The sequence below is a fragment of the Suillus fuscotomentosus genome (assembly GCF_016647785.1).
Source record: "Suillus fuscotomentosus strain FC203 chromosome Unknown F5891scaffold_165, whole genome shotgun sequence".
Lineage (NCBI taxonomy): Eukaryota > Fungi > Basidiomycota > Agaricomycetes > Boletales > Suillaceae > Suillus > Suillus fuscotomentosus.
This window is the reverse complement of record NW_024539677.1, coordinates 14,098-83,482: the sequence shown is the minus strand read 5'-3', so window position 1 is coordinate 83,482 and position 69,385 is coordinate 14,098. Positions and strand designations below refer to the sequence as shown.

The window sequence follows — 69,385 nt, the reverse complement described above, 5'->3', positions numbered from 1 at the left end:
ATACTTTGTACGATCAGCGCTGAATTCAATATTTAACTTCACGGTCTTTAGTGAATGTCAGTCACGGATTTGGGCGGGCCACCAGCATATAAAATGGGTGCTGGTTGAGTCCTTTTCTCTTGTCTTCGCCTCTCATTCCTCATCTACTACTTATCGAACATCTTCCTTCCGAGTCTCTTATAGATGTCATCCACCGAGGGCAGCACAGCGCTCATCACTGGCAACCCCAGCCGCGGCACGTCTGAGTCGTTCATCGACGAGCAACGGAGCGACCACGGTCTTCTGCAACCTCCGCAGCCAGAACCATCTCCGAGTCAAGCATCGTTCGCGCAAGCTCGGCAGAGACGCAAAATTGCCGAACTGGAAGAGAAGATAGAGACTCTTGAGTCGGGGCGAGCTGTGAAAGAAAGGTATGACTCGGACTCCAACGCCGTTGCATACGTTGGATCGGGTTTGCTCACCATGACGCGTCAGGCAAACAAACTACTACCTGGCCCAAGGAAGAGGCCTCAGGCGCATCGTTGCTCTATTCGATGGCATCGAGGATCTCGTGTCAGAAAATGACAGAAGATATGATGCCGATGCCGATGAAGACGCGGAGGCTGCTACTGTTGAGTCAGTTTTTTCTCCTGACTAGTTTCTCGTAGCCAGTGTCCCCGTTGACTTCTTTATGTAGCCAAGATAGGCTGCATGTAGGGTATCACGTCCTAACGAGAACCTTTACGTGGTTTGTAAAGAGTGTCTCGGACATGGAGCACGATGACTACACGCGGATGTTAAAATTTGTACGTCTTATCTCTACCAACGATGGACTTTATCACGTTAAGTTTTTGTTTAGCTCAGGCAAGGAGCTGATGGCGCTCGAGGAGATGATACCTCGAAGCTCAAGACTCTTATTTCAGACTGGGTTAATCGCGAACTGAAACCAGACCCTCAAGTTGACTCCGAAGATAAGCATTGTCGTGGATTCGTCAATGATGCCTGCGGTATGTTACTGTGCCCGGCTGAGCTTGACTGGAACAACCCAGCGTAAGTAATGCACTCTGGATCCTGAACAATGCTAATGGTTCACCAGCATAAGGGCAGGTATTCGAGATCGATCGGAGGGCCATATTGTTACGGAACTCTCCTTTCCGACCTTTTTATATGAAAAGTACAGTGCAAATTCGGACGATCTGGAAGACGGGCTTTTCAAGGGAAAAATTCTTTTGCAGGTTTGTCATATCCGAACTTCCCAAAACTCATCTTACCTCATTTTCAGGGCTATAAAGCTGTCTTCACCTCACCATCTTCAGCAAAGGATACCGAGGGTGACGGCGATGGCGCAGATATCGTCGAGAACAACAGGCGAGCGAAGAAAGCACTTACGGGAGTCAAGGTTAAGAAACACGTGGCACAAATCATCAAGATGGATAGAGTTACTCCGCGATCTATTGCATACATTGCCTGTCAGGTAAGCAATGATAATGGTTTTATTTTGATCAATGGTAAATGATGATCGCTCAGGTGCGATTCGCGCTTTCGTCCGTTACCTCGTGGCAGGTCGGTCGACGGTGACTTCGACTATATACAATTCTGGAAAATCATAGTGGATTTCTTCGAAAGGCCTCCTGGCCGAGAAGCACAGCGCAGAGTCAACAGACTCCTGGAGTGGTGGACCAGGTGCGCTATCTGTCCTTTCAACAAGTCTCGATTGATTATCTCAAGTTGTTTAATAGGAAGGTTTTTGGTAGGAGTCGCCGCGAGGACCTCAGCGATGCGACAAAGGCCAACATGTCTGTGAACGCTCTCGCGAGGCAGAGGGCACACCGCGACGATACTTCTTTTGATTCAAACTAGGGACCTATTATTATCTTAGCATAGCATCGTGTTTTCATTCAACTTCCTTGCTTGTCGCAGTTTAATAACGATAATGTTACTTGCCATCATGTGATGCCTGATATGAAACGCCTGTTTGCTTCTAGTCTTCACAACAATCACCGCGCATAATGTAGTATAAGCAAATGAAAAGGCCATCGAATTCAAAGTCTTAATTCCTTGCAGTTCTTAAGAGGTTCATATAAATACTTTACTTTGCCTGACGATCACAGTATCGTTGAATTGAGAAGCTAAATCATCGAGATTCTAAATGCTCACATAGATAATACCCCCGCAGGGCGCAAAGACACCCAATTGTAAGGATGGATGGGCTAAGTATACACGAAGGCTGTTGAATGGTAAGCGAAGTACCGTGGTGGGGTATGACCCTTGGCTGTCGAGTTCCGGGTCAAGATACTAAGTGACAACTCTATGGCGTCCAGGCAAAGCTATGACTTCTTTGAACGCAGTTGCAAGTGATGTGCCTCTGCCAGTCTTTAGTAAAGCAAAAAACATGACTTAGAGACCCGAACCACGGTACAAATCGATTATTTGCCCACCCAGTGAACATATCTCGACTACTGCATGAAGGTAAAGCTTTTTCACACGCATTCCCAATTGATATCCGCCAGACAAACATTAGAATTCTAGAGTAGACAGTGGAGTCTTGTCAATCCAGGAAGTGTAGCGCAGGAGAAGTGCGTCGCTGCAACGATATGACGTCCGCGCGCAGCCACGACTTTGTGTGGATGCATGAACCAGTAGATACGAGGGATGTCGGATAGCAAGGTGGGTACCGAGATGATGCATGAGCCTTCAGCACCGAGTTCGAGGGAGAGGTGCGTCGCTGCAACGATACAACGTCCGTGCGCAGCCACGACTTTGCGTGGATACATGAACCAATAGATATGGGGGATGTCGGATGGCAAGGCGGGTGCCGAGATGATGCATGAGCCCTCAGCACCGAGTTCGAGGGAGAGGTGCGTCGCTGCAACGATACAACGTCCTGCGCGCAGCCACGACTTTGCCTGGATGCATGAACCAATAGATTTGGGGGATGTCGAGTGGTAGGACGGACACCGAGGTGATGCATGAGCCCTGAGCACCGAGTTCGAGGGAGAGGTGCGTCGCTGCAACGATACAGTGTCCGGGTTACAGTCTAACTTCTCATGACGCAGTTGCAACTGGTATATAATTGTCAGCCATTAGATACACAAAGAAGGTCACCTTAAGACTCGAAGCATGATACAAATTGATTGTTGCCTGCTTGTTGGCCATAACCCAGCTGCTACGGAAAGGCATAGCTTATTCGCACGCGTTCCAAATTGATACATAGCTGACAAACATCGGAATAACAAAGATGCGGCGTACAAAGTCGAAGCACGCAGGAATTTTCTTGTGGCCGTGTGCTCGGATGAATACATTCTTGTAGTCAGGAGGATACAGGCTTTCACGTTTACATGTGAATTTGACATGAAAGTGACGGAAAATTAGCTTTTCAGGTAGGTGTATCAAGATTTAATAGCGTACACACATATATAGTCCCTCGCTAAGGTTAACGCAGCCTCATTCCCTGCAAAACTCGGGCTTTTAGTCTTGGCTTGGATATTGTAAACCTTACCGCCGATATGACAATTTTGATTCGTGTAGATCAACCAGTAGCTTTTTTTCCACCTTCCCTTCGACTTTTACTTTGAGCGATGAAGAGACCTTTTTCCGATCTTAGCGTTTTATGGTGAAATCAGAAAAACTCCTTTCCGATATAAGGGCAAAAATGACAATGTGATGCTCGATAGCAGAATTATGTTGGTTATTGTGATTATGTACTATATATTGTGATATATGGCCTTGTACTTTCCTCACCAGTTCACTGATGTGCTAGCTTTGTTTGTGTCTCTTGCCTCGAATTTGCAACTCCCTCTATAGAGCTCATGGTGCGCTGACCCGTTGTTGACATCTGCGTGCAACCAATGCTCATCATTTCTGTAGAATCAAAATTCTATTGGAACTCGGATACTTTATGGTGCTCTTCCGATTTTATCGGTCGTGCAGATGTTTGTGCTAGGACCACGCCTCATTCTTAGCGTCCGAGAATACCACGCCAAACTCATGGAAGGCTCCAACGCAGAAACTAGCATGAATTCGATTGTTTTCAAGGAGCGTGTACATGTATCCACTAGCAGTATTGTGTAGGGAAATGTTTGTTGAGTGGTCTGCAGGGAGGAGAAATTTGGCCGAAGATCCTTAGTGGTATTCATTTACTTAAGATATGGTGTTTCGAAGTATATTTGAAAGGTCTAGGCAAAGCTATTTCTTGTTGTATCTGCCAATAGTCTCCTCGCTGATGGCCCTTCTCCACAAGGTATACCTAGCTATGAGTCAAGTCTTTTCTACTCAATGAATGTAGGACCGCGAATATGAGCACGTGGAACGGAGTTCTTCGGTCATCAACTTATACAGACAAACATCACTGTACCGTGAAAAATTGGACTGTGAAACATGTATACTGATAATGCTAGCTATAGTAGAGGTAGCGTTGCCGAGCTCGGACAGCTTATAATACAAATTGAATAAATTATGGGCGATATGACAGAGTTTAGTTTTGAACCTGCATAGTTGGCTCAAGGTGTGCCTGGGAAGCCATTGGGGTGACCAATGTAGTTTTGAATGGACTCGTTTCTGATGGTCCTTCGATAGCGCCTGTGAGTCGAGCCGCTTCTGTTGAATGACTAAGGGTTGTGCACAAGAGCGGAGCGGAATGGGCCAGACGCATGTCTACCTTATATATAATATCATCCATCTGAGCTGCAGAACGAATCGTGCATGAAGAGTGGAAGTAGGCACTATATCGCGAGTTTGATGTCTGTTCAAACATGATTCAACCATATTTAGCAGGATGATTTAAAAAGAGACCGACGGGGGAGTATATGCCTTTGTCCCGAATGAATGCGCGTGGCAAGGAGATGACAAGTGCTGAGCGGAAAGTATAGAAGAGATTCAAGTCGAAAGGCATCAAGCGCACCTGGGAAGTATCAGTAAGGCGCCCACCACCCTTGTGATCTGTTGACACCCATAGAGGAAGTTGCACGTCTGTCAGCGTGAAGCACCGAACCAGATTATGGATCCATCTGTTGACACCATCGTCATCAATAACTGTCACCGTGAGTAGCATGTCAATTCAGACAGCTGGTATGGCAACGGTCTCGCTCATCCATCTAGACCAGTTGGTGGACTCGGGCAAATTGAATGAATTCTGTTTTTGAAAATGAGAACGAAGATTTGCGGAAGCCCAGATAGCTGATAAAGCAATGGTTCCTCGTGGATATCATCATCCATCTGGGCTGTCCATGCCGTGTAGATGGATGACGAGAGGAAAACAAGCGCGTTGCTGGTAGTGAGAGCATATCCTAAACGAAAGCCCATAGAAATGCTTACCCTGAGCATTGAAATACGTGGTTTGATCGATAGACTGGTGCATCGTCCTTGGGTGGGGTTGGGGTAAAGTCTAGGTCTAGGTGCAAATCATTAATCAAGCGATTCTATTGATGCTCGAGGACGGCGGATGCATGAGCGCTGCTGTATCGATGGCGAGTCTAGCATATGCCGTCGACAGATGGAGTGGGGTAAACAACTTACAACTGGCCAAAACCAGACGCCCTGAATAAGCGTCTCTAATGTATATGCCAGTGCCAATTCTTTGGGGGTGCAGAATCCTAATATTGGAATGTGCAGATATCCAGCATGGGTGCATATGGGCGGGGATTATCGGTTCGGAAATTTGAAGAGAAGACGTGTAGGAATCAAGGAATAGAACTATGCCAGCGTGCTCGTGAGGCTGGCAAAGTATTTCATGGCGTACAAAGAAGGTCCAATTAGTACTCAGCCTCAGATGGCATAATGTCCGTCGAACTTTACGTGCACGTCAATTCTGGTCCCTCTGATAGCCGATTACTTGCAGGGGTGACTGCCACAGTCTAGCAGAGTGGTTCATTTGTCGACTCTCGGCAAACACCGAAGGCAGTAAATGGCTTTCAGACTCAGACCAATCTTCAACTTGAACGTCGTTAGTACCTTGCCGATGGAGGCCCCGTGTCTTCTGTACCATGTTTGGTACGCGCCAGAAAACACTGCTATCATTCATTGATCGTGTCCAGTATCATGTGTGTCTTGAGCCGCCTGCCTCAATATGGTCTATTCTTTCTCTGGATCGTCATCATACCCAGCAGCGTGTTTGGTGCTTTATTGCACACGACCGGTGACCAACGGGCGATTTCAGCAATCAAGCCTCAATGCGCCTGCAACCACAGGCCCTACTAGGTCTGCTAGTCACTTACACTATGACTAAGATTCTGAAGCAATGGTATGTCTGTACGATAATAATGAACGTTCCACGTGATCTTTTGACACCAAGTACTTCAATTATGATCTGCAAATAGGCCCGTAGAGCTGGAGGTTACACAAGTTATCCGCGCTGCCACTCACATGAAGATTAACTAGCAAATAACCCTGAACTATGACTGCAAACCAGCGTCTTGCTCCTGACCCAAATGTGGTTCAGTCCTACTGACCAAATCCTGGCTTTGTACCAGACTGGCTAGAAAGGTTCGAAGGCGCAAGTCAGGCACTAGGAGGAATAATATGAGAGAAGCAGAAACCACACTTGGTCTTCAGCTGCACAGATTTCGTGTCCTCGGTTTCCACATTGAGCTAACAAGCTCATCATGAAGTTTGAAGGCGATGATTGGATGTGTAAGTGAAAGCCACGAGCTGCAAATACAATGGGATTGTGTCTGATTCACCGAAATCCCAGGTTCATAGTGAAAAAGCAGGATTATGAGATGGTATGTCATTCGGACTTTGGCTATGCGTTTGCAGATGTGGGATCATCAGACTATGTTACGACATTCGTAGCCTGTCCATGAAATTGCTGAGCGGATCTCCCTGTCAACTTGCAACCTTATCGACTACGGCCTAAGGCAGCACTGAAAAAACATCGCTGAAATGCAATGGCCATCGACACGAACCTGTACAATCAGAAATCAGGCTCTTTGCCTGTTACAGGCTTCTTGCATGTGCGATTCGTCTTTCGACCTAGTATGGATGACGTCTCATATGTTTAACAGATATCAACAGCACGCGCTAGTCAAGATGTATTTGCCAGTGTAATATACTACCATCGCATCAAGGGCACGATTGGATGCACTAAATACAATGCGCTGATGTTGTTCTCGTCTGACCTTGCGCCATGCCACATAATGCGACCCTATTACAAACAGCAATCGGAGGAGCTGATAGCAAGCCTCGAGCTTGACCAGCAAGGCCGAGAGCGCAGCTTGGTATGGGACACCTCAACAATATTAATGGTGTTGGAAATTGCAAATCAAATTCTACTTTGATTATCGAGAGCTTGTACTCTTTGCTCGATTTCGCAACCTTCCACACAGATTATCTGGGTCCTTGAGGTGTGATCAAATATCCACGACTATCCTGCAGATCTTGGCGATACAAGCGCCGAACGGTGATATATCTAGCACGAATGCTATCGCTATATACCACAAAAATTCTTTACTCTCACACCCATCCGTCAAATATCACTGTGGTCTCAAACGATCCCACTCAGTGGCCGCTAATGAATTTACTTATTTTTTTCAGCTATTGGAACAGTTCGTTGTATCAGAATGTCTAGATCTAACTTTGACTTACGGTTTGACAGTTGCCGCTGGCGTTGCAGTAATATACGACTGGGGTGAGCAAAACGGTGTTCAGGAACTGCTGATATTCTCACAATATTTCCAGCACTAACACTTGGACAAGAGGTAGGTCGATGTTATCGCCGCTGCAGCCAGCTCTCTAAGAATGGTGTCGTAGATTGAACTCATCTGGGTTAGTGACAAGAATTTCGTATCAAAACAAAACAAGAGCATGCAATGACTTCGCGACAGAGACAACGCTGGTCTCTGATGTCTGTGCTGTATCTGCTTGTTCGTACCTCATGTTATGCTATAACGTGGTTGGCAGTTGTGCTGACTCCACAATGTTCCAGATACGCTACATTGGACTACCATACTCTGTGTATGTGTCCATGCCAACGAATTGACACTGCTAATAACCCATCTTTGACAATTAGTACTAATATTCTGCGTATGTGTCATATGCGCTGTGTTTAATTCTTCTGATCGTGGCACAGAAAATATGCCAATGGTCACTCTAACAGATGCAGTGAGTATTCCGCAGCCATCTCATTCCCATATACTGAATACACTAAATTGTAGGGGTGAGTGAGATTCTGAACGCTGCATGTGGCTCAACATAATGATGCAATAGGTGTAAGTCGACGCATTTGCTACTAATACAAGCGTGATCACTATTTGGGTTTTCAGGCAATATTACGATGTACGCGCTGACTGGGGCAAATGTGGTCATAACTGTCATGTTGGGTGGTGAGTTGCCCAGTCACAATACCTCTGGCATTGACTTGACTGAAACATGATGCAAGTCATCATGATTGCTCGCTTGCATGCCATGTATCAGGGATCTAGAATGATGCTCATCTTCCTTGTTACTGTTTTTCTGGCTGTTAACATCGCCAGCGGAGTAATCTCGTCAATAGACGTCAAGTATGTTGTAGCGGGTAAGCTTCACTTGTTGACTTGAAGTACGTGGCTTATTGGACAAACACTAGGGGATTTTATACTCTTTGGCACACATACATGCAGTTTTGGCTTTGGGATGGATGCCCGACTTCTCTTTTCAATGCTTTGGATGCTCAACACTGTTTGGGAGGTCTTCGCACTGTGTCTTTCAATCTGGGTCTCTGTAAAACACTTCCGTGACCTGCGACGACTCGGCCCATCAACAGGATCGACCATCGGGGACTGTTTCAGAGTACTGATAAAATCTCATGTGCTTTATTTTGCAAGGTGAGCTTGTAATGTGAACGTGGTTATATTTTCCGCTCAAGTTCTGCACATGTTAGCTTTGTTGTCCTCTCTTGCCTCCAGTTTGCTAGAGTCTCTTCAGAATTCTTGGTGCGCCGAACTGTTGTTCACGCCTGCATGTAACCACTGCTCATCGTTTTGTAGAATCCAAGTTTTATTGGATCTCAGATGCTCAATGGTGCTCTTCAAATTTTATTGTTTGTACAGATGTTTGTGTTGGGACCACGCCTCATCCTTAGTGTCCGAGAATATCATGCCAAGCTCGTTGCAGGCTCCGATGCAGAAACTAGTATGAATTCGATTGTCTTCCAGGAGCATGTACATGTATCAACTAGCAGTACTGTGTAGGGACATACTTGCCGAGTGGCCTGCAGGGAAGAGACATAAGTTGGTCGAGGATCCGTCGTGGTATTTATTTGATATATGGTGTTTCGAAGCATATTTATGTTGAGGTTTATGTAGACATCCCCGTTTCTTGTTGTATTACTGCTGGAACTCAGTGAACTGACTTGCACCAAGTGGCAAGCCGGAATTTTCGGAACATCTAGTAACAGCCAATCCAGTCCTTGGTGCCCGCGACAGGTTATTTTCGACGCTCGTTTCAGTTTCTCCTCTCCCACTGTCGAGGGCAATTATAAAACCTTGATTCATCGCTGTGATTTGGTGTGCCACAGGTCAGCATATCATAGCTTTCATGTGTTGAATATTCGATCTGCGCGGACTGAAAAACATCACTGAAATATAATGGCCAGCCTTTTGCCTGTTACGAGCTTCTTGCATGTGCGATTTGTCTTTCGACCTAGTATGGATGACGTCTCATATATTTAACAGATATTAACTACACAGCGCGAGCCAAGATGTGCTATTTTCCAGTAGATTTACCTAGACCTTTCAAATATACCTCGAAACACTACATGTTAAATAGATATCACGACGGATCCTCATCCCTGCTGACCACTTGATAAGCATTTCCCTACACAGTACTGTTAGTTGGTTCATGTACGTGCTCCTGGAAGACAATCGAAGTCATGCTAATTTCTGCATCGGAGTCGGCCACGAGCTTAGCATTATATTCTCGAACGCTAAGAATGAGGCGTGGTCCAAGCACGAACATCTGCACGAGAAATAAGATTTCAAGAGCGCCAGCGAGTATCTGGGTTCCAATAGCACTTGAATTCTACAGGAATGTTGAGCAGGAGGTACAAGCAGATATTAGCGAAAGGTCGGCGCACCGAGAGCTCTGGAGAGAAGTAACCAAGCTGGAGGCAAGAGACACTAACAAAGCTAGCACGTGCGGAAATTGAGAAAAGATAACCGCATTCACAAGACAAGCTCACCTTGCAAAATAAAGTACATGAGATTGCATCAGCACTCTGAAACAGTCCGCCATGGACGATCCCGTCAATAAGCCAAGTTGTCGCAAGTCACGGAACTGTTTCACAGCAATCCAGACTGCAAGGCACAGTGCGAGGACCTCCCAAACCGTGGTGAGCATCCAAACCATTGAGGGCAGAAGCAGGAGATCCCCCTCATATTCTGCATTGCACATATATGTACCAGAGATTATCCACTCCTCTAGTGTTTGTCTAATAAGCCGTGTTCTTCAGTTAAACAATTATAGCTTACCCGTTACAGTATCCCTGAGTCCTATGGCCGCAATTACTCCGCAGGCGATGGTGACAGCCAGGAAGATAATCACAAGAAAAACAAGCATCATTCTAGATCTCTGATACATGGCATGCAATCGAAAAATCATGATAACTTGTATCGCGTTTCAGTCCAGTCAATATCGCTGAAGTGTTGCAGCTGGATAACTCACCGCCCAACGTCGCAGTTACGACCACATTTGTCACATTTACTGCGTAGTTCGTAATATTACCTGAAACACCCAATTAGTGAGCACCCTCGTACTAGTATCAAACATTCTGACTCACACCTATTGAATCATTATGTTGAGCCGAGTTCGATGGTCAAAATCTCACTCACCCCTACAAATAAGTGTATTCATTGGATAGGAATGGGATAGTTGTGGAATACTCACTGTGTCTGTCAGCGAGACCGATGGTATACTTGCTGTGTACTTCCAGTCAGAAAAAATATCGAACACAGTGTATATGAGACATACGTAGAACATAGGTACTAATCGTCAGAGATGAGCTATTAGCATGGTGCCAATTTGTTGGCCTCGACACATACACAGAATATGGTATTGCAATATAACGTATCTAGAACATTGGAGAGTCAGCACAACCTGCCAACCGCGCTATCGTGATAGCACAACATGAGGTACGAACAACTGAATACAGCACAGTCATGAGAGACCAGCGTTGCCCCTGTCGGGAATCCATTGTATTTCTCTCTTTTTTTCTGATCTTGTCACTCACCCAAATCAGTTCAATCTATGACACCATTCTGAGCGAGTTGGCTACTGCGGCAATAACATCGACATACCTCTTGTCCGAGTGTTAGCACTGGAAATATGATGAGAATATCAGTAGTTCTCGAACATTGTCCTACTCACCCCAATCATATACCACCACGACGCCACCGGCAACTGCGAAACCGCAATCAATGTTAAATCGAAACATCATGACGTGACGAACCTAGCCAATAGCTGAAAAAAATGTTTGAATTGATAGTCGGCCACCAACTGGGATCATTCGAGACTACGGTCATATTTGAAGGATGGGTGAGAGCGAGGGGGTGATGTTGGTGGTGTATAACAGGTAGCATTTGTGCTAGATAATAAATATACCACGTTCTGCGTTTCTATCGCCCAAATCTACAAGAGATGGATATTTGATCCCGTGGCTGTCTCAAGACCCTTGATCATGATGGATGATCAGCTGAAGTAAGTATGGCGGTGCGAAATCAAGCAAAAAAAGGAAACACTCGATGATCAAAGTAGATTTTGATTGCAAACCAGTATTATGCACACGACGTTGAGTAGTTCTTTATGACGTCATGTAGTCAACGGATGAAACAAGCATGTGCATCAAATGTGCACTTCTGAGCTTGCTGGCCGAGCCCCGGGGCGTCACAGCCTCCGATCACTCATGGCATAGCACCAGATATCTATATATCACACTTGCCTGTCTTTCCACATCCTCTCTGTTGAATACCCATTTCCTACCCGCCTGCGAACACCATGTCGCTGTCTTGCAGTTCTCCGAGTCAGTCTACGGCTGCCATGTTCTCCCTCCAGGTCACTAGAACTCTGACGGCAAGCTGACAAGGATAACGAGATTGGCATGACAGTTGACCCAGATGACGGGATGTATGATGGTGGCTGAGCGCTGAGCGCTGAATCCTGATGCTAGGCAGCAGGGCAGTTGCAATGATGGGGACAGGCCTTTGACCGTGCGAAACTTTCCGACCATAGACATGTCCCCATATTTTGGCGTGGAGTCTGCGCAGATTTCATACAGACTGACCATTTCCTACATGTCCTCGAACTTGGACAAACTTAGTAGTAAGACCTTTGAAGGAGTTGGGTGAGAAATCGGCAACTTGGGGGTTGCCAAACTCATACAAATACATTTCGACTGTGGCGATCATCCTACTACCCATACTTATGGCTGAGGCGCAAATCAAGGAAGCTGAAAGATTAGTGAATCTCCCAGTGTTCTCGGGTATTTCAGCTCTTCTTTTGAAACTCGCGCTCGATTCTTATCCATCCCAACCTCACCCATCATGACATTGCACTCTTTCATGAAGTTCATCTTTTCTTGCGTTGGATGCTCTGGAAAGTCGACCAATTTCAATGAGCGAGACTACTTCACATTACGATCCAAGTGTATGTGCTCTCCAACTTTTGATTGTTTGTACGGCACACTATTCAGTTGATACCTCCATCAAGCTAATGCGCTTGAGAAAAACGACCTAACGATCGACCGCGCGGTATATACTGACGTCCTTGCCTTCCAGATTCCCTTGCAATTGGTTGTGCCTGGACTTAAGGTGGTCTCAACTCGACGGCACCTTCAACCTCATCTCCATCGATACTGTCTACTAAGGTCTCCTCCGTCTTCACCTCTGCGAAACCAACTTCATCATCATTAACCTATCAAGTCTACATTTGCGTAACGTACTTTCTCTTCTACCTCTGCCATGTCAAACCCACATTCGAATATCACACACCCTATCTAAACACGCTCGCATTAGGATCATCATCGGTGCTATTGTCTTACTTCTGCTTTTTTTATCTAGTTCATCCGTTTGAACTGGCGCTGACGAGATTCCAGGACTACCACACCTGTATGGACCGGATGGAATGTTCTTAATCCGCCAAAGCACCACCACTGGTGGTGAACTTCGTGCATGCTCGAATATCTTCACTTCGAACTACTACCCCACTCCGAATTAAATATGAACATGAGCCGGAGGAATTACCACCGTCCAGGGGCGCTGCTATGCGCAAACCTTCCGGCCAGTACCCACTTTTAGGGGAAAACCAGTGCGCAGTGCATATACCCAACGAGTGACCTGGAGAACTCAAAGGTCGTCCCTCCCTGCCTCATCAGAAGCTCAGCCGCGCAGCCTGCAGATGGCGAGGCCACGAACGCCCGGCTTGTATCACCCGTCAGTTGGCCCAACTCCTTCTCTCATCTGCAGAGCAGATAGTCTGGATCCTCGTCACAACACATAAGATCTAACTCACGGACGAGATTGGATGAAGGTTCTAAAACTGCGCAATCGCTCAGCCGCAGGCTCGTGTAGACCATACCCCAGTAGGGAGTTGCCCAATGTCGAACATCAGCGCTAAGAGCAGACCCAAATGAACGGAGAACAATGTTTGGAATTGTAAGTTTAGAAACTGCCCCATTGACAATCTTGGACTCACGGTATCTATTGGTTCAGCCTCAACCCGTCCATCAAGGACATTTCTTGGTCTCTTAGTGAGGGTCACTGCACTATATGCGGTTGCACCGTGCCCATATTCTTATGCACGTCGATATTCAAGCTCGGTACCTGCTCTGAACACGTTTTGAATCTGTCAGGTCCAATTCTTCTCGCCCCTCTGAAGTCTCGATGAGCACACCAGTACCATAGCTTCAAGGACCACTAACGGTCGAAACGTGAAATGACTCAGTGGTGCTACCTTCTTGAATCCTGTGATACCTGTTATACGTGATCTTCTATGCTTGCGTATACGAAGGCTAACATGACTAATGATGATGATCTCTTGAATCATGTCCTTTGATGCTGTAGGTGAATGATACATCGGATATCTTGGACAAGTTATTTGTGTGCTCATGGAATTTGTTGAAGTCGAGCTGGTCGCTGGATCCGGGCCACTATATAGAAACAACTGTGTTCCTTTCGATTTTCCGACTGCATAGTACTTACCAGGGAAAACTCTGACGTCTCTGATATTCGGAGTATCTTTCATCCAATCTCATCAAGTATACAGCCGAATTGGCAGATCTCGCCTAAATTATGTTCAATCTTGTCATTTACTCAGATGGAGCAACATCATATACAAAGAATTATCCACCAGCGTTACAAGTATGGTAATTGCATGTCGATCACCCGAGAGTGGCGGTGCCACTGAGTTCATCTTCAAGTTAACCAAGTATACTCAGTCTTACTGAGGACAAACATTCTCGACAAGACAACATCGTCGCACTCTGCTTGAAAGTTCGAACCATCGTACCTCTGAATTTTTGTCTCTATACTGCCATGCCCAAGGTTTCCAGAAAAAAGGCTGGAGCCGACGTAGCGAAGCCAATCCCCAAACTCCTTGTTCTCAAACATGGTCAAAAACGTGTAATGGTTAACCGACACAAGTCGTATAATGTAGGTGGAAACAACCATTGAAATCTTTAAGATGGCTCATCGATATCATAAGGTCATGCTAGACAATGCATGTAGACATTTCCCAACCATTCCAAGAAACGCTATGACATTCCAGACCAACCAACTCGATATCTGCGAAGGTCAACTTGTGGACATCACGGCTGAAACATGGGACAAAGTAATTGAATCGCTTACATTCGTTGAAGTGACTCGCGCAGAATCACCGTTGCCCATCCCACTTCCGCCCAGTGGCAGTACTAGTAGTAACGCTGGGGCTATTTCATTGCGCAGCAACAATAACAAAGTCAGGGTCTATTTGGTTTTGGCATCTGATGATATTCTTTCTGCCACGATAGAGTTGTCCGCACGAGTGCAGGAACTTGTTGATGTTGTTGCTCGCAAGTTGGGAGGTTCTACTGATTTCAAGACAATGTGGCGTGGGTCGAGATTGAATCACAACAGGAGTATCGGGTCATACAATATCTCGAATGGAGACTCTATCTCTTTTATAATGGAACAGGTCGGTGGAAAGCCAGTGATCTATCTATACTCGCCCTCCGATATCGATGTCTCGGTCAAACTATCCCTCAGTCCTGAGTGGAGCTTCTCCGCTATCTACCCTGTTGTTACCCTGAAGCAAGGACACGGACAGCATGTCGAATGGAATGTCCGCACCCACCAAGACGGGAGTTTGACTGAAAGGAACTCTGGTTTAGACGTATCGTACTTATTCTGGGAGGCAAAGTGAGTTTCTTCATCACATGGAAATCACTCTCATAATTAACTTTACATGAATCTTCGCAGGACAAATTCGGATGCATTTCCGCGTTCGCCAGCATCTGAACTGCAATCAGTGGATGTATTCAGTCCTACATCCAGCACTCTCGGCGACACGGACTCCATTGTTATCTCAGTGGACAAAGCAACTGTTTATCTCGATAAGTCGCTCAAGGCTCTGGGACTTCACACTGAAGCCAGAACATCCTTTATCACGTGCGTCCGTATGTGCCATCTCGGAACATCACACTAAAACTGATTACTACTACGGTAGCTACTGGCTACCGTCTATCCTCAAGCATGAACACATCGCCCTCCGATTTGTCCCTCAACTGGCATATGAACGTGCCGCTCCTTTAAGCCTTTCTCCGCAACCTGACATCGTGACTCGGGTATTCATGCTATTCAGAGGTATCCGTAAGGAACACTTAGCGGATTGGCCTAACGCGCGAATGCAAGCAGGGAAAGACGTTGCTTGGTGGGCGGATGTAGTTGGAGTTGATCTTGTAAGAGCCAGTGATACAGCGTTGTTCAAGGTGTTGGAATGGGGCGGGATGGAGGTTCATGTTTGATTATCTACCAAACCACCCAATATGTTACGAGTCAAACTCGACTATCTTCCAGTCATCGGTCACTTTGATGGCCCGTGTATTATTTTTCACCTAGAGTCTTGGCTGTGTCTGTACAATACGTCTGCAATTCTGTCATGTTTAAAATGTTGCTGATTGGTGCTAAGATTGATTGCGGGTCCTCCGAGCATTGAGCTGGACCGAGCGTTAACTCGGGTGGGACGCAAGCAGGTGGAGCCGCTGAGGAGGGCAGGAAACTGATCGTGTTAATGCTGGAAAATACTAAACTCAGGTGCTTGATAATTATTTTAATTAGAGAGATCGGCTTCACTTCTTTCACGCATGCCCAGTTCTTACGACTAGCTTAGTAGAACATTGGTACATGATTCACATCTCGCACGAACTTAAAAGTTTTGTTTCACTTGCATAATACGCGACATCCCACCTTGCTTGCTTTGTCCTTCGTAGTCTTAAGTTCGCCTTGTGTGTAACACTGAATCAAAGTTGCTCTCTTGTGAGACCAATTTGAAAATAGCGTGCCATTTAGAATTTTTAGGTTGAAAGTCGATCGCCTACTAAAGCAGTAAGTACGACTCAAGGCTGGAATAATATTCAGCCTAGCAGGAAGAACGTCCAAGACTGACCCAACAACCGGCCAAATCTCTGATTTTCTACGGAAGGGGTTCATGCCATGCTCATGATCAACTTATGTTCTTGGTTGCACCTTTGCAAGTCATAGAAATGCATTCAGAACGTTCTTGCAGGTCGTGAAGCACCGCGCCAGCCTGGGCGGCCGGTGTGCACGTCGCCGAAGAATAATGGTTCCCTGGAAGCATTGCACAGCGCTTCGGACTCTGAAGAAGCCATTGTGATTTCAGATTTTCCACGCCCAATCTAGTATTGACCAACCTGAGCCACCTGTGCAACAATGACCACCGAACAAAGGGGAAATAGTCCGAAAGGGCACAGTGGATGAAAGGGAATCATATATTACAGGTTGGCCGAGATTCAGTCAGAGTACCCGATCATCATCCTAATCATTTCACGCACAATGTCGTTGTCATTCGAGCAATTGTCGTTCTATTTCAAAGAATTCGTCCAAAGCCTCAAGTTCCAGGTTCGAACCTACAATATCATTCTTCAGCGTTATATAATATACTAAACCTCACCTCAATACTGCAGATTTCCTCATCCACCCAGGAGTCTCAAATTGATATCGAGTGCCCTCCTAGAGGAAACCGCGAACATCATTACGGTTATTGCATCACCCAAGACTTCATTCTTGCCTTCGAGAACGAGATCAAGAAGTTCATCAATCCCGCCAATTTTCATGATCCCACGTGCGCGTCGTTGACTCGTAATTGGCTTATGAAGGAGTTGCGCCTTCGTCAGTTGGATTACAAGTGTTGTGTCGACCTAGTCTTAGAGCCTGAGGATTCTGCGGATGAAGACTCGGAGGGGGAGGTAGAAGGGTCAGCTGACAACGAGGACGATACAAAGACTGATGAAGATGAGGGCGGTCCAACTGACCACGAAGACACAAAGGAAGACGAAACGAATACTGATGAACAAGAGTCGAGTCTCTATGAAGACGAAAAAGACAACCCAAAGACTGACGAAGAAGTCGATACAATTCACTATGAAGACGAAAAGGACGACGACACAAAGACTGACGAAGAAGCCGATACATTTTACTTCGAAGATGAAAAGGAGGACGACCCAAAGACTGATGAAGCCGAGGACGATCCAACTCGCTTTGAAGACGAAAAAGAAGACGATCCAAAGACTGATGAAGACAAGGGCGATGCAAGTCGCTACGAAGACGAAAAGGACGACGACAGCAAGACTGATGAATACGAGGCCGTTATTAGGGGCCATAATGAAAATATCAAGGACGATGAAGATGAGGGCTATACAAGCCACGATTATGAAAACGAAACCTCGGCGATTGGATACGCAGACGATGAATTTGAAGTCGAGTACGATGCAGAAGAGGTGGTGGTGGTCCTCTCCGTTTGTTCAGACGATCCCATCAGCTTCCAAGCACGGCCTACACAAGCGCAAATGGACATGATGACGACATTGTTCTGCCAACCGCCTCAGTGGTGGGTGAGCTATAAGGACATCTAAATGTACTTTAGTTGTACTGGATCAATAGTATGCAGGAACATCGTGACATTACTTATTACTTACGAGCTCCCAGTTCCGAGTTGCCTTTCGTCACCCCGTTTCTCCACAGAAGTACCTTTGCATCGTCCAATCACTCATGGGTGGGATATTGGATAACGCGCAAGAATGAAAGAAAGTTCAGCTCAAGTAACGTCGTAGCACAGCCACAAACCGCATTGATGAACCTCGGTTGGTTTCTCCAGAATTAGTGTACGGTCAAATAGAGGGGTGTAAATTTACAGGCGTAAACATCAGGAAAACCCTCCGATACAAACCTAGACACTGTGTGACAAATTTTCAAAAAGTTAGACAAGTTATACCAAGTAATACCACCTGTTCATGGCAGGGGGATACTTAACCATGTCTAACTATACACAGTACATTTTGTAAGTGTGTTCTCAGAGCCACCAACATGAAGCTTCACGAAGCTTAACAGACACGATGCCTCACTGGTTCTGAAGATCGGGATCTCTCTTGTGATCTCGATGCTACTGGAAATGTTTTTCTCAGGCTTCCAAGAATAGCGCTACCACCGGAAAAATTACCAAATTGGGATATTCCAATAATCTCACTATTCCCACATACCTCCCTGGCTCTACTGCTGCACCAGAGCTTTCCGCTTGCTCACTCATGTATATAAGTAGTAGAATGGCATGTACATACATAAAATGATACAATAGACCACTTTTTTCACTGTCTGAGAGCTTGTACAGCAGTCTACAGTGCTGACTACAATATGTGCATCTATCAGAAGAGAGAAGAGCCGAGGCGAGACGCCGAGCGACAACCACAACGACTATCAAAATAGACGACGTTAGAATACAGAAATACAAGAACGTAGGTTATACCTATCAAAATAGACGAGCATGATACTGAGAAAGGAGAGAAAGCCGAAATGAAAAAGATGTAAGTACTGGTACTACGAAAAAGGAAATGTGATCGAAAGTCAGCAGACAGCGTTCATGACAGCATCCCAGGACTAAAACATATTCGCTTTTTTGCCCCTTTAGCAGGAAAGCAATTTTGGCTGTATATATCATATATTAGAGTGTTAATGAATATATCACACCGCTTGTTTGAGCCTCTGTAGTGTCCTACATCAGTAAATATGTTAAATTCGTGAATACCTCTCAAAAAACATAAACCAGTTCGCATTTTTTAGTGTTTAGGTATATAGACTGGTAAATATTATTTCTAACATCTCTTTACTAGTATACACATCATATCAAGAGTATAGGTCAGTAGGATCAGTCCCTAGGGTGATATGTATTGTTATCTTCCTGGTGGTTCACTCCCTGAGAAAAGTTTTCCTGCAGCTCCGGCCCTCTAGGATGGTAGGTAGTCTTTTACTATGAACATATGGAATATATTCATCACATAAGTATACCAGAACAATACCAGGATCCTTGTCTACAATCCAAAGTCACTTCCTGCCTACAACATCAGGAAAACCCTCCTGGGGCAAAATTACATAAATTTGCTAAAGTTTACATAATGTTGTGAATTCACATAATTACATTAAGAATGATAATGTTAGATAATGTCAGATGGATTATTTGAACAAGAACAAATTATTAGCAAGAATTATCTGAATTTTGAAAAAGTATGTCTATCTACAATCTATCTATCTATTAGTGATGTTCCGGCCTGGCTTGGCCCAAAAGCCACTGCTTTGGCCTGGCTTCAGATGGCTCTGGCTCATCAAAAATCCAGGCCAGGCCAAAGCCATGAAAGCCGGCTGGCTTTGGCCTGGCTCTGGCCCAAGCCATGGCCCAAGCATGTAAAATATGCAATATTGTACAAGATATGTATTCAACATAGATACTACAGTAAATCAATGTCAGTATCGGATTCCGAGTCATCACAGTGAGTGTCTTCGAGAAATATACCATCCCAACCCTCATCTTCAACCTCAGACTTCTCGAATTCGAATTCGAGGACACAGTGGACTTTTGAATATTGCCCTGAGAGGCATTGAGCATTGATGAGCTGGGTGTTGAGGGAGCAAGGGAATGTTCCATTGGACGACACAAATGAACAGGACATAGGTATGGGTGGTGGAAAGTGTGCTTGTGTCGCTGGAGACGGTGCGAAAGGCTGCGTATAATCAGATAAGGGGATAGATTGGAGGGAATGACATACTGAGCAATGCTCTCATTATGGTCAGCTTTTGTGTCGGTCATGAAATCCATCCTGGACTGCCTGTATAGTGGGTGGTGCTTAGGAGTGTTTGTGGTAGGTTGAAGTACGTCTGGTGAAGTATCGTTGCGCTCAGCACATTTGCTCATATCTGCTGGACGATGTACATTGCCACTGAGGAAGATAACGTCAAATGACTTGTGTCAAGCTTGGAAAGAATGTGCGACTCACTGTAGAACATTGATCACATACATACTCTCATGGGCGAATGGAAGGAGGATGTGACGCAGTTAATCTCCTGGTTGGACTGGAGCGTGTGGGTGAAGTGCTGACCGGCCTGTGGTTTCAAGGTAACAAAGTCATGGAAGAGACCACAGACGCATGCCATGCGCTGCAATGGGGGTTGCCGGTGGGACGTGAGCATAGGACAGGAGATGCAGGCAGAGGGGTGCCAGGGGTCTTGGGGGTTCTTGGAGTCTCAGTGCACATAGTCATGTAGCACACACATTGTATGGACATCATCCATTCATCCATAGCCGCTGTTGCAGTAGCAGCAGCCTTCTTCGTCTCCCGTCCTCTCCTGAGCACTAGGTAGAGCCGGGTCCACCTGGTGATGAGAGTGAGATAGAGATCCATTGCATGACAGAACAAACATCAGGAGCAGCAAGCAACCAGGAATCAGAGCGACTCACACTAGAGGACGTTGCAAGGATACGACATCTCACCACTCAGAGTTTTTTATTAACCAATACTCAAACCCACACATCAGTCTCACCAGCTTCCTCTATGCAGGGGAACACTCCAGAACTAACTACCTCCCGTCGTCCACGTAACTCTTCAGCTCCCCCACATATACAACACTCTGCCCGTGTAGGAGCACCAGCAGAACACGTGCCAGACAGCCCTACCACACATTTACGACCAGCTCAATTCACGCCGATTTACCACAGCAGCGGTTCTACTACTCCCAGTATGACATCCTCATTCATAAACACTAAGCCCTATACAATGCCTTGTCCGTCAACACCAATCATGAGCAATGATAATCCGCGCTCAATTCCGCTATTCCATGGCAACTATAGAGAGAAGGAAGAGCCATCGCTATGGTTCGCACAATTCCAACTCTCTTTACCGGACAGCTACACGGATGCACAGTGTGTATGACGACTTAAGATGCAGCTCACACCAGGAAGCATGGCGGATCAGTGGTTCGACGGCATCTGTGGCTCATTCACACAGCTCCAAAGAGAATTCACGATATGGTGGCCAGCACCAAAACCACCACAGTACTTGCGAGCGCAACAGAAGGAACGCGTAATGGCGCAAGTGTTGAAAGAAGAAGACATTGGAGTATGGCTACCAGGAAAACCCACAGGCACCTATGGACACATCACCTGGGCCAACAAGGTCATGTGCATCGCCATGGGCATGGGTGATAGTACAGGACTCCTGGTGGAATACGCGCTCGAAGGAATACCTAACATACTCAAAGACCACATGACGTGCTCCTACTCATCGTGGCAAGAATTCATTCAAGACATAGAAAGTGTGCCTGCAATCAAGTTGAAGAGAGCTAAAGAGGACCTAAACATGAACAGAACGCGCAATGCTGACATCGCGCAGTTGAAGGCTCAAAGCTCACCATCACTCAACATGCTTCCTCTACAGTTCTCACAATTATCTATGGACAGCGGACGCATAGCACAACCATACTACAGAACATCACGCGCATACGCAAACACTAGCCCATTCCTCTCGCTACCTTCAAATGTAAATGTAGGTGCCATGACAGCCCAAGGAACATCATTAGCGCCAGTCAATAGACCATTACGTAATACAGGAGCAAGTCCTATGGGATGGCGAGGTAATCCACTTGCATGCGTAACCTTTACGAGGACACAGATTATGGAGAAGCTGAACGCGGTACTGCAATGCCAGAACACAGAAAATGGAATATGTCAATACGAAGCAGATGTGAACACATGGCATCACATGCATGGCACTGAAGGAATCCCATCATTAGAACGCCCATACCCGCTGCGTCTGGGCACGGCAATTCTTGGTTCCAGAGAATGTTATAATTGCGGAATAGTTACTGAACCGATGCACCTCAGCTCACAGTGTACCGCAACAGAAGTACTACGCCCTCAAGAATCTAGATGGCGGCAACATGTGGCAGCAATGTTAAGGAGAGCGGCTCCGGGACAGACATCAATCCCCACATACTCTATAGCGCAAACAGCACAGACAATGCATCCGTACTATCAGCAATACGGAGCTCCGTTGACGCCACAAGTGTTTACAGTGCAAGAAGAACAAGGATGGTGGGATCAGACTAATGCTTGGACACAACAGGAGGCAGGATACGAGTGGGAACCAGAAAATTACGGGGGACCACTACATATCACGGAGCAGTAGCAGTCCCTCAAACACAGACTCCACCTACATACATTCATTCACCTTCAACACTGACATATAAGCTACCTACTGTACATAACACTTCCGTAACCATGCCTTCCTCTTCCTTTCATTCTCATATAGAGCACACTGATGGTATTAGCACAACAGTTCCTTTGACTCCTCTCAAGTTGGACGAAGTAGATGATATCATCGCTAGGACAGATTCCTCTCCAGTTGTACCTTCTCTTACACAGAATAATGCTATCACTGACGTTTATATGGTGGATGCATCAGGAAACGCAATTCGAACAAGAACAAGTGATCCGTTCTTAATGGTCCCAATCCTGCACAGACCACAAGGAGAAAAAGTCCGATTTTTATAGTTGATAATGGCGCCATGATCAACGCCATTGATACAGCAGCATTCCAGAGAATAGCACGTAGACTCACCCTGCTAAGTCCTTCTCGATGTACACTATGAATGGCTGACAGATCATTAGTTCCTTCAACAGGTGTCTGGACAGGACAGATCTCATGGGGACCTCTACAACTAAATGCCTCATTCGAAGTCTTTCCGAGCGGAGGCTTTTGGTGGATGTTGATAGGTAAACCATTGCTCGAACAGTCCCAGGCCATGCAGGACTACAGCAACGACTCCATCACACTCACATCACAAGGATCACAGCACCATATATGCAATATCGCACCGTTTCGAACACTCCCACTCCCATGTCTCCCAACAGTGATAAAGTTCCCATCCGCAACCAAGCATCCTCCTCCCATTCAGATGTCCGAAGAACCTACTAATGTTGCAAGTATAGAAATAACCCCACATCAAGATGATCATGAAATCTTACACGTGGATGATGCAGAGAACAATGCACTCCTAGGTGAAGTACCAGACCTTGCTCACCCCAACCCGTTGAATGATATGTTCACTAGACTAACTTCCCTCGGACCATTCTACCCACCGCGAGTGGAAATGGTTGTGAACACTGTTCGTTATGGACCACAACTCATGGACGAGCAACACAACATGGTATGAAGTCTAGTCATTGAGTTCGCTGACGTATTTGCACTATCAACAAGAGAAGTGAAACAGGTATATTTCGTTAAGTTCCGACTATCGATACCACCAGACACCGCATTTTCGAAGAAAATTCACCAACGCCCATTGACACAACTGCAGCGAGAGTATCTATTCCCAGTCCTGGATGAAATGAGAAAGGCAGGAATAACTCGGTTTATACCAGCAGATGAGGTCAAGGCAGTAGCGTCCACAGTACTTGTGCAGAAGACCCACTCAGGCACTAGTCTATCACTCGACGATATTTGACATATCATTAATCAACAATGCATAGAACTAGGTGAGCCACCAGACTCTAACTTCGATTTGAGCTCAACACCAGACAGGATAGCAGAATCGGTTGATCCTGCCAAAGTGAAATGGCGGATCTGCCAAAACTTCAACGAGGTCAATAAGGTATCTGACGTAGCACTAACACCACAAGGGGACATCAATGTGAAACAACAACGATTAGCGGGACATGAGTACATATGTGTCCTTGATTTTGCGGCGGGGTTCTATGCTATTCCGGTAGAGAAAGAAAGCCAACCCTATCTATGTTTCTACACAGAGGGTCGCGGATATGAAGCATACTGCCGCATGCCAATGGGAGTACAGGGTGCGCCATCATGTTTCAGCAATCTCACTGCTCAAGCACTCCATGACATTATGCTAAAGCTACTCTTGGAACTGTACATAGATGACGGATCAATGGCCGGTGACGACTTCCTAGAGTTACTGGGACAGCTACGTATATTTTTCGAGTGATGTCGCAAATTAGGTCTATCATTATCACCGTCAAAAACTAAGCTTTTCTTCACAGAACTTGTCTTTGGGGGGTCGCGTGTAGGACGCGATGGGATCAAGCCAGACACAGCGAAAATAGCAGCAGTCACTGAGTGGCCGGTTCCTAAAAACTTATTAGAACTGATGCATTTCTTAGGCTTAACAGGATATTTTCGAACTCTTATCAAAGATTATGCTAGGATTGCGGTTCCCCTCATGGATATGCTTTGTAACTTAGATCTACCATCAGCGGATGTCAAAGGAATGAAACAAAAGTACTGACAATTTCTGAGAGATCGCAACCTTGCACAATTCTGGAAACAATGTCACATGCGAGTGTTTTTACAGCTCAAACAGATACTAGTCTCGGAACCTATCCTCAAAGCCCTGAAATTCAATGGCACCCCATTCATAGTCACGAGCGATGGGTGCAAAGACGGTTTTGGTGCTGTCCTGTCACAACGTTTTACGACGCAACTTCCCTCAGGTGATACTATAGTTAGAACACATCCAGTTGGTTTCACCTCAAAACGGACATCACCAGCAGAGGAACGTTACAAGCCTTATTTACTGGAATTCGTGGCCCTCAAGTTCACCTTCGATCATTTTGGTGGGACAATCTGGGGATTCCCAGTAGAGGTTAAGACAGATTGTACCGCCCTTCGCGACACGTTACTCAATGACAAGGCATCCCTGGTACATGCAAGATGGAGAGACGGCATTCTGGCTTACCAGATAGTCACCGTCAGACATAGGGCAGGTACCACTAACATAGCAGCAGACACGTTAAGCCGGCGCATGTCAGGACAACCACGGAAGGATGGAGACGGCAGTGCATGGTCCGTTAGCGAAGACTGGGAATCGGCACACGGCTTAGTAAATGACTTACTGCATATTAGTGATACTGACACAGCAACCATAGAACTCAAGACTCACTTCATGAATGAGCCATTATTCCTGGAAGTAATCGAAGCTATGTACAATCTGGATAATGGTAAGTCAGAACAAGATTGCAGACGAGCATGTCACCAGGCACTGGGATATAGCATCGAAGATGGGCGCCTTTGGCACATCGCAGATGGGAAATCCATCAGGGCGTGACCGCAGCTAGAATGCATATCACAGACAGAGGCAATAGAGATGGCTAGACAAGAACATGCCAACAACAGTCATTGGGGTTGCGACCTCACCAAACTCAAGTTAATGGACCGCATATACAGTCCAAAACTCGACCGGTCGATCACGAACGCAATCCTAGCATGCCCGCAATGCAAGAACTTCGGATCAATGCAACTCCATGCGTTAATGTACCCTATCACCCAGCGTCATCCATTCGAATTGCTTGTAGCCGACTACCTCTGGTGCATTGAAGCTGTAAATGTAAGACCTCGATTGTGTCTGTCTGCAGACCTTCAAGTCTGGCTAGGCAGGCATTCTGCGCTTTCTCTACTTCTCTCTTCTTCCTCACCACTTCCGCCTTCTCTCTCAACTTATTCATGTCTATAGCCTTGATCTCGTCCAAAAACTTTGTCCAATCTGTGAGTCCCAGGGTGGTAAGCTCTTTGATTACCATTGGCATATTCTCCCTGACTTGGTAGACTAGGCCCGCTGTTTCACTTGCCCCTGCTTCATTGACAAGTTGTTGTATCTGAGCATGGAACTGTAGGTGAGCCCAGGTTGGGACTCCTGCTACTATGACTTGTGTTCCTAGCTCTTCTTTGTCAATGTGCAGCACTAGTATCTCTCATTGATAATCAAGGCCTGTCTTCTCCATGATAGTGATTGCCAGCCATCTACTGGTGAATGCGCTCTGGACATCTACCCATGTTGTCTTCTTCGAACTGTCTAACTTGGTCCACCATAAGTCCGCAACCGATCCTGCTGAAAGGAGTGTACTGAACACTATGACTTTCACGACTTCTGTCTTTAAGTTGCTAAGAATTATATAACGGTCCACTTCTTTTAAGAAGTTCTGTGCATTCTCATCCGGTTTGCCATGAAACCATCCCAACGTGGAGTTGCTGGACATCTTATGTGGTGCTGTGGATTGCGAGCTTGGGGGCGCTATTAAAGGTAGTGGAATCCTTATCGTTAACGGTTTTACTGGCGTTAATATGGTGGGAATTGAGGCTGGTAGTGGAGTTTTACGGCTGGATCTCTGAATCTGTTCTATTGGTTTAAGTGGGGGCAAAGGAATCTCTTCCATGGGCTAAATGATGGTGTCTGGATTAGGAGTGCCTGGTAAGGAATCTAAATTGTTGTCCTTCTCCTGGTTGTCTTCGAGGTCAGCTTTGTATTCTCTGGTATCTGAAGTAGTGTCTGGTAAGGTGCGATATACAACTTCTGGTATGTCTAGGGGAGATGAATCAGCTGATGTTGCAAGTGATGAAGCGGTAGTGGAAGAGTTTAGGCTTTTGTCTGATGCGAGGAATTGACCGTCTGGTCCTCGTTTGGGTGGTGCTTTCTTGGGGGCCATTGAGAGGCTTTTCTACATTTTTTCTTGAAGCCGTGCGTTCTACACGTGTACGTTGAGGTGCGTTCATTGACGTTTTTGAGGCTGTGGTGTCGTGTTCTTGTCCAATCGGCCTCTACTTTTAATATCGGCAGAAGCTTGATGCGAAACCCAAATCCCACTCTCTCACCAAGATGGACTGGCGCGGCTGGCAATGTGCCTTCACAGAGTGACCTCATGGAATGACACAGGATACAGGCAGAAAGATATATCTATATGGCTAATAATCCTAAAAGTCCGATACATCTTTAAGTCTAGTTATCCACTGTGGAATATATCCATTCTGTATGGTTATCGATCAGCCAGCCTACCAAACTTCTCAGACGGCTCTCGGAAGGGTGGCCGTCCAGCCCCGGTGAATATATTATTTTAGTATTTGTGATCTCGCAATCTTGTTTTGTTGTCAGCAATCTCGCGATCTCTCCAGGTACTGTATCACTATGTAGTTCTGAGATCAAGAATCACATCAATTCACCTTTCACAATCACGGTACAGAAATGCTATTATTCATCAGGTCCCTCGATATATTCACAAGGAGGCGCATCCAAAGAGACTCCTTCGACATCATCAGCACTCGGATCGTCATCCAAGTTCGAGGCCACGAGTTGCGGGACTCTCTTCCAATGTTCCGCAAAAGCTGCCACTAAACCTCGTCGGATGTGAGCCTGACGGTGAGCATATGCAATCATACCCTCCTTTTCCTTGGGCTGTTCGACAGCTGGTAGGGTTGCGCACGACTCCCAGGAGTCTCCCTCCCAATTGAGAAAGGCTAGAACACGTCGCATTTCTTCTAATAAGAGCTGGACTTCCTCCAACCACCTATTACGACGCGCTCGGGCTTTACACCATTCGACGTGAAGCGCTAATGTAGTTCAAACTTCAGCATCAACAAAAGAGCGAGATAAAACAACTTACAGTCTTGGAGTCCTTCGCTGTCGTCAGAAGAAATTCCGTGAGTTAACCAAATCCACGACATAATCACTGTGCCTTGAGTTTGCTGTCCAAGGTCCCCGATTGGTCTGAGGTGCGTCTTTTTCAGGGGCTGCAATTTGTGCTCCCATCCTATCCGTTCAAGGTGAGGAGCTAAGGAGAGAAGTGCCTCATGAGCACTTGCATACTTAGCATGGCTCAGCATAAGACGTTCCTCAACTGCATCCATAGTTTTGCGTGCGCAAGTATTGGGCCCTTGTCCGCGTAGATGCTGAACCTTGAACTGATACAGCTGACGGCGCAGTTGAATATGCGAACGACACTCGTTCAGAGCATCAGTAGCTTGGGCGAAACACAGGGACCATTCTGTTTCCAGGAGTGTCTTGTTGCATGGCACAACGTTACAGATCTCGGAAGGCAGAAGCAACTGAAAGTCTTCTGCCTTTCCAGAGGTGGGATCTGGGACTGGACAGCCACTGTCATTGCTGTTGCTGCCGGTTGGGAGGATTGAAGAGATTTGGAGGTTTGGAACCACTGGCATATAGAGTTTTTGAATGTCGGTCCATGCATCTAGGCGGTGTTGCAGTGCGTTCCTTCGAGTTAATACCTTGGTCCTCTGGATATCAGTTGCGTGCTGACCAAGTGCGGAGGAATCGACACGCAAACAGCATCTAAGATAATTCAGCAGCGTTCTACAAAGAGATTTGAAAAATGTCTTACTGGGCATCTTCGAGGTCAATACCAGTGCTAATGAGAACACTGCAGGTAACTTCGGCGTGGAGTGATATTGCTGACCTGTCTTCCAACTCGTTTGCATCCCGCTGTGCTAACTCTAGCCGCACAGTTGCCTGGGTCATTGCTGTATATTTGTGAGCAATAGCTCAGCATAATGAAGAACAACTCACCGCCAACTCTTCTCTGGAATGGATTAGGTTGTGAGCAGTCCATCTCCCAAGCTTCAATCTCTGTCCTCCATGCAGCGAGGGAAGCAGCTCCTACTTCAGAGTCATTGATAGAGCTCTCGAGTTCCCAGAGAGCAAGACGGTGCTCCTTCTGAGCGATGACGGCTTCCGTCATTTTTCGTAACATAGTTTTACCTTTTAAAGATGAGACTGGTCAGTACAATAACATCAACATACTACACCAACACTCACCGAGAGCTGTAATCTTCTTCCAGTTCCAATTGGAGAATTGGTCATTGAGTGTGTCGCGTCGGGCTCCAGGACCCATTTCCTTTGTACTGCTGGCCACACGATTGATGTTTGCCCATCCACGCTCAGGTGCTTCTCCGTCAGTCCGTCCTACCCCTGGAGTCCAATTGAATGAAAATTGAGTCTGGCAGGATTCGATATGTGCAGCGATATAAAACTTCGGCACAAAAAAATTAACGGTCTTGCCCTCTCGATTGAACTGAAGATGAGGTGGTAGTGTGGGCAAGTGATCCCACAACTTTTTGTGCCACTGGCACGCAATATCGTATGAAAAGTTGATTGTCGACAGGGTAGAGAATCTGGCGAGAGCAGAGAAAATGAGATAGTCCATATTTAGATATCTACAATGATGTGAGTTAAACAGACAGTGTGTGCCCAATGATTCGACTTACTTTTCACCCTTCTGTAAGTCACCGACGCCATTAGCTAACTTCATATCATGGCATGCACAATCCACGGTGCCCACTCCAGTTGCAGCAAGTCCCCTTGATGACTTCGTATCAGCCATGTTAACTGCATTATGGCTGACACAGTTGCTTTTCTGTCAGACGTAGAATAGTTGTCAGACTCGAGGAAGAATATCAGATATCTAAGAGCGTACCTCTTGAAGGGTCTCACCATTGGTGCTCAGGTACCGCTTATATTCACTCTCATTGACGAAATAGCCCCATCCTTGGCTAAGGCCAGGATCTCGTTGATCAGTCGACACCATCCAGCGCTTGAGTTGAAAGTTGGCATCTATAGCAAGAAAGAGTGCGTACTTCCATCTAGCTATTCGTCAGTCAATTCATTGTGTTGTGATAAGGGAACTTGCGCACTGCTGACTCGAAGGTGAAGTTTCCCAGTTAGTAGGAAGGTTTTTTCCTGGATGTGGGCATGTAGGGCAGAGAACAGCCAGATCTCCATCTTGAGTGGAACTTATTCCTGTGGGATGGTGGCCATGACCTGAATGTTTGAGTGCTTTGATGTTTCTCCACTTGCAGACTATCCTTAGAAACACCGAATAGCGGTCCTGATCTTTTGCGTGAGCATATCTGAATACATGACATTAGAGAATAAACCTATGTGAATCGGTGTGATTCCTGTGTTGTCAGTCCGCCATGCCAAGCTATGATAAAACTCAAATGCAGACACTTTAGACTCGAAGGAGAGTATGTGAAAGAACTCCAAGACAGCAAATGTTGCTGCCGTTCTTGGGTCAGTCACCGTAGAAGGGAATAAGCGCACACAGAGTAGTTGTTTGAAGTGCGAAACTTCATGCTCGCATCCGCAAAAATCAAGTCCCGTTGGATGCACACCATGGACATCGATAATCACGAAATCATCGCCAAATGCAGGTGTGGGTCTGCAACAAGTGGTACCAGGAGGGTGTCCAAGTTGAATGCGCAGGCCCATAGATTTCAATGAAACAGGGTGGAAAAATCCACCCTTCCATTCCTATTTCTCGTTGTTAATGTTAGAATTGGAGAATAAAAGGAACACACACCTTAATTCTATGGAACGGGGAGTTATGGTGCAATCTAATGGTGCATGATCGACATGCAAGCTCGACAGAGAAACAATCCTGACACCGAAACATGGCATCCTCCACACCACACACACATGGGGTGTCTGAATTCTGGCCTCTTCCTTCAAGTCGTAGAAATTCATTCATGTACGTTTGACGTTCTGGCAGCCAAAGGGAGATGGGATCGTCCTAGTACATACTAAGATCAACTGCAGCATCATCTTCGTAATACTGGAGACTTACTCCTGCAGTTCTCCTGTGTCTCTTTTCAGCCATTGGTATCTCAGGCACTCCAAGGACATCGTCCACCTTGGATGCAGGGTCAAAGTACTCCATCTCATTCCAAGGATCGTCTTCGGTGGGCATGGTAGGGTCAGAATCAGTGGGCACAGTGTGTAAAGGTATATTTTCATCCTCCTTCTCAGGTGAGCTAGTAGGAATGTAAGATGTCCGAAGTCCAACTTGACCACTAGGCTGCAAGCTGAATATGTGATGCCTGTCGACATGATTCGAGGGCTGATTGGGGTCTAGCGGTGTATGCCTGACAAGTTTGGGATGTTTAGAGGGACGCCCAGTGCGTCCAGACTGTGACATGGCTAACGCTGCCTGTCTAGGTGTCAACAAATTAAATTTCACTACTACATAAATTGGTGATACATCCAGTGGCGCATAAGCCAACATACATACCATATGCGCTGCGGGAGAATCCTAGAAGGTTGTTAAGAACCATGAGCGATATATCACAATGGATAATTGAAACTGACTTAGATACCGAAGCAACAAAACGACACTGTCTAGTACAATATTTCATCTACAAACATATGCCATCATCGCCGCATCAACGCTGTCTGTGCTATTGTGAGTGTTATTGTTACGATGAATAAATTATGCAACAAACCTCACCAGCTTCTTGACCTTAAAAAAGTCGTTCAATGTGGACGATACCAGGCGCATCTCTCTGCCAATAGTGTTTGCATAAATAAACGATTTGATCTGCTGTGTCATCATCGAATCAATATATGTTATAACTACATAGGAAATAAATAACGTACTCATTGATGACGTTGAATCGCAAATTTGAGCAACACCTGTTGTAAGTCGGACAGATCCTGCTCCTGCGGTGCCCCAGAGTAGTGTACTGCACGTTCGGGCCAAGCTGTGAACCACTGGGTGAAAATGTTCTCCCAAAACATATCCTGCTCTTCCACAGACCCAGAGCGAACAAGTTTAAACCCAGGTGAAAACTGTTTGAGCATGTTGCACTGCTCGCACGTCAGCATTTGAGTGTCAGACATGGACGTACTAGCGCGAATAAGCAGGAAGATAACTCGGCTGTGGGCTAGTTTCACTAAAAGCTCGGAGAAAGTGAGCATAGTCCGTACCTTCGTGTATAGCATGGTTCTTAAAAAGATCGCCCCGACCCATAGCAACAAATGTTGAGCCACAAGGTGGACCTAAACAAAACGAATCTTGCAGGAAGCACCACAAAAAAGCTACCGAACGAATGGTTTTCAGCCCAGACAAAAAATGTTAAGAGTATGTACACTACTCACATATGAGTATCGACGTTGTTGACATAGATGTTACTAGTACAAGTCAGCAGTGGGAGGGTAACTCGAGGCGTGGAGAGCATTGTCCGTACCTTCATATGCAGTATTGTTCTGAAGAAGATTAGCCCAGCCCATAGCAACAAATATCGAGCCACAAGGCAAACCTGAATGGTAGGTACCATCGAAGCGGAAGTGCTACCAGCCTTGGAAGCCAAATGTCGAAGCATCCGGGCTGGAAGGTAGTAGTACTTCAACCTATAGTGCCTAAGTGAGTAGTCAGTCCATACCAGCAGTTGATAGTTCATATGATACTCACCAGTATTTGCCTGAGTACAAGTGTTGAACGTTCGAACATTGACTCGGGTGATCTGTGAGAGTCCGAAACGTGACGTGCTCATGTGACTGGGAAGAATTAAATTAAGTCTAACAGTCATGGCATTGAACATGTAGCGTCATTTGATACAGTCCTACCATGCTATAAAGTAGTACTACATGTCCCCTACATTGGTCGTCTAACTCACTTAACAAATCAATTGAATTTAGGATGATGTATACCATCTCACGACAACGATTCACGAATAACATAAGGTTCGTTCACTCCAAATGCGACTTAGAATTTGAACATTGGACATTGAATTGTGGTCCCACATCAATACTCATTTCCAGGTCGAATCTAATAAGGTCGGACCAAAACTCACTTAACAAATCGATTGAATTCAGGATGATGTATGTACCCCATCTTATGACAACGATTCATGATACTAAGGTTAGTTCACTCCAAATGCGACTTAAAATTTAAACATTGGTTATTGAATTGCGGGACCGCATTAATACTCCTTTCCAGTCGAATCTGTTAAGGTCGGACCAACAACACCCAACTACACTACAGTGATGAGTTAGCGGTCACTCATTCACCTCTGACAATGAGAAAAGTGCCAATTATCATTGATGTCATGCACCGCACTCACATCTGATATCTACAGCATCATGCAGATGGTAGTACGAACCAGCAGGGCCCATAAACCATGATCCTTGCACGGAGGCTCGTGATTGATACGGTCCGACGAATCGAAGCTTCCCGAACTCTCTTTGGTTTCATCTTCTTTTTTTCCTCTCTATCGTCTCACCATCTCTCTCATATTTACCCTATGGCCCCCCCAACAAAATATAAAACTGCGGCTGCTAAGCTCAAGGCGATGAGAGCCAAGCGCACACGGTACTACACCAGGTGTGCGACATTTAGTTCAGTTAATCCCCAATACTGATAAAAGATGCAGGTGCCGTGAGATGATCCTTGTGAAGAGGAGGGAAAGATACCATGCTAACAAAAACCGTGATAGCAGCAATGACGAGTGCACGGATGACCATTCGGATGATCACCACGAATCACTGTGAGTTCTAAATATTAATGCCTTAGACATGTATATAATATTGTTCTTAGAGAGACGTTGGCTGATTGCATTGCCGTGGTCAAATACGCTAAGGACGACTTCATGCAACATGTTCGATCACCACGAACCTTCACCTTGGGCGTCTTCGCCGAATACACCAAATCTATTCCAGACACTCCTGGAGGCCACGGGGATCAAGAAATCCTCAAACGTGCCATGTCGAGTATCGAGGACTTCCTCGAGAGAGCTACTCGAGGGCAAGATGGCATCCTTCAACTATGCGGGGTTTGTGATGAGTGGCGTGCTGCGGACCAAGTTTGCTGGAGCATGAGGGATACCATTGCCATGGTGGAAGACATTTACTGTCACACGCTAAGTGACGGAGATGCTGAGTTGGCCGTCGTGCATTTGCTCAATGGATTCTTGTACCAGAACTACGAGTTTTGAATAGGCTAATATTTTGCATCTTGGCCCATATGTATATAACTCGTATGTATGACTCGTAGCTATCATTATCATCGAGAAGCCTGCGCACCAAACGTTCAAAGTTCAGACAATACCACCAAACATTCAAAGTTCAGACAATACCGTGTTCAAACGTTCAAATCCGAGTCGATTGGTCAATAGGAACGAGTATATTAGCAACAAGACTCGAGCATTAGGTATAGTAATGTACAGGATGACTCTAAACATATGCCGCAGAGGTACTATCGGCCCTTGAGGATGTATTCTCCTGTGTGATGTCACACTCTAGGCCTTCTGTGCAAGATAATGAGCAGAACAGATGTAAAAACACAAAAAGAGACTTACTTCGCTTGCTGGCCCACACGAGCGGATGAATCAGTGTTATGGCTGCATTTTGAAGCCAGATTCAACACTGCGTTCTCCTTGCAATTGTTGCCGATTGAGTTGGTGATGCTGTTGCGTGTAGATGGGATGTGTGCGCGCCTTGTTCTACGGAGTCCACTGTTGTCGTCTCCCTTGGCTGTTTGAACCTCGGCTGTTTGAACCTCATTCGCTTGAGCCTCATTCACAACATTTGCTGAAGCAGAAGTGTGGGACGAGGTGGTAGGAGGAGACGAGTCCTCTGTATGGTCTTCTGCCATCGAAGATGGAGGGAGTGCGTCTGGCCTGTTGCTGTTGGGCTCCTCATTTCCAGGAAGGTGTGCGGTGGGATGCGCAAATCCACTAGGAAGTGAATCAGCTGGGGGAATACCATCAGATGGCTCGGGTGTGTCAACATAAGCACCATGGACAGAACGGGGGAAAACTGGCAGAAGGGGACAGTAGGGTGTTTCAACCACAGCCGGAACCGGAACGGAAGGTGTCTCAGCCGAAGGTGGAACATGTGACATCAAGTAGTCAACAGTTGACATAGGCAGATTCTGGGCCAATGTCTCTAGGAAGTCGTCAAGCCCATCGTCGGCCAGCTGCCAGTTTGGTTGATTGTTGCCAGAGATGATATTGTCAGAACTGAAAGGCAGCGTTGACAGTGTGGGAGCATTTGACGAAGAAGGAAACTCGGATATATCCAGCAATCCCAACGTGCCTGACAAAGATTTATCCCACTTGGACAGCTCATCCATCACAGGATATGACGATTGATTCTCATCACACACGCTGTCTCCCCATGATGATCTGGAGCTGCTTGCTCCCCCCATCTTCTGATCTTTCAGTATTGCGGCCTCCGCTGTTATCAAAATGGTAAGCCTTTTTGTACAAGGTGTCACGGATGGTCAAAGATGACACTTATGGTACACACAATACAGATAATCTCGAAATGGTCCCACTATCTCGCTCTCAAATTTAGGGTAAGCCTGACTAAAATTATTGCCCAGCTTCGTCATTCCAACATGGAAGCTGTCCAGCTGAGTGTCATTTCGACTCTCAAGTTTTGAGTCTCTGATGTAGAACATACCTCCAGACATCAATCATTCCACCTAACTCGGCAGATGGACCTCCAACGAGAAGGCTGAAGGATAGACCAGTGGCATCAGCGAGGCCTTTGAGGAATTGATTCGCAATGGTGGCCAGTTTGGTAAGATTCCTTTGTGCATGTCAGGTGATACTATTACACAGTGAACTTGAGCAGGACACACCGTTGCTGATCTTCATCACTCCAAGGCTCGGCTTTTTCCTTACCGCGCTCTTCCTTCTGTGCATGGATGTACTCCCTCACTTTAGCCTTGATCTCCTCGGACTCCCCTGCATACAGAGTAGCGGTCTCTTTTTTCAATAGTGCTACTCGCTGACCATTGGTGAGTGATTGTGTTGCTTGTGCAACCTTGAGCGTCTCTTGGATGGATTTCTGAACACGATCAGCATAGTACAACTTGGAATAAGCTTCGTGTTCCTGAAGCATTCGTGTAGGTTTTTCACATTCAGTTATCTTCCGCACAACAGCGTCAAAGACGTCGTTAGCATTGGCTTTCGCTTGTTGCCCCGCCTTTGTCCCGCTAAAATTATTTTTGAATCGCATATGTAATTTCTATCAAACATTTTCAGTGTTGTCAGTTTGAAAATTTCAATGAAGCTTACGGCTTTTCGTGTGTGAATTGCACTATCCTATTCTCCCAGTGTTAACGGCCCCAATTCAGTGATATTATTTGGGCGAGGCTCCGGAAACGCCTCGAACCATTTTTCATAAAGGTCCGCAAAGAAGTTTTGGTGGTTTCTACTCTTGTCACTCTGCTGTTCGGCGAACTTTTGGTACCACGGTTCAAGCCACGCCTCCTGCTCAGATGTTGTCCATTTACGAGGAGCCATCTATTTTCATAGTGTTGACATTAAGTCATTTCAGCGGATGAGATCAATTAGATATGTACTCTTAACGTTATTTGACGCGTTGATCGACAAGGCTGGGCATTTAAGCTGCAGTAAGCGAAATGAATATTGAAATGTAGCGTAAAAATCGAGACCAATATCCCACGCACGGACACTGTATCATACTCGGTGAGTATACAGCTACATGATACTTTATTACACAGCCCAAAGCTTCATGTCACAATTGACAAATAGTAGTAGTGATAGTAGTAGTATTAATCTCGTTTAATTTAGCTGCAAGGATCTCTTAAATGCACGCCAGATGAACTAACATATCGATACATTGATGCAGGAGCTCATCTTGAGTTGGGACAGCCCGGACTATGCTAAGATCCCTTGGATGCTCCGAGTAGGAAATACGGAGCCGTGTCATCGTGGCTGGAGCTCGGTGATCACAGGTGCCAAAGATGTGTCTGTTCCAGACGCCGGGCTGAAAGACCTACTTGATCGTGGCGAGCTCAAAGAAGTCAGCTTCAACTGAAAGAAAAATGAGTGTCTGAAAGAGTACTTCGAGTTGTACCGCCCCGAGTATAAACGATTATGAGAACTAGTAAGACTAAATCAGAGAGTCAATCAAAATGAAATTAAAACTCACGGATTCAAACAATGAACCAACACGAGCGGGTCAATCCATAGGCACTCGTACTTAAGAGTACTTCGAGTTGTACCGCCCCAAGTATTAACGATTATGAGAACTAGTAAGACTAAATCAGAGAGTCAATCAAAATGAAATTAAAACTCACGGATTCAGACAATGAACCAACACGAGCAGCGGGTCAATCCATAGGCACTCATACTTAAGAGTACTTCGAGTTGTACTGCCCCAAGTGTTAACAATTATGAGAACTAGTAAGACTAAATCAGGGAGTCAATCGTAATGAAAGTTAGACTCACGGATTCAGACAATGGACCAACATGAGTGGGTCAATCCATAGGCACTCGTACTTTGACATCCAAACTTGCTGGGTACACAACATGGCTCCGTAAGCGTCTGGGAGAACATTCTGGTGGGCGCCGAAGAGCAGGAGGTTGGAGGTTACCAGGTGCGTTTGAAGGCCTTGGTAGTCACGCAATTTGTTCTCACGGTTGAAGAACACATTTTCGAACACAAAGTCAAAGTGCTGTGCAGTGTGTCAGCCATATTACTTCTTGACAGGTACAAGAAGTGATCCTATCGTCAGATCCTATCGCCACCTGCTGATCGATCATCCCGGATCAAGGAGAATGAGGAAGGCAGGGGCAATGGCAAGGTGCAAACGGAGGTGAACTGCCAAATATCCATATGGAGCATTCAACCCCCCGTAGAACGGTGATTTGTAAGCATGGGAAGCCGCCAGCGTGATTCTAATGAGTGATATATCCTGGATACATCCTGTTGGATGATGAATAACGAAAGAAGAGTATGTATCGGACTTTTAGGATTATACATCAGCAAAAGACCTTGAAATTTCGCTTGTCAGAAAGAAGTTTGATGCTTACGGTGAGCTTACGGCGCTGGTGATGGAGCAACGCGATTGGTGGAACAAACTTATCCGTAGTAAAATGTAAATCGAATATTGCGGTAGCGTTAAGTGGGTAAAATGGGTTGGAAATAACGATATTATATTGAGATTACTATTTGGAACCCTAGACTAGGGCCATTTATAGGCAGCAGTGATGGCCGTTGTAAAACTTTGTAACAATTGTGCATGTATTTGAGATCATTGTCTGTGTTGTGACTACTACTACTAGTATGAGGTACTGATACTGCGTCTATGCGAACTCCGTGCTGAATGTATGATAGCTCTCCTTATCTGCGAAACTGTTAAGAAAAAACCGGTCATAGCTCTCCAAACAAGTGGCCGAAGAAATCTTTGCGTCTACCTTGTTACCATATTCTGGTATCAATTCGACAGCATGTGTTACATCCGTCAATGATATCACGCCACCACACCTACAACGTCTGCCATGTTGGTCCATCGTGTATGTGCGCTCTACTGTCCACATTGCAAGTTCAGGACGGTCACTGGGATTAGCGACGAAGTGAAAGAATTGGACGTAGAGGAGTGGACCGGAGAGGAACGTTGGCAACACCAAGTCAGAAGTCCCTGGAATCTTCGGCTGAAAAATAAGTCGGACTTGTGCAACACGACTGGCTGAAAAACATCTTGAATTAGATCTGAAACACGACTGCAAGAATAAACTTACTACTTTGGCCATCATCATCCATGACATTGATTAGGACAGCGTCACAGTTTCCAAGGGGGAATGCATCACTCGGTGGGTACGCTTGTATCACTCTGCTTGGCATGATGACTCGTGGCTGGAAAGCAGAGTGAAGCTGTAGTCGAAATTTGTTCCACGCGCAAAAGCGTCCGTATTTGTGGTCCCAGCGGGTATGCTCGCCAGTGAGGAGGGATAGCTGATTGATAAACTGAGAGAGCGCGCGATTGAAATTAACAAGTGAATATTTGGTTTCAATAGCAATGGGTGTCAGAGCCTTGAAATCTGGTGTCGAAGTCAGATGGAAGGCAGTGTGAGCATCTCCAGAAAGAATGCCCTTAAGAAAATGATTCCGAACTGGCCGAGGTCCATGAACGGAATGTGCTTCATCAGGGAGAACACGAGAAACCCAGGAAAGTGCTGGATTAACGGTTGTCACTTCCTCATCTTCCATACATATGGCATTGACGAGTGACGCGCCACGAGAATAGAATAACGCATACAAGTTGAATAATTCCATTGACTCTTGGCGGTTGAGGATCCGTACGCACTGCTCTGTAAAATCAGTGGATCGCCGGTTTGTGCGCCCAAAGAGATGCTTGCAGTGTGTAATGAGTAAGCGCTCTGTCATATCAGCCGAAAACTGCATCAAAGTGCCCAGTCTCTCGACTGTGCCTCCAAAGCTTTGCAATAGCTCGAGTTTCGGGATAAAGAAATCTTCTTTAACACCTTTCTTTCCCCTCCTTGCCTCAGCATCGACAATAGCATCCTTGAACACGTGAAAATCTGAAAGTGCTTGCGCCATCGACTGTAGGGAATCAGGAGAATGAACTGGATTCTGCGAAAGATAGATGAACTCCACAAGGGCGCGAATGGCACGAATGAATCTGGGTGGAGCAACACCTGCAATTGAAGCGACAATGGTGCGTTGGATATCTCGGTGCTCCCGTCCTGTCATTTGGTTGACATGGGTGACACCTTTGGTGAAGTGACGTGTTCCCACCCGCTTATGCTGAACCATGAAGCGAGCATCGAGCTCAGGTTTCCCTACTGTCTCCTTGATCCAATTGAGCGGATGATCTGCAAAAAACTTGATGCAGGTATGTAAAACTTCACCAGTGAGAAAGACAGACGGGCATGCGAACATCCAATCGCGCCAATACGGCATGTGAACTCCTGACAGATGGACTGCTTTTGCTGCCTTCTGGAATTTATCGAGATCCCAAGGATCAGCCTCCTGGGAGATCTCATAGATGAGTCGCAGCGTGTGTTGCCCAGTACGAGGAGGGTAGAGGACTCCATCACCAAAATTTGCCTGTGTCGCCATAGTTATGGGAGATGCGTTTTTACTGACAGTAGCGATCATGGTAGCCTCTGGGAGGTCACATACGTGAGCGATGAGAGGTGTAAAGACGTAACGAATGTATCGGGAAGGATCGGGCATAAAACAACCATTTTTTGCTGCAATCTTGAGATTGGCGCAGACAAGATCGACACATTTATGCCACAGCCGTGCTTGCAGAATGCTCTGATAATCAGGATGCACACGAAACTTGGCGATGGGCATGTAAGCAATACACCGCCAAGCTCGTAGTGTAGCCTTGGAGCGAACTTCTGAATCGAGGTTGCCAATCGTAATGAAGAGTGGGTGCATCTCAAGCCCTCCAGTAGTGCGTGTCACAGGTGTTTTATCTGATCCCAGGATGATCGGTACTTGTGTAGCACCTACTGGGAGATGGTCCTAGGAACATGGCATCAATCTTTGAATAGTAGACTGACGGATAAAACTGACCTGAATTTTCCATGCCATATTGGCGCTCATATAATCCCCATATTCACGCTGACCCCCAATGTCGACAACATGTGGCTGAAAAGTAATGTGATTGGCGAAAACGGGATCGCCAAAGAGCTGTTTGACAACTTCGAGAGCATCACGCCAGATGAGTTGCAAAGGATAGGTTGTCTTGTAGCCTGTAAACTCCATGGTCGAGACTTTCCAAGGCACAAAAGAGGGGAGTGCGTCAATCCAGTCGAGAAGTTGATCTTTTGAGGTGAAAGATGGTCTTGGGTGGGTGTGAAACTGTAAACATAGAGTTAGACCTGTCAAATAGGGCTCCAAGTCTCCTACCCATTTCAGCTTCAAAAATTTGTCGATCTGAGTCTGAGTCAGGTTTTCAACTAGAAACCTCGCCAATTCCCACTCCCCTTCATCATGAAAAGGGTAATATGTATTCATTTTCCTCCGATAATCATATTGATCCTCTTGCAACCTGTCGAATAAGTTTTTGCCGACACCAAAGACATACCCAGATCGAGGATGATGATGTCCAGTAGTGGAGGATGTCGATGAATGAGAACCTCGCAATGCAGGTGGAATTGGAAATTGATGTGGATGTGATTCATGTGGCCAACAGGTAGACGGAGAATCAAGATGCAGAATGACTGCCTCGATGGAAAGGAACTCCTCACTGCAGTTGGGACACAGCCTGGTATATGTTAGTCTATGTAATAATAAAGTGATAAAAAGATACTTGCATCAGATAGTTAACCGGACTGCCAAGTCTTGACTAGGCCTTTCCTTGTGAGCTTTGCTGACGCTTGCTGGCAGTAACGTCTTTGAGACTCCGCAGACTGTGCATTCACAGGGTATTGTACTGATAACAGCTTATACTATTAGCAGGTTTCTTCTATATATCAGTAGGTTTCTTCCATCGTCAAGTTCAAAGTGCTTACAGATGTCTTCTCCATCTCGTTCTCAGCCCAGTAGTCCCCCCCGAGTCTCATCTCCTCCTCCCCCTAGCAGTTCGCCTGGCCCACCAAGTCCGTTAAACAGCCCCACATCTTCTCCTCTATCCAGTGGACGCGCCACCACTCCTGAAACATCTCTTTTTTATTCTAGCTCCAAGTCAGGGAGCTCTCCCAACACTATGAATTCTGACTTGTGCACTTCCCCACTAAGCACAAGGCCAGAAAAGACACTTGGGATTTCGGCTAAGGAGACGGATAGCATATTTTTTGATCCGTCTAAATCTCCGAACCCTCGATGTGCTGCACGATGGCAGTTCATACACAACAGAATGATGAGGAAGCAGCATCCATATCCCGTATATCCAGCTCCAATAGAGGTTCATTATGCAGCTCGTGTCATGGGGCAAGAGCGCAAGCCATATGTATCATTGGAAACATTTCTTCAGGTACAATATATTTTTTCTACTGGATTACAGGGACTGATTTTTATATTGACAAAGCATATCGGATACTTGGAAAATGGCCTTGCACAACTGCGTTCTTCAACCTTGTACAAAGGCTATAAAGCCAAGCTTGCTGCTCGCGAGACGGCACGCCAACGCCTTGTGGTGACTGCGTGGGAAATTGAAGAATCAGAGCGCTTCACTGCATTCCTTGATGCCCTGCATAGCGAGAATGAAGAACGACTTGGATTTGCAGACGAGGAGTTGCAGAACTTTAGGAGGATTTTTTCTGAGCGTGACCGCACAGAAGTTGACGATGATAGAGATTACCTTCAAGCCATCTATGAAGATGAATGCGAAATCCTTCGTGTTACCTCAGCCCAAGCTGAACAGATCTCAAAGATCTTAGGTTCACGAACCAAAGACGCATTCTTACAATCCGGACCTGCGGACTCGCAATCCCGGTTCCCCAGTCTTGAGATTCATGACGATGATGATATTGTTCTAGACGATTCTTCGGACCTGGATTCCAAAGAAGAGTGTCTTGGGGCACCGGTGGGGGCTGGTGAAGCGCCTGATGATGTGACTAGTAGTACCACCATGTGAACTTGATCGGTGGCTATTCAGCTGCATGCCCTTCCAATCGCGGTATGTGAAACAGATTATTGTATTTCAATGTACGACACTGATCAATCGATAAGAGAACATGTAATATTACACGCTGCTCGTGTTACTGTTTAATTATGATGGCGACCCCCCAGATTGTATTGGTTTGTCACTTGCATGCTTTACTTTTACATCGTACCCCTTCATCTTACCCTTCTTCAGCGTCTTCTGATTGACACATCTTGTTTAAGTATGGTTTGTAGTAGAATGCTATGCGGATATTTACCTGTACCCTGCGCCCTTATTGCGCCCTTACTACTGGAGTCCTCCCTGCGTATGCCTGTAAAACGTGCTAAAGGTAAAACAACGATACCAAAACCCACTCGCGGGTCTGGTCTGAATCCCTCACACGTCCCAGCGGACACTCAGATGTGTCTCAGCGACGAACAACCCCATGAACCAATGGCAAACGTTTTCAATCCACACGACGGGTTCAGCTCAAGGTGCGTACTTTTCTGTCTTGACAGCTACTACTGATTTATGCACCTACTAGCACTCGTTACGACAACTACAATTCCTTCAGTGCACATGCTCCCAGTGGTTATGTGCCGTCGTTCCACCCTGCTCACACCTACGACACTCACACGGGTCCGTCAGGCGCTCACGTTGCATCATCAAGTACTCGCCCTCAGGCTGATGCATCTTTAAGCGCTCCCGCTGAGTCATCGAGCGCTCATACTAATCCGTTATCAAGCGCTCACACTCATCCATCATCAAGCGCTCACACTCATCCATCATCGGGCACTGACATGGATTACACATTCCCTAACCCCGATTATAACATGTACAACGATTCAGTACCTAGAACTGACCCTGCCTATCAATCAAACCCCAATAACGACATTCCACCGTATGAGCCGCCGGTGTTCGATTATGAGAGTTATAGATCGTTTGATGGTAAGTCATTTGATCATCGATGAGACATCGTCACTGATCGTTTTCACAGGCTCATACAGTCCCAGGCGTCTCGAGCATCTTTCCGATTTCGACAACATGCAAGCACCTAACCCACACCACATACAAATTCCTCAACTATTCGACCACAATGAAGAGGAACCATTGGAGCCTCGAGATGCTCTTGTCCCCGTCGCAACGGGTGAGATACCGCGCTCACAAGTTATACACGTAAGTTTCAAGTATATTTTGTTTATTTCTCTCAAACTCTATTATAGACAACGGGACCCGCGCGATCGTCCAACAGACGACGACGTACTCGACAATTACCTGGAACACCACAATTTACTCACGAGAGCCCTGTTGTTCCTGCAACAACACAGGCTGATGTCACTGCAACAATGCACGCAACTCCGAGCCATGCAGGAGCCTCGGGCGACAACCATTATTTCCAGGTTACAGGACCCATCCGTGATCAAATCTTCAAACGCTCCAAAGAACTTGTCGTGGGCATCGCCCTCACAAAGGACGCGATGGCCTCGTCTACGGCCGACAAGAAACGTATTATCAAGTCTATCATTCGAAAGGCGACACCCAAGATTCCAGGGCTTAATGGTATGTTAATTTTTTCAATACTTTTCTAACTAACAGACCAACAGGAATACCGCGCTGGGAGAATCAAACCAAGGACCTTGCAACAATCTGGCGAGCGGTAATTGTCATGCGCACGGCGGTTACGACCCTCACTCGAGAAGGCGTCGTAATGGCCTATGGACTTTTCCCTCCGCAGGGCAGTCCAATCTCCCCCGAGACCTTCCACATGGATCATGTGAGACACCTCATTCGAAACAACGTGTTCATGCACGATTACTCATTTAATGTGGTATGGTCTTCATTGCACTTTCAATCACCAATCACATGTTGAGTTGTCAACAGGACGGGACGCTGACAATTCACTCGAAGTTCAAAAATCACTTCATTCTTCACCTTGTCACGCAAATGGTATGGAATATGCGCTTTCAACTCGACGTTTTGCTCATCTCGCCACGCAGACAGCTGCACTTCGCAATGGGACTGGCCGGCGCAATAACAAAACGTGTGCTGGCGGAACAAGCACACCTGATACTCACTGCACCTAAGTCGTCCCCAGACGCAGATGCTTTTACCTTCGAAATGATCTGTTCGGGCATGGATGATCTCACTGATGAGGAGAAAGCTGACTTGGACGGGTGGAAAGACCATATGGTCATTTGTGGGACGTCTCAACAGCGCAGGAATGAGCTCTCCGATTTCGACTTGGACTCAAACTCAGACTCGGATATCGCGTGACATGTATTATTAATCACGATACTCATATTATTAATCACGATACTTGTATTATTAGTAGATCTATTGTATATACATTGAAAATACGGCTCTTTTACCTCGCGAAATGCATTATATCTATTACTTAAGCACATCGGGCTCGAGGCAAATGTTCAATTAAACCAAGACGAGTGTTTACGAACACCACCCTGAGCTACACCAAATAGGCTTGTTCAGAACAAGTTCAGAACTTGTGTCGACCAACTTGAGTTTTTTTAGATGTAGTCCACTTAGGATATATCTATATGACAGTATGGGCTGGGAATGGATGATGTCTGACTACAACAACTGCCTCTCTAGGACCTTTGTGCTGACTAAGCTAAGCTGACCCTTGCTCCCTCGCTTCTGTCGGCCTCTACTGGCCTCTGCTAGCCCTTGCTGGCTCTTATTGGCGATAAGGATGAAAGAGGACAGAAGAGTGCGCCCACACGGTACGAGTCCCGGAGGATTAACCTCCGGGACATACTATGAATTCTCATTTCCTTTCTTGACTCTTATCGACTCGTAGCACCTTCGACATCTTATATCACCCTCGTGTATCAGTCGCTTCTTTCCGTCTCGGACTCGCTTCTCTCCGTCTCGGACTTCTTTACATTCCTGTATTTAATCCCTTCCCCGTTTCCACTCTACCTCAGCGTTGCTTCACCGTCCGCTGAGGTATGATCACATTCTTGTCTCATTTATCATCTTGTTAACGATTAACGCTTGTTCTAGACTTACTCCGTGTGTCTAGGTAGTTAATGAAAGCGTTGCTTCACCGTCCGCTGAGACTTACTCCGTGTGTCTAGCTTCCTATAGGTTATGAGCCCTGAGCTCTGAACAAGCTCAGATCCAGGAAGCCGACCGCTCACGTACGAACTCCAACGCTCACTGCGAAATAAACATATCCACATCCACCATGGGGAAATACGACTTCATTACCGAATTGTCTGGTGCTGATGACTATCCTGCTTGGCGTCGCGCGGTTACTCTCGCCCTCCAAGGAGACGGACTCTGGAACCATTGCAGTTCCGGCACCGACCCCAATAACTATGCAGAATTCGCGTTTGTCATGCCTTCACCAGCTGTCGCTGGTTCTCCCACAGCCGCTGAAAAGCAAAGCGCGATTGAATGGATCAAGGAGGATGCGCAGGCTAAGGGCATCATATGCAGAAAGCTTTCTGCAGTTGTCCAAGGTATGCTCAGCGAGTCTTGGACCGCGAGGGAACAGTGGAACACCTTGGCGACTCATTTTGGACGGCTTGATGTCACGTCTCAATTTGAGCTTCGTGCACAATTGTTCGCTGAAAAACTTAAGGACCCTGACGATGCTCCCCGCTACATCAGCACGTTCGAAAATGCCAGACGACGATTCGCGGAGATGGCCATTGTAGTGACCGAAGACGAGCTAGTATTCCTCCTTCTTCACGGCCTCCCGCACACTCCAGACTGGCTCATCTTCAAACGTATGACAATGAGTTTGTACAGCACTCCCTCACCTGTGGCGTCTACTTCCTCCACCACAGCCTCAGTTGCTGCTACCACTACGAAGATGACTTTCTCCACAGTACTGACGTCCCTCTCTGAAGAGGCTAATCGTCTGCGGGGAGAACATAAGTTAAATGGTCCAGGATCCGAATACGCCAACGTCACATCGTTTAAGTCATTCTCGGACGGAAAGACAAACCCTAAGACAGGTGTTCGAATTCACAAGTATAACCCCAAAGGGGTGAGCTGTGACAATCCTCTATGCACCGGACTTCCACGTTCACTTACGCACGATCGAGAACATTGTTTCCAAACCGGTGGAGGCATGGAAGGTCAAGGAGGTAACAGGAACCGGGACCGAAAGCCAAAGAAGCAGGACGTTGCTGCAGCCGCTGATAGTAATACGGCTCCTCCCTCCAACCCTCCATCATACACTCCCACCGCAAACAGTGCTGTCGCTGACGAGTTACGCAACCTCACATGTGCCCTCATAGAGGATCTCGAATCAGACCATGAATCCCTTCCTCAGTTCGACGACATCGCCTGCATCGCACGTCAGACCCTCTCCACTATACTCGATTCAGGAACTACCTCGAATCTCATTGCTGATCGTAGCTATTTCTGGACTTACACTGAGAGCACTCGCGTAACGGTCAAAACTGCTAATCATGGCAGTTTGGCAACTTCTGGGCGAGGGAATTGCGTAGCAGACTTAACGTTGGGTGGACGAACGTTCAGAATCACCTTCACAGACTGTTTGCATGCGCCCGGCGCCATGATCAATCTACTCTCCGTGGGGCACATGTTGAAGAAGAAGTGGTCTTGTAACTTCGAGCACTCACCAGCGCGTTGTCAGTTGAAGTGTCACGGTGAGGTCTTAGGCGAAGTCCCCATGACTGGGAACTTATTCTTTGTCGACCTGAAATTCATCCGTCCGGACATCACTTCACCGGCACACTTCGAACCCCTGCGAGAAATCTCCGCTTTCGTTCGCCTTCCTTTGTCGCTAGACCTGTGGCATGCCCGTATGGGACACCCGGGCGGGGATGCTGTCAAACGACTCGAACGCATCGCTACTGGTGTCACGTTCACCTCTACTGCCCCCCTCCAACGCTGTGAACCCTGCATCATGGCAAAACACCCACGCAAGCCCTACCCCCCCTCGGAGGAACCTCGCGCTGCACAAATGCTGGATCTTGTTCATGCGGACTTGTGTGGTCCGTTCCCCATAGCCACTCCCCACGGAAAACGTCACTTCATACTCTTTCTCGACGATCACACGAACTTACTGAATATTCAACTTCTGGCCACCAAGGATCAGGCCTTAGATGCATGGCGTTTGATCAAGGCTCGTTGGGAAAATCACTCCGGACGTACGGTCAAGGTTTTTCGTTCAGATAACGGAGGGGAGTTCTTAAGTGTTGGCTTCACTAAAGCACTCGTGGACTCGGGCGTAGAACGCCAACTCTCAGCGCCATATGCGCACCAGCAGAATGGGAAGGCCGAACGGGCCATTCGTACCATCGAGGGACGACTGTTTGCCATGTTGGAGGCAGCAGGTCTTCCAGCGAATCTATGGGGGGAAGCTGCGTTGACAGCGTGCTATTTGTGGAATCGCAGTGCTTCGCGTGCCTTACCATCTGACGTCACACCATTCGAAATGGCAAATGGGCGTAAACCGGATCTTTCTCATATCCGAGTATTCGGCTCACGATGCTTCGCCCGAATTCCCTCCGAGTTGCAGACCAAGCTTGGTCCACACTCCCGTCCTGCCATGTTCGTCGGGTACCCAGAAGGTACCAAGGGCTACCGATTGCGAGATGCTAATGGCACTTTCTTCGTGGCTAGGGATGTTATCTTCGATGAACGTTTGCCTAGCATTCGACCCTCGGCTGATTCTGACTCCGACGAGGACGACTCACAGCCTCGTGTGCTTTCATCCCCACCTTCCCTTCCCCCTTCTGCCGTGCCTCCTCTAATCACTCTCCCTCCGCAGGGCTCAGCCATTGTACCTCGTCGCTCAGGCAGAGCGACAGTCAAGACGCCAGCCGGACAAGCCTTCGCCGAAGGGATCGCAGTTACCAAGGCGCGACTCGCACAACTGCGCGAGTCTCGCGCATCGCGAGCTGCTGAGCCCGCTTCGCTGTCGAGTGAGGGGGTGCCAGCGGAGAAAGGAGAATTGGGTCAGAGAGAAATGGGTCAGAAGGTGGTAGAGGAGAATTTAGCAGATATAGAACCGAACATTGACATCCCCGAAGCCTACGCGAACGTCATGATAGAAGAACACGCGCACATCACCATCCGCAGCGACCGTAAACGGAATCCCAACGATCCTGGCTATGACATGGCCATTCCCCCAGCTACATACGACGAGGCCATGCTACGTACTGATCGAGACGAATGGTTTGCCGCCATGAAGAAAGAACTCGGCATAATGGACGAGATGCGTGTCTACAAGCTCTCTCCCCTTCCAGAAGGACGCAAGGCTATCAGTAATCGATGGGTTCTAGAGTTTAAAGAGGATAATAAGGGAGGATCGGTTTATAAGGCACGTCTTGTCGCACAAGGATTCTCTCAAATACCTGGGGTCGATTTCGGTGCAACGTTTGCACCGGTGCTGAAAACCGCTTCACTACGCCTCATAGCTGCTCTAGCTTGCAAGAACGACTGGGAGCTTCACTCATTCGATGCCACACGTGCCTTTCTCTGGGGGGTACTCAAGGAGGAAATATACATGCGTCAGCCCAAAGGATTTGAAGAGGGAGACTGGAGGGTGATGGTTTGGCGGATGCTTCGGACGATCTACGGATTGAAGCAGTCCGCGATGGAGTGGTACGAACAGGTTCGGGACATCATGGAGGAGTTGGGCTTCTCTCGCTGCGCTGTTGATTACGCAGTATTCCTTTTTGACAGCAGCGCTTCCGGAACTCGCATAGTCTGCATAATCGGCTTCCACGTCGACGACGGGCTGGGTACATCCAACAATCCCGCTTTCCTGACCTGGGTCAAGCAGAAGATTCACCACCGCTTCGGTATCAAGGACATGGGACCAGTCACCAAGTTCATCGGCATTCAGTTCGAACGCAGTCGAAGCAGCCGTGAGCTTTGGCTGCACCAAGGCGAGTACATCACCTACTTGCTCGACGAATACAACCTGCTCGACTGTAATCCCGTCCGCCTCCCACTCGACCCACATCATCCGTTCGGAAAACCTGACGACTCACATGCCATAATCCCCAACCTCCCAACACTTTTCCGCAAGCTCGTTGGGGAGCTACTCTACCTCGCAATCTGCACTCGCCCTGACATATCCTTCGCCGTAAACTCGCTCGCACAACATAACGCGAAACCGTTGCCTGCTCATTACGCCGCCGCAAAGCGACTGCTTCGTTACCTTTCCGGAACCATCAATCTCCGCCTGCACTATGGGGGTGCCAACGTAAACGAGGACCTGCACGCGTTCTGTGACGCTGATTGGGCAGGCTCCCCCATTGATCGTTTGTCGATTTCGGGTTACGTGTGGTTTTACGCCGGCGGGGTCATTGCTCACGTCTCTAAGAAACAATCAACCCATGCTCTCTCCTCCACCGAAGCTGAGTATATGGCGGTAACTCACGTCCTTCAGGAAGGCCTTTGGATCAAATCACTCATCATCGAACTACACATTCATATCCCTTTCCCCATCCACGTATTCATGGACAACACCGGCGCCATTTCCTTGTCGACCGAGGCCCGGAATCATATTCGATCCAAGCACATAGACGTGCGCTATCACTTCATACGTGAGCATATCGAGAAGGGTATGTTCCTGCTTAAGTGGCTCCCCTCCCACAAAAACACCGCGGATATCTTTACGAAGGCATTGCCGCGTCCCCTTTTTGAGAAACACTTACCGGGCCTTCACCTGATGTCTAGGTGAGGGGGTGTATTGGCGATAAGGATGAAAGAGGACAGAAGAGTGCGCCCACACGGTACGAGTCCCGGAGGATTAACCTCCGGGACATACTATGAATTCTCATTTCCTTTCTTGACTCTTATCGACTCGTAGCACCTTCGACATCTTATATCACCCTCGTGTATCAGTCGCTTCTTTCCGTCTCGGACTCGCTTCTCTCCGTCTCGGACTTCTTTACATTCCTGTATTTAATCCCTTCCCCGTTTCCACTCTACCTCAGCGTTGCTTCACCGTCCGCTGAGGTATGATCACATTCTTGTCTCATTTATCATCTTGTTAACGATTAACGCTTGTTCTAGACTTACTCCGTGTGTCTAGGTAGTTAATGAAAGCGTTGCTTCACCGTCCGCTGAGACTTACTCCGTGTGTCTAGCTTCCTATAGCTCTCTACTCCGATCACCCCCTGCTAAGGGGTGCCCCACTCCAACGTCGTTCGCATGCGCTTGGCTCAAATTAGCTCCCAACCTCTCTTCTGCAAACTCTTCATGCATGAATCTCATCCAGGACCCACTTACCCACACAAATATTCAATCGTTGTCTGTCATAGCTAGCCCAAGTGATGAGTTCGAACCAACTCGTCCTGTGCAAGGTAATGGTCGACCTGCGCACACGGGACATGCATATGGTCGCCTTATTTCAATCCGAACACAAGGGTACCTTAGTTCCATCTTGAGCGTTGGCGAGTGCCACACATCGAACATCACACACGTCAAAAAAAATCCGTAAAATTGCATGCACGACACTCATCAAATAAAAACGACCAGTCACGACATAATACATATCTATACCATTATGAACTCTCCACGATCCCAAATTCAAAAGAAAGCATTGATGTTGATAACAAAATGGATGTGGATGTGGACGTGTAGACTGGCTTGGCTCGTAGATGGGCTGGTCACAAGCCTATTGGACGTGTACGTGGTAACATGCGGGGTTGAGTGGGGTTATATCTAACATGTGGAGTGGGCGCAACGCAAGCCTGAGCGCGAGTTGACACGAGTTATGCGTAGATGACGGTCGTGGCCGTGTGCAAATGACGATCGCGTTGTGCATATATGCAAGTGGGTGGTGTGTACAAGGATGTCGGTAAATGGATATGCATGTATAACAGTGCATCTTGGCGGGCTTTAGCATCAAGCGGAAGACGTACAACGACGTGGCAGTGTACAACACGAGGTGGCACCGTACAACACGAGGTGGCAACATACAACGAGGACAGCACGTACAACGAGGTACAAAGCCCATGTGGGAATAATCAATTCTTCTGATACAGTGGTTGAGATGAGACGGGCCTAACGCGCCCGGTCCTGCGATAGCGCACGTATACGGCGCATGAGCTCGCAGCTTCACCGAGCTCGCCTGATGAGCTTCAGACGGGCTCGCTGGTATAACCAAAAATCCTATAATCCTGATATGGATCAGGAAAAATTATCGCTACATTGATAGTGTTGAGTTGTGGTGTGTGGGATTTTTGGGCGGGTATGATGTGTGGGTTGTGTGATAGTGATGAGGTGCACAAGGCTGTGGCGATGAGGTGAATGTGATGAGGTGAATAAGACGAGGAGGAGAATGCAGGTACAACAAGGCATACAACAAAAGAGGTGGACCGCGAGTGCTCCAATCCAGCGAACGACGACCAGCGCAATTCACCCAAGCGCAAATCTCAGCGTACTATCCGCTTCTCCGATGGAAACTGGCTGCGTCATCGAGCCCATTCCTATTCCTTGCCCGACCGCGCCCATGCCTAGACTCTGTGCCCCCATACCGAGACTCTGCGTCCCGCCTAATCCAGCTTGCGTCCCTCCTAAACTCCCCACCATACCCTGTGCCCCTCCTAAAACGCCCATATTCATACTCTGCGGCACACCATCGGCACCCATGCCCTCGCCGCCCCCTTGCGTACCCTGCGCTCCAAGCTCATACCACCCCGCGCTTCCTGTCCTGTCTCCTTCAAGCATTGCGAATAAGAAACTTGTCCATTCGCCTGGTACGGCGTGGGCATGGGCATGTGTATGAGGTGGGTCTTCGTGGGGGTTGGGATGCGGATGTGGATCTTCATGCTGTTGGGGTGCGTGTGGAGGTTGGTGCTCGATGAATTGCAGTGGTTGTGGGTTCTCGTGCCTCGCTATATCCTCTTTGCGCAATTGCTCCATACCCATACCCAGGTTCTCTCCACACTGTATGGGCTGCAGATGCATATGATCTCCCCCATGTCCCAAACTCAGCCGTCTCCTCTCCCCGCTCTTCCCATATACTTGCACACATCCCCACCTCCCCCACTCGCTCAGCCGCCTCCTGTCAGGAGGAGTGCCACGCCCCATGAATGCTCGGGGAGGCTCGGAGAGGAGGGTTACGTGGAGGGAGGAGAGAGGTGGAGTGCGCGGGAGGGTGGGAGAATGTATTTGAGGTGGCGTTTGTGGTGAGTGTATCGGTGGTGGTGTTTGGGGAGTGGGTGTTGGATGTGATGGTGGGAGTGTTGGTGTTGAGGGAGATGCGGGGGTTGAGGAAGGCGTTTGTGTGGTCGTTGATGTAGGGGTAGAAAGACGCTGGGGAATCGGAGGAGAGGGCGTTCGACGTGGAGGGGAACACGGCGGGGAGGCACACAAAGGGCGTGGAATAGGCATCGTGTCCAATAAAGACCGCCCAGGCGGCGATGTAGATCTCGGAGGTGACGTAGCCTGTTTCTGCGGTGTAGGCGCTATCGGCGGCAAAATCGACGGAACAGTCGGTACCGTAGGAGTCACAATCGCCGGGACACAAGGCGTCGCAATTGCCTTGGCACCTTCAACATCCATCGAAAACAATCCGTCTTCACCCTCTGCATCCTCTTCGTCATCATCATAATCATCATCATAGTCACCAGAAAGGTCACATTCATCCAAATCTTCGTCTTCATCCTCTTCGTCATCCATATCAAAATCAATAGCTTCAAATGCAGCAGACTTGTAGGTGTAGCTTGCGCGTTCGAGGTAGGAAGCAGGTGTGTAGAGACGAAAGCGGGTGTTGGAGGAGTGGGTGGATGGGGAGGGGAAAGTGGTGCGTGCCTCGGATGCGACGAGGGCTTTGATTGTGTCTGTGCCGTAACGACGAAGTCTGGGGAACGTCAATGGTGTGGAATCAAAATGAAACTAAGAGACTAACAAGAATTCTACTCGCTCTTGACATGCTAATTTCCAGATGTTGACTTCTCGATCGCGATGTGGGGCGGGTGTGTAGTCAAACGAGTTTGGTTGCGAGAACGTGGCTGGGGTTGTGTTAGATGATGGTAAGAATGAACAAGAAGAACATACATTGTTGGGGGTATCCGTTGGATTGGTTGTATCCGTTGGTATACTCTTGGTCAGGGAATGCTGTATTTGAAAAGGCATTGTCTTGAGAGTGAGAAAAATCGGGTTGGGGGATGAACTGGTGAGAGAAGCCAGTGGAGAAGGAGGTTGGGAATGAATTCGACCCGAAAGGACCGGGCTGGGATGATGGAAAGGGGATTGTATTTGAAGAGAAAGGATTTAAATCTGCGGGAGGGGAAAACGTCGGATTTGACACGAAGTCCGAAGAGTTGGTATAAGATGAGTCATTTGGAGGGAATTCGGGTAAAGGATCTAATGGGATTAAAGAGTCAAGGTCGAGTGGCGTCGACGACGGCGTCGGTTTGGTCTCCGTCGTCGATTTTGACTCCGCCGACGACTTGGTCTCCGTCGTGGGTTTTGACTCCATTGTCGACTTGAGTTCCGTTGATGCAGGCTCGTCATGATCCTTAGGCGCTAAAATACTTGGTTGATCCGCGAGGACATTACGAAGGGATTCTTGAGTTGTAACTGGTTGTATAGGTAGATCGATGATTGTTGGTGCTAGAGGTGGAATGTGGCGTGGCTTTGGCACGTTTTGAGCACGGGTTCTGACTCGTACTTGGCGCATGCGTCGACGCACCTCGCCGACGTTACCATGAGCGACATTCGTATTATCATTCTCTTTACGTCTCTTTCTCCTATGGTTGGTCTCTATATGAGGCAGTAGAAGACCGTCCGAGTCAAGAGCTAGACGCTGACGTTTGAGGGCTCTGAGTGCACGTGGGGTGAGCTCGTCATTCGCGCTTGTAGAAGAAGTATGTAGTTCTTCCAAGTTATTCAAAGGACGTCGTTTAGTTGTATGGTGATGATGATGATGATGAGGGTGTTGTGCTATTCGGGTGGAACGGCGAAGGACGAGGTCAACGGCAGCCATAGACAACGAGTCCAGTACAATTCGATCAGGAAATAGAAATTGCAAAATGAATCCACAATCAACGAATCACGTAAGCGTGCACGGACCATATCACGTGTCACTCGCGACTCATCCCCCTTTTACGCCAGTCTCGCCCCTTACATGCAATATTTTTTTTCCTCTCCCTTCCCTCAAGATCCATTGTCTACCTTTCTTAACGTACTCACGCTCCCCAATCTAGGTGAGCTTAACATTGGCACGAGATTCTGGACTGGTGAAGAGTTGAAGGGTGTCGATAATCGTGCGGTCGGAATAGCTATTGATATCTGGATATGAGGCTGGATTTCAGGATTGTTATGAGCAGCACTACTGGTGAGCAGGGCACTTCTTGGCTTTGAACAATCTGTATTTCGCAAAGGTATACGTTATTTTATTCCTGACCCGTTCTGTATCAAATGATGTTCAACCTCCGCACGCGGTCCATGCAATCAATGTGCTCGGTCTCAAAGGCCTACGGCAGCCAGTCAAAGAAATAAGGGAGTCCGAGTCTGCTGCACCCAGGGAAACCACAGCACGAAGTTCGCACAACACTAGTACCAAATAGTCTAAGCTTCGATCGAAGAATAGAAATGGCAAATTGAACAATTGCACGACACACTCAAGCTAACCCGAGGTGTGCTCAAGATCGAGGGCGGAAAGACCAACTGAAATCTAGAGACTGGGAATGTTAATTCCATACGAGCTTCGGCCGGACACCGCTACTCTGAGTGGACGAGCCGACAGTCAAGGTCATCACGATCAAGTACTTTCACTGTACCTTTGGCCAGAGATGCAACATTAGGAGGTATGGATAATGATGAAACAGGTGCCCACATCTGATGCTCCCCGCTGACTGAATCTCATTCTTTGAATGGCCGCAATATTCAGAGGAAACTCACCATAAGGGTTTGCCGGCAAAATGGGACAGACGTGGGTGTTCAGTTCATTTAGCGGAATATTGAGGTCTTGGTTGGACTAGAACGATGAAAAGAAATATAGATCGAGTAGCTAGCACTCAGCAAAGAGTGCGAAGAGCCTATCAGACAGATTTCTTGATGGAACAATGGGCCAACAGGAACTGAGGAGGCGATAAGAGACGAAGCGACGTTGCTGAGAAGTGGCAAGCTTGAGCTTGAATCCATGGCTTGTTTGGGGAACATGTCGACAAGCACTGGGAGCCAGTGACAGCTGTGTAGTTGATGCGCGGCAGTTGCCGCACCAGTCGCAGCAGTGGCGCAGCATTTTCAAGATGCCCGCGGCGTTTTCACGATTGTGTTCAAATTAGCTCTAACTAGAAGAGGTATTGGACTACAAGTATAGCTGACTATCCATCATGTAACCATCATGGATAATACGAGCGCTGAGCGCTGAACAGTGGTATATCTAACACGAATACCAGGATCGTTACACCCACATTTGCTCGCACCCGTCCCTCGAATATGACCGTCGTCCTGAATGATCCCAGTTGGTGGCCGAAAATCAATTCGAATGTTTTTTATAGCTATTGGATATGTTCGTTGCACCAAGATCTCTCGATCTAGTGACATTGATTTGCGTTTCGCAGTTGCCGCCGGCGTCGTGGTGGTATACGATTGGGGTGAGCAAACAGCGTTCGAAAACTACCGAAATTCTTATAATATTTCCAGCCCTAACACTAGGACAAGAGGTAGGTCGATATTATCGCCGCAGTAGCCAGCTCGCTGAGAACGGTGTCATAGATTGAGCTGATCTGGGTGAGTGTCAGAGTCACATATCAGGATACTAATACCATGAATTCGCGACAGAAGCATCGTTGGTCTCTCATGACTGTGCTGTATTTGGTTGTTCGTACCTTATATTGTGCTATAGCGTGGTTGGCGAGCTGTGCTGATTCTCCAATGGTCTAGATACGCTATATTGGAATACCATATTCTGTGTATGTGTCGAGGCCAACAGATTGGCACCGCACTAATAGCTCACCTCTCACAATCAGTGTGTATATGCTGGGTATGTTTGATATGCGCTGTATTCGATTCTTCTGACCTGCGGCGCATAGTATTTGCGCCATATATCTCATTGACAGATGCAGTGGGTATTACGCAACCATCCTATTCCCATACAAATGAATACACTCATTTGTAGGGGTGAGTGAGATTCTGAACGTTGAACGCGGCTCGACATAATAGCTACACAGGTGTGAGTTGGAACGTTTCATCCTACTACGATGTTGATCACTAATTGGGTGTTTCAGGTAATAACATGTACTACGCAATAAATGGGACAAATGTGGTTGTAACTGCCATGTTGGGCGGTGAGTTACCCAGCTGCGATACCTCAGTGATATTGACTCGACTGGAACATGATACAAGTCATCATGGTTGCTCGGTTGTATACCATGTACGAGAGATCTAGAATGATCCTCATCATCCTTGTTTTCATCTTCCTGGCTGTTAACATTACCTGCGGAGTCGTGACGGCAATAGCACTCAAGCATGCTATACTAGGTAAGCTTTACTCGTTGACTTGAATAATACACCTCATTTGACAAACGCCAGAGGAACTGATACTTTCTGGCACATATATATGCGATCTCGGATATGATGGAGATGTCTGGCTTCTGAACTCACTGAATTGGATGCTCTACACTGTTTGGGAGGTCCTCGCACTGTGTCTTTCAGTCTGGATCGCTGTAAAACACTTTCGTGACCTGCGACGACTCGGGCCATCTCGGACAAGGTCGACCATTGGGGACTGTTTCACAGTGCTGATAAAATCTCACGTGCTTTATTTTGCAGCGTGAGTTTGTAATGTGGATGTGGTTATTTTTATGTGCTGACGTTCTGCACGTGCTAGCTTCGTCTGTGTCCCTTGTCTTGAGCTTGCGATTCTCTCTCCAGAGCTTGCGACTCTCACTCCAGGACTTATGGTGCGCTGACCTATCGCTGACATCTACATGTAACCACTGCTAATTATCCCTGGAGAATTCAAGTTATATGGGCACTCAGGTACTTGTTGGTGTTCTTCCAATTTTCTTGGGCGTGCAGATGTTTGTTCTGGGACCACGCCTCATCCTTAGTATTCGAGAATATCACGCTAAACTCGTGGGCAACTCCGACGCAGAAACTAGCATGACTTCGATTGTCTTCCAGGAGCGTGTGCATGTATCAACTAGCAGTACTGTGTAGTGCCACACCATATTCAAGGATTGATCTCCGTGAATCTGATCTCTTCACCTCCGGCATAGGTTTATCAACAACGTCTGCGAGACGGTTCGGGTGTTTCTTTCATTCTAAGCATGTACTCTTAAAAGATTATGAGGCCAAAATTGCAGTTCATGCAACCTACATGTATTCTTGGCTCAGAAGACCATCGAAGACACTCCTTCTTTCTCAATGATCATCACACACTTGAACATATTGATATGTGCACAGCGAGCGGCCTGCGACATTACTAAAACTTGACATGCCTCCGAAATAAATCGATGAAGATATTGATAACTGCACATCAAGCTTGAAGCCGTCCATCTTCTCCCTCGTGCTGTTCTTCAACACTCACTGACAGAGCATTCCTATTCAAGCTTCGGGCACCGGCTGGGAAGCTCTTCTCCTTTGGCAGACACCCTGATAAACGGTGAAGTAAATGGAGTGAGGATTTTGCATTCTGCGGGCGTCATCGAATGGAGGTCAGCAAATGCTGATCGGCGAGCTTCGTCTGACAGGTAGTGAACTAGCACAGGGCGCAGCGACCGATTCATGAAAAGTACAGGTGGTCGCCATATAGCACTGGAACAAAAGGAGCAATGAGAAGTGGTAACAGGATGTGAGCTTGCGTGAGTGTTGTACGGCGTGCTGGATGGTGTAGATCGTATCCATGTATGGCTGACTATAGTGTCGTGAAACAAAATGGAAGAGTAACTTGGAGGTCAAAAGGAGGGAGGGCACGCAAATAAATTGCAAATAAGCAGCACAGCATGACGGGATGGACACCATTGACACCGAGCCGGCGGCTATTCGCTAGATATATATGTTAGACATAGGCCTAGTGGCACTGGCACAACGTTTTCACGATGCCCTCGGGCTAGCTTACTAGTATAGAGCACTGGCATGATTTGCCGTGTTCAAATTGGTTCTAACTAAAGGAGGGTTTCCCTGATGACAATTCAGGTACAACCAGCTATCCATCACCATCATGTAACCGTCATGCCGATTTTGGTGATATTACGAGCCCTGACTCGGAGCGCTGAACGGTAGTATATTTGACACGAACACTAGATCGTTACACACCACAACATCCCCCACTCGCTCACCCATCCCTCAAATATGACCGTAGTCTCGAATGGTCCCAGTTGGTGGCCAGTAGTCAATTCGAATGTTCTTTTCAGCTATTGGATAGGTTCGTCTCATTAGGATGTCTCGATCTAACATTGACTTGCAGTTTCGCAGTTGCTGCCGGCGTCGTGGTGGTATACGATTGGGGTGAGCAGGACAGTGTTCGCAAACTGCTGACATTCTTATGATATCCAGTATTAACACTCGGGCGGGAGGTAGGTTGATGTTATCTTCGGAACAGCCAACTCGCTAAGAATAATCTTATAGATTGAACTGATCTGGGTGGGTGACGGAGCTCCATATCAGAAGAAAAACAACAAGTACAATAATTTTTGCGCAGAAGCAACGCAGGTCTCTCATGACTGTGCTGTATTTGGTTGTTCGTACCTCATGTTGTGCTATAGCGTGGTTGGCAAGTTGTGCTGACTTCAAAATGTTTTAGATACGTTATATTGGAATATTATTTTCCGTGTATGTGTCGAGGCCAACAGATTGGCACCGTGCTAATAGCTCATCTCTGACCATCAGCACCAATATTCTGGGTATGTCTCGTATCCGCTGTGTTCGATTATTCTGACCGGCGGTACATAGCATTTGCGCCATTTATCTCGCTGACAGATGCAGTGAGTATTACGCAACCATATCATTCCCATCCAAATGAATATAGTCATTGCAGGGGTGAGTGAGATTCTGACGATTGAACTTGGCTCGACATAATGATTGAATAGGTGTAAGTTGGAGTGTTTGATCTTAGTACGGGGGTGATCACTAATTGGGAGTTTCAGGCAACATTTTGTACTGCGCAATAAATGTGACAAGTGTGGTCGTGACTGCCATGTTGGGCGGTGAGTTACCTAGCTGCAATACCACTGTGATATTGACTCGACTGAAACATGATGCAAGCCATTATGATTGCTCGATTGCATACCATGTATGGGAGATCTAGAATGATTCTGTCAATCCTTGTTGTTATCTTCCTGGCTGTTAACATCGCCTGCGGGGTAATGGCGGCACTAGGACTCAAGGATACTGTAGTGGGTAAGTTGTATTTGTTGACTCTAAGAACAACATAGCTCATCGGACAAACACCAGAGGAGCTGATAATCTCTGGCACATATATGTGCCATCTTACACTTGAAGGGAATGCCTGGTTTCTGAACTCGATGTCTTGGATGCTCTACACTATTTGGGAGGTCATCGCACTGTGTCTTTCAGTCTGGATTGCTGTGAAACACTTCCACGACCTGCGACGACTCGGTCCATCGACAGGATCGACTATTGGGGACTGTTTCAGAGTGCTGATGCAATCTCATGTTCTTTATTTTGCGAGGTGAGCTTGTAATGTCAATTTAGTTTTCTTTTTCTCAACTTCCGCGCGTGCTAGCTTTGTTGGTGTCTCTTGCCTTGAACTTACAATACCCTCTATAGAGCTCATGGTGTGCTGATCCGTTGTTGACATCCGCGTGCAACCACTGCTAATTATTTCTGTAGAATCAAAATTCTTTTGGAACTCAGATACTTTTTGGTGCTCTTCCGATTTTATTGGTTGTGCAAATGTTTGTGCTGGGACCACGCCTTATCCTTAGCGTTCGAGAATATCATGCCAAAATCGTGGCTGACTTCGATGCAGAAATTAGTATAACTTCGATTGTCTTACAGGAGCGTGTACATGTACCGACTAGCAGTACTTTGTGGTGCCACGTCATATTCAAGGAGACTTAGTCTCGCCGAATCTAATATTTTCGCCTTCGGCATGGGCTTATCGACAACGTCTGCAATCGGAAGGACCATGATAAGTTAATAACCCTCTGATATCACTACAACTTGATATGCCTCCGAAATAGATCAACAAAGAAGCTGATATGTCGGTAATCACTGCACATTAAGCAAGCCGTCCATCTCTCTCTCGTGCTCTTCTTCAACAGCTACTGACAATACTTTGTTGAACCAGATATCGCCAACGTGTATGGCATGTCCCATGCAGTTGAGAAGCTCCTCTCCCTTGGTAAACACCATAATACACAGTTGTGTAGATGGGGTGGGGAGATCGTGTTCTGCAGGGATTATCGAGCGGAGGTTAGTAATATCAGACACATCGACAAAAGCTGGCTGGCAAGCTTCGTCTGACAGGTCCTAATGAAGTGGCACAGGACGCTGATTCTGCATTGGAATCGCAGGCAATCTGACATGGCTTTCAAGGTACCTGCGGCGAGTTTGCATAGATGGCGACCAGGGCACCCTGGCAGATTAAAATCAGTTTCATCTATCCATAAAGTGATGTCATCGCTCGGATGGATTGCGCTTGACATGTAGATTCAGGATGATATGATGTCCCAATTTTTGATAGTACGTTTGAAAACTCATGAACAACGTTTTCACCCGAAGGTAAGGATGATGAAAGCGGATCAGAGGATGTGAAAGAAATAAGGCCTTCAAGAGTTATTAGTCAAGTGTGAACGAGCTCGAAATTTTGATCTCTCTGTATGGAGAATGAGAAGACAGAAGGGATCTTCGCGATTGCTCCACGGAGCCGACCATGGACGAAACTGTGGACGGAACCAACACCTCAAAAGATGGCGTAAATATCTGTGATCGGTTCTTGAAACTTGAGCTCCTTTCGATGGAGCTCATATGAAGCGCACATAGCTCCGCAAGAATGTCTGCCCGATTCGTATATTCCGTCAGACTGGCCTTACTATTCTAGAAAGCATGCAGTCAGAATCTGTCAGATAACCGCTTCAATCCCACGGGAACTTTGATCAATGCGAGCTCCTTCAGAAAAAGATACCTCAACCTTGTGATTGCTCGATAACCTATCTACCGATCGCTCCCATGGCTGCGAGTTCGAACTGACACCTGTAGGCACCAGAGATATGTCGATATTGTATGTTTTATCTCAGGCTTCGGTCGAGAGGTAGAATGGAGTGAAGGTCTGATTTCAGCCAAAATCTCTGAAGTGATGACATTACTAAACCTGACCTCAGCGAACTATTCGTAAATCGATTCGCTATGCCACGACATTAATGAGCTCAAGACAAAATGAAGAAAGAATTTTTTACATCAACATTTCCTATGTAACGCCAAACACTACGAAAGTAGCCTATGAATCCCAGAGGGCAGTTTGTATTTCGCTCCAGAATTCCGAATGGGCTTGTCAGTGTACAAGTTGTTGCAGTTAAAGTGAATTCCACAATGCAGAAAAGATAAAAACAACCTCACCTATGAAAACCGATACGATATATGCTTTACAAGGGCCGTTTGGGAAGTAGCCTGATGATACGGTCTCGCTTGACTGTATGTCCGTCCTTCCCGAAATAGCGGGTGGAATCAAAGGACCAGTGAAGCACACCAATAATCCAGTCTTGCAGCCCTTGGAGGTAAATAGCCACCTGTTTGTCAAGCTCTCTGCCCCATGAGGGGATGATAGCGCGGTTGTGTTCAAAGCGCTGGATAGCACCCTTGCACAGCCAATCGGAATAATCTAGAGCGCCTTGCAAATTCAGGTCTTGTTCGCGCATGAGCACAACAACAAGATTATGTGTGTCATGGCGAGATTGCTCCACATTGTAAGAGAAAATATCCTGTCAAAAGTGATGTCAGCAGTGCCGACAACGTCTGACAAAGAATGAGAAATCACATTGGACCAAGTAATGAAATCATTGGTTGCCTCTTCCACCGCTATCATGACTGGATGTGACATTACTTCATCAGGTAGATCAATCCCAGCTGCATATTCAATGAAGACAAAGCAAGGCTTGCAGGCGCTCGTGTCTCGCCTCACAGTGATGTAGGATTTAAGATCAGGGATACGTTTTTTGGCACGATCGTCTGCCTGCTTAGCCACCGCAATGAAGAATAGGTCCATTGTGCGAATAAACCGCTCAGTGCAGCCAGAGCTGCTGGTCTGCCTAAAGCGGCTGAAGTACCTGGTATGTAGACGGTCAGTCTCTAATGAAAATGTAACTCAATAACCCGGCGTACGATTTGCACATCTTTACACCGAGTTTTTCTGTCTCTGAGTTGATGGGATCACGAAGCGCAGAAATGCAGCATTCACGCATTCCCCACGTACTGTCAACATCGAACGCATCCAACCAGTCATCCATATTGGACAACCAGTTGAAGAAATCTGAGCAGACTCGGAGATGGAAAGCATCGGCATCAGGGTAGCAAGCTGCGGCAAGTTCACCTGCGCGCAAACCCATAAGTGTGGTAATTTCGAGCTCTGTGAGATGCGTTCCGGTAAGAAGCCATTCTTCAGACGCGCGGGAGATTGGATAATAGCGAGGGTTCAGTCGCAGGGGATAATGGATATCACTGACAAGGTCGGGTAAAATGAATTCTGTAGGCTCGGAGTCGGAAAGAGTGGATGTATAAGTTACAGAAGAAGCCATGCTGTAAATCTGGATACACTAGGCGTAGGTTGGGGACATAAGCAACAGATTACTCTGGTACGTACCCGCCTTTATAGTGAACGTGCCTTTCGCGGTCAAATCCGTATTTTGGATTGGTGCTTAGATTGCGAGAAAAGGGAACGGTAAACACATGCCATGGCAGCAGTGCCGGTAACCGCTCGCTAGGCAGGGCATAAAGGTAGAGTGTAAGCAATCCAAATATGACCCCATACTCGCCACATAAGGGCACCACATAATGGTGTGCACCGGTTTTTGTAGGTTAAAAACATGCCCTGCCAGGTATGTATAGACCAAAATGGCAAAAATTAGCGCCTGGTCAGTCAGCAACACCCAAAATCGTCAAAGCTGAACGAATTTGGGAAAGGTACTAGAGACCTGGTTTGGAGGCAAGTGAATCCTGAGGGCGAACGGAAGTCACAAAACCAGAGAAACAACTCGGCTGCAAAAGGTGAGCCGGATTTGGGGCGGGTAACGGATTCATAACATGTGCTATCCGTGAACCTGATTTCAAGAATAAGTCGCAGGAAGAGACGCAGCAACATTCGCCTAGGCCTCAGCATATTGAAGTAATGTTTTTGGTACCGGCCGCAGCGGCATTTCCTTCGACGACGTACTGGAAAACATAGATGTCGATGTAAGATTGACAACATCCAGAGTGGATTGCTATGTATGATGATGTTTGCGATGTCGAACTCACTGACGTGGAAACCGTGAGCATTCCAATCGACGAAGTTCATGTGCTTACTTACCGCGTGCTCGGATCAAGAAGACGACTTCGCATGATATCCTATACAAGAGTAATTGGACTTCATGTCAATGTATTCGATTAGTCTCTAAATCATCCCCCTCGCGTGGTATCTCTCCTGCGAGGTCCCACAGACTTCAGAATATTCCTGCTGCATTTTATGACATAGCAATTGAATCCGTTTATCAGGAAGACTCACCAGGTTCTTGCGTTCAAAAAGAAATTGTTGTTCGATCGTTGTCCACCAGGAGGTGCTTGTTGATTCTGTAAAAGCAACCGCCGTATTATGTTGCTACATAGTAACCTAGAAGCGTGCAGCAAATGGTCTGACCGGTCAGGCCGTCAGGGACAATACTTACTAGAGCAAAGTGGACCGTCGTTGGGAGAAAGCTTACCAGATATTAAGAGTCTTGAGTCTTGACTAGTGATGACTCCACCAAATGCTATTGTGTTGTGTCTAAAACACATTTGACACAATACAACAGCATTTCGTGGTACGGACTGTAGCTGGCCAAAGGTTGACCGGTCAAGATAGAGATGCTGGGTTTGAAATTTGCTCGCAACGGAGTTGAAGTCCGCCTTGTTACATAATACGACGGGGCCAGCCTCCTGATGTTCTGTGAGTATTTGTGATGTATGAGTCTACAAACATACTATGGTTGACTACACCAACCTTAGCATAGCTGTCCTTGTCTTGACCGGGCCTAGGCTCTCCACTATTCTCGTGGTTTGCCTTATTACCGCTATCACTTTCATGTATCTGCCATCACCTTACATGCGTCCGCCTTGGCCGACCGTTCATACTGCTTCTCCTTTCCCGCACAGCTCGTATAGTCGACTCATCAATTATCTCTAACTGATGTCTCCATTTCTCACGCCCAGTCTTGAGCCACCTTGAGTATTTGCACTCAAACTGCGTGTCGTTCATCGGCGGTTCCGCTCGCAAGGTCAGCTCCCGCCTTTCAATTCTTCCTACCTTCGACTTCCTCAAGGGGTGCCACCCGGGGACTTTTTAGATGGCATGGATGTGATATCAGATGCTCGGGTATGTATCTCATCGCATAATCCCTGCTAATCATGTAGATTTGATTTCGTCATGCCACAACCACCGCACCGCTTCTACCCAGACATGCTATTCCAACCCTCAAGCACCTTCCAAGTTCTATATGCCACACTCTCCAGCATTACTCCAGCATCCAACTGTATCCACCGCCCGCGCACCCTCCAGCACCCCGCTATGTTCCCACCATCTTTTACGGCACAGTCACGGACCTCGTCACCGGTCGTCTATGCTCTCACTCTCGCTGTGTAATCTCGTGCACTGGCAAGTATATTCTCCCTTCTCTTGGTTTTTTTACTTTTGTACTAAGGACACTAAATAGACTGCTCCATCATCCCATCTGTCCAATTGGCACATCCGATCTATCGCACATGTTTTAGCACTCTCCGTCACGTATCTCACTCAACAACCCACCCACCTGCAGAAGCCACGGTCTCCAATTTTCTCAACACCCACCGCCTCCAATTGCTTCTTACCTCCATTTCGTCGCTGTGCCGTTTTTCCTCATTGCTCCTCATCATCTTCTAGCATCTCCTGCCATGTTGACAACTATTCATTTATCATTTAGCCTGCTGTGGCTACTGACGCTTTCTCATGGGCCGTGGCTGATCCAACCTACCACACACCTTTGTACCCACTGTTTAGTGATGACAAGTCAGCCGGCTGGTTCATCCGTATTTGCGTACGCTTTCCAATGTGTTGCGGTCATACTGGTGAGAAACTTGCATTTTGGTCTATCTTTTCTACTGATAATCCTACCACTACTCACCAGCCGGGCTCCGAGATCCTTCGAGTCTTGTGAGAATCAAGTTACTTATGCCCACCATGATGGCGAACGCACGTAGGCAGAATGATTACGAGTCTAGGTTCTATTCTGGGCACTAGGAACTTCCTTGTTGCTGGCCACATGCTCTGGACTCTGCATTGGCGCCTTGAAGGATTTCACTTCACATGAGTAATATAAATTCATTCGACTATTCTCTTGAAACGCAACACTGAAGAAATAGTAGTGCGTTCCGACTCTCAGATCTCAAGTCCTCCAGATTTCAGACTTCGGCTTTCTGGATTCTGAGATGATATGAAAATCCATCACTGAAATAGACCACGACAGATGTGCATGTATCAGTCAAATGTCAGTAGCCAATATCAAACTTCAAATCAAGTTGATTTTCTGTTATCGATGGCTTATGTCGTCCTGCAGTGTCATTCAGCGTTGCATTTATCCTCGATATGCACTAGTACTAACTACTGGTAAGAAACAATGGTTATTTTTGTCAGTTTATGACAACTCGAGTAAGACACGTCAGAACTCCGGAAGCGACAGGTAACAAAATCCCATAGAGGACCAAGAAAGTGAAGAAAGGTCACGGTGGCACCGACCGCGTCTGATGACTCGGATGCCCGCGGGTGCAATCACTCGGTCGGAAAAAAGGAAAACAACATTGCACCGGGAGGAATTAGACTACAATGTAAAAGTGAACAAAGAAGATATACAGTCGTTGAAACAATATATGGAAGACCCTGATTTGCAGACCGGCAGTACGACCGTGACTTTGTCAGCGTGTATATAAATATAAGCATGCATGCTTGACTCCATGGTTCATTTGGAGCACTGGGAGGTTCCAGTGACTAGCAGTTGATGCTCAGTGCTCAGTGCTCACTAGTGCACTCACCGTTTGGTAGCACCGCAACAGCGGTCGCGGCAGTTGCCGCAGTACAACCGCAGCAGCATTTTCACGACACCGCCCATTCTATTGCTGGATTAGGTACATAGAGGAGAGCTTCCACTCACAACTGGATCTTCAAGATACCTTCCAATATCGGTCGACTTCATGTCTTATCTGCGTAGCTGGTTTTCGCTTGATACCTCAAGTCCCGTGACCACGGTTGAGTCCAACGACTCCTACCCAAACCAGTCACTTCCGGTCCTAGAAGTTAATGAAGATGATGAGGACGATGGATCGGACACAGCAGGTGAAGACGACGTACCGCCCGCTTTCCCAGCGATCAACAGTGCACAACGTGCTGCCACTTCGCCTTCTTCATCTTCAGACTCATCCAGGGGATTCAGCATACCAAACATACTCACCGACTCTGCATTGATGCCCCCACCGCCTGCGCCCAGCCTTGCTACACGCCGACCAGGTGTTCCGCCTCCACAGAGTTCATCGTCTCTTCTTGCACCTATGACTACGACTCAACCACCCAAACGACTTTCTAGACGGGATAAAGTTGCTTTAGCGCCTGGATTTGGTCCTCTTGATTGGGGAAATCTCAAGGCATCTGGCCAGAACTTACGCGTAAGCAAGTCGATGGCGTCTCTAGTGCGATGTAGTGAGATTTTATCAGGGAGTTGATGCATTAATGCGCATTCCACCATCTGTGCTTAAGTTGCACAACAAGAAAGAGGATGCTTGGACAGCGATCAACGGGAAGGTCTATAATATCACACCCTACCTCCCATATCATCCAGGTGGTGAAAAGGAGCTCATGAGAGTAGCGGGTAGAGATGGAACTAAGTTGTTTTGTGAGTACTTGTCATATCTTCATATGAGCTGCACCATTGAACGGGATAACTTAGCCCTGACACATGCATGGGTGAACGCGGACTTCATGCTTGATGCATGCCTGGTCGGATTTCTAGTTTCAGAACCAAGCTAATAATTGATGGGACGTGACGTTGCATATAATTGTTTAAACTAGAACTGCATGCTGCTATCGATATCTGTACCCAATCAGCCGATCACTTGCTGTGCTACGACGGGTGCCGCATAGGTACTGTGATGTACTTGGCGCCCAAACCGGACTGCCACGAGATGGACATTTGAGCTGCGGTTGCTTGTGTGTTCCTCTTCTGCTAAATTTGTGCAAAGCCCTAACAGGTGACTACCAGAGTTATCGCAGTCGTGATATTTAGTGCCGCAACTCACTACAAGACTATGGAAACATCCTATCGCCTTGGTCCGATAGAAACGCTACCATGCGGCTGAAGGCACCTCTGGAACTCGGTCGCCCGTCAAGGAACGCAGAGATCCGTCAATCGTCATAATGTGGTTCAGAATATCTACTTTGATTATATCGCATCCCAAAATGGTAAGCGAGTGATGTGGTTGCGCAATATGACCTTCGACTGGCACCACATTCCGCATTGAGTTTCAGGGAGTGGTCGCCTGACCTCTTTGTTCCAATATAAAGTACGAGGAATGTGTAACGCAGACGCTGACGATATATTCTTTCCTTTCAATCGCGACAACATGGCACCAGTAGCTATCAGTGAAGAAAGCGGCAATGGAACTATCGGCAGTGTTTCAGAGTCGAAGAAAGTTCAAGCTAATCAACGGATAGAGGACACTCGGATCATAAATCCCTTCTACTCGCCCAGTGCTGGTAACGAGAACGACGATGACTATTCGTATGCCAAGTATAAGGTGAGTGACTTTGGGTTTCAATCTCACAGGCAAAGACTGATGCTTTACCAAGCCCCGCTTCCCCGTTGTGAATTGGGAACCGCTCACAGAAATTGAGGTCACCGACCGCGGCCACTTTGCAGATTCAAGCAAGACGGCTCTCTTCAGTGCTGCACAGAAAGTGAAACACCTTACACCCGCTATTGGCACAGAGCTCGTTGGCATCGACCTCCGCCAGCTAACGAATCAACAAAAGGACGAACTGTAGGTACCATCTACATGACTGCAACTATGTTTTAAAGAGTCTATCATGCCAGCGCCCTTCTTGTTGCGGAGAGAGGCGTTGTTTGTGAGTGAACCTAAATAGGTTTCCAACTTAGTGAACTAACACATCTCTCGCGCAGTCTTCCGAGACCAGGAGCTCAGCATCCACGAGCAACTTGACATTGCTAGACACTTTGGACCCCTTCATAAGCACGCGACGACCCCCGTCCCTCGAGAACCAGGACTTGAGGAGGTCCATGGTGAGTCAGGTTGTTCAAAAAACTGTGTGACTGTTAATTCCATCCTTCAGTCGTTTACAATGACGCTTCCCGACGCCCTGACGCTAGCGCGTTTTCGAAAATCGAGCTTTGGCACAGCGATGTGACATACGAGATCCAACCGCCAAGTACCACGTCTTTGAAGGTGATTACTGGTCCCGAGTATGGCGGTGATACGCTCTGGAGCTCTGGGTAAGTAGCAGAAGATGTCTCGTTGTGCAAAGAATTATCCTGATGATCACGTACAGTTATGCTCTTTATTCCTCCCTTAGTCCTGGCATGCAGGTATACCTCGAGGGTCTCACAGCTCTGCACAGCGCCGTCGCGCAAGCACGTGGATCTCGCGCAGCCGGCCTCCACGTCCGTCGCGAACCTGTCGAAAGCATACATCCTGTCGTTCGTGTCCACCCAGTGACTGGCTGGAAGAGCGTTTATGTCAACCCTGGCTTTACTCGTCGCATACTTGGCGTCCCCAAACCTGAGTCCGACACCATTCTCAATTTCTT

At 47.0% G+C, this 69,385-nt stretch overlaps 13 protein-coding genes across 13 annotated transcripts in view; 7 read left to right on the top strand and 6 right to left on the bottom strand.

The window, feature by feature from the left end:
• Positions 1-183: 183 nt before the first annotated feature.
• Positions 184-1,839, top strand: F5891DRAFT_1282928 (uncharacterized protein; the record flags this gene model as incomplete). Its single annotated transcript, XM_041370560.1, has 9 exons — positions 184-410; positions 475-615; positions 677-785; positions 839-1,029; positions 1,076-1,214; positions 1,262-1,453; positions 1,507-1,553; positions 1,606-1,662; positions 1,719-1,839. The coding sequence occupies 9 exons, from the start codon at positions 184-186 to the stop codon at positions 1,837-1,839; spliced, it is 1,224 nt and encodes a 407-aa protein (XP_041217368.1).
• A 200-nt stretch (positions 1,840-2,039) lies between these two features.
• F5891DRAFT_1282927 (uncharacterized protein) lies at positions 2,040-3,213 on the bottom strand. The gene is made up of 4 exons (XM_041370559.1): positions 3,085-3,213; positions 2,418-3,041; positions 2,137-2,352; positions 2,040-2,077 (listed from the first exon to the last, which is right to left on the bottom strand). Exons 1-2 carry the CDS (start codon positions 3,157-3,159, stop codon positions 2,505-2,507), a joined length of 612 nt encoding a protein of 203 aa, XP_041217367.1. The 5' UTR covers positions 3,160-3,213; the 3' UTR covers positions 2,040-2,077; positions 2,137-2,352; positions 2,418-2,504.
• An 11,126-nt stretch (positions 3,214-14,339) lies between these two features.
• F5891DRAFT_1154836 (uncharacterized protein) lies at positions 14,340-16,001 on the top strand. Its single transcript, XM_041365206.1, has 4 exons — positions 14,340-14,594; positions 14,647-15,338; positions 15,399-15,587; positions 15,646-16,001. Exons 1-4 carry the CDS (start codon positions 14,478-14,480, stop codon positions 15,941-15,943), a joined length of 1,296 nt encoding a protein of 431 aa, XP_041217366.1. The 5' UTR covers positions 14,340-14,477; the 3' UTR covers positions 15,944-16,001.
• A 925-nt stretch (positions 16,002-16,926) lies between these two features.
• Positions 16,927-18,407, top strand: F5891DRAFT_1177210 (uncharacterized protein). The gene is made up of 3 exons (XM_041365784.1): positions 16,927-17,057; positions 17,123-18,049; positions 18,106-18,407. The coding sequence occupies exons 1-3, from the start codon at positions 16,992-16,994 to the stop codon at positions 18,316-18,318; spliced, it is 1,206 nt and encodes a 401-aa protein (XP_041217365.1). The 5' UTR covers positions 16,927-16,991; the 3' UTR covers positions 18,319-18,407.
• Positions 18,408-27,515: 9,108 nt separating this feature from the next.
• Positions 27,516-30,807, bottom strand: F5891DRAFT_1131886 (uncharacterized protein; the record flags this gene model as incomplete). Its single annotated transcript, XM_041364707.1, has 10 exons — positions 27,516-27,874; positions 27,928-28,613; positions 28,663-28,801; positions 28,848-29,039; positions 29,097-29,494; positions 29,546-29,694; positions 29,755-29,920; positions 29,972-30,170; positions 30,215-30,590; positions 30,640-30,807. The coding sequence occupies 10 exons, from the start codon at positions 30,805-30,807 to the stop codon at positions 27,516-27,518; spliced, it is 2,832 nt and encodes a 943-aa protein (XP_041217364.1).
• A 2,551-nt stretch (positions 30,808-33,358) lies between these two features.
• F5891DRAFT_1198826 (uncharacterized protein) lies at positions 33,359-34,048 on the top strand (the record flags this gene model as incomplete). The annotated part of the gene is made up of 3 exons (XM_041368680.1): positions 33,359-33,438; positions 33,488-33,601; positions 33,652-34,048. 3 exons carry the CDS (start codon positions 33,359-33,361, stop codon positions 34,046-34,048), a joined length of 591 nt encoding a protein of 196 aa, XP_041217363.1.
• A 296-nt stretch (positions 34,049-34,344) lies between these two features.
• F5891DRAFT_987529 (uncharacterized protein) lies at positions 34,345-36,367 on the bottom strand (the record flags this gene model as incomplete). Its single annotated transcript, XM_041377918.1, has 7 exons — positions 34,345-34,360; positions 34,412-35,291; positions 35,364-35,461; positions 35,520-35,648; positions 35,701-36,057; positions 36,140-36,166; positions 36,237-36,367. The coding sequence occupies 7 exons, from the start codon at positions 36,365-36,367 to the stop codon at positions 34,345-34,347; spliced, it is 1,638 nt and encodes a 545-aa protein (XP_041217362.1).
• Positions 36,368-38,176: 1,809 nt separating this feature from the next.
• On the bottom strand, positions 38,177-41,265 carry F5891DRAFT_1131885 (uncharacterized protein; the record flags this gene model as incomplete). The annotated part of the gene is made up of 8 exons (XM_041364706.1): positions 38,177-38,524; positions 38,592-39,434; positions 39,459-39,716; positions 39,738-39,863; positions 39,981-40,367; positions 40,419-40,706; positions 40,755-41,094; positions 41,195-41,265. The coding sequence occupies 8 exons, from the start codon at positions 41,263-41,265 to the stop codon at positions 38,177-38,179; spliced, it is 2,661 nt and encodes an 886-aa protein (XP_041217361.1).
• Positions 41,266-41,361: 96 nt separating this feature from the next.
• Positions 41,362-44,706, top strand: F5891DRAFT_987527 (uncharacterized protein; the record flags this gene model as incomplete). The annotated part of the gene is made up of 10 exons (XM_041377917.1): positions 41,362-41,820; positions 41,875-42,419; positions 42,445-42,465; positions 42,687-42,926; positions 42,977-43,071; positions 43,282-43,380; positions 43,430-43,608; positions 43,656-43,992; positions 44,037-44,206; positions 44,314-44,706. 10 exons carry the CDS (start codon positions 41,362-41,364, stop codon positions 44,704-44,706), a joined length of 2,538 nt encoding a protein of 845 aa, XP_041217360.1.
• A 7,104-nt stretch (positions 44,707-51,810) lies between these two features.
• On the bottom strand, positions 51,811-54,385 carry F5891DRAFT_987526 (uncharacterized protein; the record flags this gene model as incomplete). Its single annotated transcript, XM_041377916.1, has 3 exons — positions 51,811-53,257; positions 53,306-53,408; positions 53,455-54,385. 3 exons carry the CDS (start codon positions 54,383-54,385, stop codon positions 51,811-51,813), a joined length of 2,481 nt encoding a protein of 826 aa, XP_041217359.1.
• Positions 54,386-61,955: 7,570 nt separating this feature from the next.
• F5891DRAFT_965713 (isoprenoid synthase domain-containing protein) lies at positions 61,956-63,104 on the bottom strand (the record flags this gene model as incomplete). The annotated part of the gene is made up of 3 exons (XM_041376186.1): positions 61,956-62,291; positions 62,348-62,636; positions 62,692-63,104. The coding sequence occupies 3 exons, from the start codon at positions 63,102-63,104 to the stop codon at positions 61,956-61,958; spliced, it is 1,038 nt and encodes a 345-aa protein (XP_041217358.1).
• A 3,658-nt stretch (positions 63,105-66,762) lies between these two features.
• F5891DRAFT_1198818 (cytochrome b5-like heme/steroid binding domain-containing protein) lies at positions 66,763-67,591 on the top strand (the record flags this gene model as incomplete). Its single annotated transcript, XM_041368679.1, has 3 exons — positions 66,763-67,230; positions 67,280-67,457; positions 67,512-67,591. 3 exons carry the CDS (start codon positions 66,763-66,765, stop codon positions 67,589-67,591), a joined length of 726 nt encoding a protein of 241 aa, XP_041217357.1.
• A 593-nt stretch (positions 67,592-68,184) lies between these two features.
• The window catches only part of F5891DRAFT_1198817 (uncharacterized protein), a gene marked incomplete at both ends in the record, with an annotated part of 1,550 nt that continues 349 nt past the window's right edge, over positions 68,185-69,385 (top strand). The window contains 6 exons of the mRNA XM_041368678.1: positions 68,185-68,358; positions 68,411-68,601; positions 68,655-68,686; positions 68,742-68,861; positions 68,912-69,071; positions 69,128-69,385. The exon at positions 69,128-69,385 is cut by the window's right edge and continues 82 nt beyond it. Coding sequence (XP_041217356.1) covers positions 68,185-68,358; positions 68,411-68,601; positions 68,655-68,686; positions 68,742-68,861; positions 68,912-69,071; positions 69,128-69,385 — 935 coding nt within the window. The remainder of the gene's footprint in view (positions 68,359-68,410; positions 68,602-68,654; positions 68,687-68,741; positions 68,862-68,911; positions 69,072-69,127) is intronic.

Bases quoted from the DNA above. Each gene is read 5' to 3' on its own strand.
- F5891DRAFT_1154836 (XM_041365206.1), top strand. From the start codon at position 14,478: ATGCCCAAGGTTTCCAGAAAAAAGGCTGGAGCCGACGTAGCGAAGCCA. The intron at 14,595-14,646 runs GTAGGTGGAAAC...CGATATCATAAG, and splicing joins ACCGACACAAGTCGTATAAT to GTCATGCTAGACAATGCATG. The intron at 15,339-15,398 runs GTGAGTTTCTTC...GAATCTTCGCAG, and splicing joins TACTTATTCTGGGAGGCAAA to GACAAATTCGGATGCATTTC.
- F5891DRAFT_1177210 (XM_041365784.1), top strand. From the start codon at position 16,992: ATGTCGTTGTCATTCGAGCAATTGTCGTTCTATTTCAAAGAATTCGTC. The intron at 17,058-17,122 runs GTTCGAACCTAC...TCAATACTGCAG, and splicing joins TCCAAAGCCTCAAGTTCCAG to ATTTCCTCATCCACCCAGGA. The intron at 18,050-18,105 runs GTGAGCTATAAG...AATAGTATGCAG, and splicing joins GCCAACCGCCTCAGTGGTGG to GAACATCGTGACATTACTTA.
- F5891DRAFT_1282927 (XM_041370559.1), bottom strand. From the start codon at position 3,159: ATGCCTTTCCGTAGCAGCTGGGTTATGGCCAACAAGCAGGCAACAATC. The intron at 3,042-3,084 runs GTGACCTTCTTT...ATTATATACCAG, and splicing joins ATCATGCTTCGAGTCTTAAG to TTGCAACTGCGTCATGAGAA.